Source organism: Pseudoliparis swirei, chromosome 12 (assembly GCF_029220125.1).
Source record: "Pseudoliparis swirei isolate HS2019 ecotype Mariana Trench chromosome 12, NWPU_hadal_v1, whole genome shotgun sequence".
Taxonomy (NCBI): domain Eukaryota; kingdom Metazoa; phylum Chordata; class Actinopteri; order Perciformes; family Liparidae; genus Pseudoliparis; species Pseudoliparis swirei.
This window is the reverse complement of record NC_079399.1, coordinates 13,463,902-13,532,519: the sequence shown is the minus strand read 5'-3', so window position 1 is coordinate 13,532,519 and position 68,618 is coordinate 13,463,902. Positions and strand designations below refer to the sequence as shown.

The following is a 68,618-nucleotide window of genomic DNA, read 5'->3' as shown; positions in this document are numbered from 1 at the left end:
AAAACCAACGTTGCTCCCATTTCTCATCAAACTCTAGCACCAGAGGACGATGAAAGAAAAGACTTAAGAGAAGGTTGACGTCTTCTCTCTCGCAGCTCAGCTACAGCGAGTAAAGTATAGACGGGGAGAAAGAGAGAGAAGGGGATGGAGGTGGAGAGGTTTATATATACAGCTGACTGCACATGTGTTGCTTTTCTGCGTTTGTGTAGGTGGTGGTGCACACTGCTGTTGCACCATGGTGTTTTATTATGGCTGACATTTGCTGAGCTTTACGGAAACAAACACACCAACAGCACGCGCTCTCCCGAACACACACACGGAGGACGCACTCTCCGCCTTCCACTAACTTACGCCGTAAGATAGGGTTCAGAAAACATAGCTGAATGCTTAAATGTTCCCCGAATAGGCAGTCTGTGTGTGTGTGTGTGTGTGTGTGTGTGTGTGTGTGTGTGTGGCCGTACCTCTCTGTGTCAGGGGGTCACATGGGACAGAGGAGCCTCAATAAGCGACGTCTAGAAGAGACACACAGAGAGAAGAGAAAGACAATTTGAAAAGTCTTTTCAGTCTGTGGACAATAATGTGAAAGGCTCTTTGTGGACAACAGAGGACTCACACGCTGAACACAACCGACTCTCCTACACCTCGATACACCCGGTAGACCTGCTGACAAAATGCTCTCATTATAATTACTAAATATATTGAATTTCCAGACTTGTCATTGCCGCTTTTTTTCACTTTAGCAGAAGGACACGATGTTCCTGTTGTCATCTGGTTCAACAGGTGATCTTAACCATCACACAGAGAGCCGTTAACCTGCCACGAAAGGCACCTTCTGTCGTAGCACAGCAGCTCCCCCGGTATCTTGTTGAGTAAACGTGGTTGAGACATGTGAGTGGAGAATTTCACTACTTTCAATGTCATAAATGTGTCATAAATGTGTCATAAATGTCATGCATGTGTGTGGAAGCAGTTTGGCTTATTTTGTTGAATGAATGATGAGAATATTGGTTTAAATTCTCAAAATAAACGTTAGTTTGGAATCTGTAGGAAATGAAGTGTGACATTTGCATTGCATGCGTGTCGACGGTGGCGTCCTACTAAAGTACGGCTGAGACGATGAGGGTGGAAGTCCATTAATCCACTAACTGACAGAAAATGGATCTCTACCTCTACTGTGATACCCACTTAATTCTTGTGGTTTATCCACCACAATCTGATGAAGGTTTTTCCGTTGTGAAGATTTGGTGCTTGAAGATGTCTCTTTGGGCTCTGGGAAATCTTATTGTCACTACTTTGTTATTTCATATTCTAAACTCTTAAGGATCCATTGACCCAAACTACCTGGATGAATACTGCACGCACATTATGAAGTAATCAATGCATGACTGTGTGAAGTTGAGTCTCGTCAACAATTACTATCGTCTGGCTGCATAGTATTTGTCGCATCAATGAAGACCCCCACACACACACACACACACATTCATACCACATGACCACATTACCACTTGCAGCTGCTCGCTATTCTCTCCGTCCACCATGACAGGACCTGACCAGTGTATGTGTGTGTGTCTGTGTGTGTGTGCATGTGTGTGTGTTATACATGATATATATATTTATATATATACAGTGTGCTGCAACTTTAGACATGTGTGTTGCTGAAATACCCACAAGCTCCATTTATCCTCTTAACGACACATTACAGTAACACGTAACACAGACGAGGACGGTTGGCCGGACCCGCAAATAAAGCTACGCAGCAGCTTTCTAAATTAACTTTTTACAGGCTATGGTTTCCTGGAATCGAGAAACTTGGAAGTTTGGGCATTTGGAAGAGTTAACAGGTTGATCTCAAAGGCCATGAAGCATTTTACATAACGGAAAGCAAATAAACACAAGGTGTGAAACAAAAAGCAGCCCCTTATCAGCTGAGAAACGCTCTTGGGTTGTTGTGATGCTCGATAGATTAGAGCAGAAGTTCATGCTGCTCTTGGACCATCTGAGGGAGTATGATGGGACGTGAGATAACAGCCTGGTACGGTGACTTGTCTGGACAGCTGAATCTCAGATTGCTCGTTTGGAACAGAAAATGCTTTGAAAATTCGGAGGGTTAAAATATACTCGTCCTTCCGAATAATCCAGCAGCAGTTTATTGTCATACAGGCACAGAAAATAGTGTCTGATCCAACTCATATGGTCTGCCCAGAGACCCTTAATGCAATAATAATATGTCAGCGTTGTCAGGTGAGCTGTGTGTACAAACTGCTACATGGAAACTATGTGCTGTTGTATGTTTTTATCGACTGTGGAACTGCATGGTTGATGTAACAAAATACATCTCAAATTATGGAGATTGATTGTTTGGTGCATGCAACGTCCGATCCATCATGATCACTTCAACGTTCAACTGCATCCTTTACGAGCCGGTCGAACCGAAAGCAAAACGTCTCTCCCTGCTTCTCCTATCTCCCACATCTGACCTCTGAACCCTGTGCTGCCAGGAGACAGCCCGACTGACCCGGCATGACCCCGGAGTCGTCACCAGGTCAAAACAGAAGCAATGCATCTCTGGTTGCGGGTTACAGACGGTAAGCTAGCATGCCACGGCCTTGAGGGCTGGAGGAAGTGACAGCATGTTCTGAGCTGGAGACACGGTGGAGTCGGTTGGAGTTGGTTTTACAGGTCCAGAAAGTTAGAGCAGAGAACCAAACCAACCAGTTTGCTTCGGTGAAGAAAAGCACCAAATTGAAATAGCATGAACCGGCACTCAGGACCTTCCACAAGAAGTGGACTCAAACATGTGTTGTACCTCCCCTTATTCATTTAAAGATCAAATGAGCGTATCTGTGCCAAGTTACGCGCAAGTCTGTGGTCTTTGTCAAAAGACACGTTAATCCCGGAAAGAAATTGAACCCGACTGAACATGTTGCCACAACGCAGTGCAACATCAAACCGAAGGATGCTGCATTGGCCAATCCAATGCTGGCACACACACATTCTTGGTGGCGATTATTACCATTGGTCACTTTTTTAAACACTTTGAAACGATTTAGCTCCAGAAAAACTTTTTTCAAACCCGTGTAACCGCATTTTTCATACTGGCCTTCGCGGATTGTATTTCATCGTCTCACCAGGAAGCAACACGCCCACCAACGCAGCCCCTTGTATTGTTTTACTGAAGCACAGTGCGGTTTTAACGAAAGTGACAACTTTTGTGATCTTAGCATGTCTGTCTTATGACCAGATTCCTCTCACGTCCACTAGTATGAGGTCTGCCGAGTGAGTGTAAACTGCAGAGAAAGACAGCATGAAATAAAGAGGGAAAAGAGTAATGCATACAGAAAGAGACATGGAGAAGCTGAGAAGAGGAAACGCAGAGCGAGATCAAGAAGAAGCCGGAAGGAAGGAAGAAAAGAGCGAGACACAGACGCGGTGAAGTGAAAGTTGTGTCTCTACCAACCGTCTTCAACAAACCAGAGAGCACAACGGAGTCGAAAAGTGAGATTAATCGACGTTGAACTTGCAGCCTGGCACACCTGGAAGACTCTACAACATGCGCAACCATGCTTGTGAATTTAAATTAAAGGTTTCTGGGGTTAAAAGGCATAAGAGATCTCTATTAATTTTGCCAAATTCACAAATATCTGCTATTTTGCAAGCGATCAGAGGCCTCAAACACACAGCCAACGAAAAACGAGCAAAGAGCTCCGAGGTCAATCCAAATGCTCCTCTGTGCAAAATGAGGAATACTTAAATCTCACTATAATTTAACTCTCAAGAAATCATACAAACTAGAGGCTAGATAGGAATGACTGCTCTGCTAATAATAGGTTTCACCCCCACCGCTATTATCTCCCCACCACAGTAGAGACAGTATTCACATTACTGTAAATCAACTAAACCACTCAGATCTTTCCACGCCGAGACACCGAGATGAAACGTTATGAAGTTAAAAGCTGGTGGTAAGAGACCATCAGGTGTTATCTTCAGGTACATCAAATACGAGATGCGTTCAAAAGTTGGTTGGGGGATATATATTTATAAACTCAAGTTGTTATGTGCTGGTGGGTGCCAGGAAGAGTTGGGAGGCTCACTTGTTCTGCTCTCTCGCTGAGCCCAGTCAAAGCTCCAAACCAGTTCAATTAAAGTAAACAATGAGCATCTACGGGGGAACAGCTCAGACCCTCAGGGGGCAGTTTGGGAGACAGCCCATCTGTCACTGCCATCCCTCTTGTTTGGTTTCCTCCACAGGGAGCAACACTTTGGAAAGGACTGAAACCTGACTGGACACACACAGAAATGTGGTCTTAGTTTGGATATATGTTTCAGTCTTGGCCTTTCATGGGACTGTTCATGAATGTTTGTTTATGAACTTGACCTGTGTGACACAAAGACACATAAATTGCAGCATGACTCTTAAAATTAACCATTGCTGAAAGAGAAAGTAACTATATTTGTTTTGGGGGAGCTGTCATATTCTGCTAGACACCCAAAAAATGCTCCGACCCTCTCCGATAAAACCCTCTGGCAAGTTGTGGTGTGATGAATCATTTCAGCTGACCCAACAGGTCAGTTGACATGATTCATTAGACTTATGGTGATTCATTAAAGCACATTAGGATGCATTAAACCCTTTAATTTAGAATGATTTATCAGCCCTAACATCGACATCCTCATTAGAATAGTATTACTAGTTAACATGCGTTTCCACAGCTCGTTGCATAACACATGCATTCTCCTATCGGCCTTAATTGGAGCCACTTAACACGTGTGCGAATTTTACAGTGACCACGAACATTTTTTTTAAAAAGTATTACGTTTTTATCCACAAAGCCAGTGTGTTTGGCAGGAAGCCAGTGAGGGTAACATTGCCAGATTTGTTCATTCGTTCATTCCATAGAAAACAAGTGAAGTTACATTCAAGTCAAACACCAGCAGTGTGGTTTGATTTGGAAAGTGGGCTCGACTCTGGTCGACTACAACCCTCAGTCTACGCAACAAACACCTTAAGAATCAGTTTGATGAAACACACACTCGTGTAATGGTGTTTGAGTGGACACTGAGCTGCCGTGCATGCCCCTGCAGTCCTAGCTCATTATCGTTCTGCCTAACGTTACTTCTGGGAAGCGGTGTGTGACATCTGAGCCGCCATGTTGCAGGGGAAACTTGTAACTCCCTGTTCACCTTGTTCCTGTGAATGAATGCGTTCGGCTGAATGTGTCCATTTAATAAAAAGTCACACTTGTATCAACTTCAACCTGAAAACGGTGCGTCCGTGTGCCTCGCGCTTCACTGCAGCGGACCGTGAACCGGGGTGTACTCACCGGGACTATTTTCGGCAGGTATTCGTGTCCAAATACCAACAGTGAGGCGCGTTGTAGCGACTTAAAACTCTCTTTCTTCTCTCTTGAAGTGCCCTCTTCCTCTTCCTCTCCTCGCCGTACCCTCCGGTGTCCCACTTTTCTGATTTGAATAATATCGCCCCGGTCCCGTTATTTATTTCCGTAGCCGACCATGTTTCACAGCCTCCGTGCTCGCTGTGATGAAGTGTACTATTTTTGAAAGTAAGTCACTCCTTTGCTCGCTGCGTCCTGCCCCCTCCTCCCCGGTGACACACACACACGCACACAACCGACTGACTACCGGTACCGACGCGTACAGTGGTAGTAACGGGTGAACAGGATTTCACGGGGACTCGCTTATGTTTCACTCCTAAAAAGATTCAGTTTGATTCGGTCACATAGTTTTACGACTTCAAACGTTCATGAATGAATACACAGGCTTCTGGACATTTCCATGCTATGGTATAAAGAAAGAAATACACGCACACACACACACACACACACACACGCAGACACTCACACATATTGTCATGCTAATTTGGCATAAAGACACACACACATATATATATACATATAGTATATATATAAGTATATATATATATGTATATATACACATCAAAGTATATTTTGGCAACTCAAGTAACTTTGATGGTTGATTTGAGTCCAGCGGTGAAAGGCGCCTAGGCTACATTCTTAAAAATGCAGTCTTGAATACTTGTATTGTATTTACCTAGAACAAAATGTAGTGTTGAAAGTACTGTACTTAAGTACAATGTTACGGTACTTGTACTTTTCTTGACTACAAGGCTACATTCAGAGGGAAACAAATCCACCACAATTACTTTATATCTTTAGTTATAGTTTTTATTTTGTAGATTCAGATTAATAATCCAACATAATAATCCAAATACATTCTGTTGTGTTAATATGCATACATATAAAACTGTATTGATCCCATGATGAAGACACCTGGCAGCATGTAAATGCTGATTAAATACCTTTAGATACCGGAAAGGAACGTCAACAACCCCAAAAAGTATGTGCGCATAAATACACCACTTAACTCAATAATATAACATTAAGTATATTATTCTGAAATGGGCTATTCGGCAAAATTAGTTGCTTAATTTTACTTTTGTATCATGCTAATACTTTTACATCAGGAAAAAAGTTTGAATACTGGACTTTTACTCACAGAGTATTTTTACACTGTTTTGCTCTATTTTTACTTGAGTAAAAGTTTTGAGTACTTTTTCCAACAATGGAAATTGCACTTTTGTTGTATAATAGCTTCATTGCAGGACTAACCTGTTTGGGAGCCTTTGGGCATCACATATGCTTTTGGGCCCCGATGATTGTGTTAATTGTTTGATGTGTATAAAGAAATCTAATAAAGCAAAGAGTTTAATATTTGCCTTTGAGGTGTCGTGAAGTATTAATAAAAAGCATTAAAGGGAAATTATCAAGTGAGGTAAAAACCCAACAAAATTGCACTAATATAAATAAATAAATGTACTTATCCTGCGAATGCTGAGTCAAATGTTTTTTGTCGCCCTGTTATTCCTAAATAAAACGAAGTAATACTTACCTGTTGCACTCTATACCTAAAGAGAGAGGCTGTAACAGTACTGCCAACATGTCAGTCAACGTCTGTCTCAATTTCTCCCTGTATTGTATTTGACCAACCTTCATTCTCCAGAGGTTGTGAAATTCAGCAGCCCTGTGCGACTGAACCACACACAGTGCTGCACTCCGCAGTGTTTCTGGGAATACAATGAGTAAAAAAACATCAACCAACATATACGGCTTCCTAAATTGAACATTAATTGGCTCAACGGTTTCCCAAACAGAATGGGTGACAACCTTGAACCTAAAACTACTCATCACAGTGAGATATACCAGCTACTGCTACAAAAAAGAGAGCATTATTCAACATATGGGAAGCTCGAGGAAGCCTTGATATCAAAAAGAGGAAGAGGCGGAAAAATATGCAACTGGTTCAAAAAGATAAACAACTCATTGAAACAATGTACTCATTCCCTTACTTGATTTATTTTATCTTATATGTTGACTGTTGATTGTTTTTGATTGTTGTTGTTTTGTTTGTCTGTCTAATATGCACACTGCCAAGTCAAATTCTACTTGTGTCTAACACACGTAGCTAATAAATGTTTCTGATTCTGATTCTTTGCACGAGAGGAACTATGAAGCAAAATCAGAAATGTCCTGTGGTTTAAATTCAAGTCTGTCTGTGTACAAATATGTTCAGTACATGGTTATTTCTCAAGTTGCATTACCGTGACAGAATTACCGGAGTACAGTTATACCATTTTTAAAAAGCTGTACATGTTACACTTCACACTCTTTTAAAGTCAAAGAAGCATCTATAAACATATTAATGAATATTAAAATAATCAAAAATAGAATAGAAAATGGGTAGTAAAAGTCCTCCCGTGAAAATATCAGCAAATCTCTTCATATATATATGTGTGAATACACATATTCTCAATCTTATTTACTTGTGTTTTGTCAAAACATAATAAGGAGTAACATTTGTGTGTCCTTTTCTGTGCTAACAACATCCATTAAAGGCCCTTGATTTGACATTCAGAGCATTATGAAGCAGCAGCATTGTTTATGTAAATATAAAGTGGATTAATGTCTCCCATTACGAAGTCGCTTCGAAGGGCTTTTTTAAAACATAGCCGGTCTGGCTAGCTCATGGCCGCCTTGTAGACATTAATAATCCTACTATAACAAAGCTATGACCTGCTTTGCTCTCCCTCTGATTGGCCATTCCCTGATATCCTAACCCTAACCAAGCTTCGCCGATAGAAAGTCCAACCAACGAAGGCCCCCAGTGCGAGCCATTTAGTGGGCCTTTCTTCACCGTGCAGGATTGGTCACTTAGACTCCGCCCCCTTTGGGTAAACACTGTTAGCTGCAGCACTGTAGCCGATGTTGCCGCTGCTAGACCTGTTAGCGCAGTTAACAGCTGGTTGAGAGCCACGCAGAATTCAGAATCTCAGACTTCAACTTTAGTATATTTATAGTGCACCCTCACACCCACACCCCTATCATACACTTAAACATGTTCATACAACAACAAGAATGTTTCCCACATATATATGGTATTTATAATGTTTTTTTGTGACAGAAATGGGGTTTTCAAGGCTAATGGTAAAGCAGCATATACTGTAGACTTAAGTTAACATTTCAATAGCAGTTAAATGTTTTAGTATTTCTTGTAAAACTACACTATTGTTAGACGTCTGATACTTCACGGGACATAAGAACTCTACTGAAATCCCTATTTTTTACATTTTAAAGCATATTTTCAACCATGTATACAATGTTGGCAACAAAAATCTAAATGTTGGTCTAACTTTCAAACCTGGCAATACAACATGTTTGGAAAAACAGGTACCGGGTACCATCCAAACCTGAAAACACAACAACAAAACATCAGTGCGTGGCAACGGACGACCACAAGCACGCACGCGTACTTCCCTTTCTTATGTAAATCTGGCAACAAAATAAGGGAAACCCCAACTAGCCTCATGTTTACTGAGCAGAATCAATGCAATGTTCAACACAAGTGACGCAAACACACACAGATAAAAAGGCTGCCGATATAAATCTCTGCACAATGGACCTGTGATCCTCACAGAGCGGGAGAGACCGGGGCTTCATTCCAGCAAATATCAAGAACTGCATTTCTTCTTTCCAGGCGTGTGAAGATGTGGCCGCTGAGTCTTCAGGTTGTTGTCGTCTCTGTTTTTCTACAGGTAGGTAACAAAATAAATGGAAATAAAAAAGAATATTTATACTGAAACTCTGTGAGGAGAACTTAGCCTCCAATTTGAAGATACAGTATGTTTATTTGTTCAGCACTTACGTAAACACTAAAGAACTTTAACGTGCAGTTCACAATGTTTGGCAGTGCAGGGAAATTAAAATATTTTGGGGGGAAATAAAGTGAAGATTATTTATTTATTAAGGTTGTATATAAAATCACACAATTGTATGAACAATGACAAATCTTTATTTAGTATTTCAATCTTGTTTAGACTAACATACCAAAACAATGGGCTGTAGATATATGTGATTAAGTCTTCTATTAGAAAAGGTGACTCATACCAACTGGAAGTTATAACATGTTATAAAGTGTATTGTATATATTTTATGAATTATTCAGACTTGATATGATTAAGAAGAGAAAGAATTAATTATTTTTGGTGAAAAGCTTGCAGAATGTTTATGTAAGCTCTCAAGACGATACGTATGCTGATTTAATAAACAAGATATTACTTTTTATTCATTTTCAGTATAGAAATGTTTTATCAGTGATTACCAATGTATGGAAACATACTTATGTGTCTACGTTGTTTGTTTCTTTTAACAAAGGTGTGTTTCCTGTATCTTTGTGACAGTTATATAAAAATACATTAAATTGTTTCGGTTCAGTTGCAGTGCAGCAATCAGCAAAACATCTAAAAAAGATAATTCATTCATCAAAAGCAGCAAACAAGTGTTTTTGAAGTTGTCTATGAATAGATAATGAATCTTAAGTTACTGTTTAAGCTATTTAAAAGTATGGCTCTTTATTAATTTCTTTCATTTGAATGTTCTTTAAATTATAAAACATTACGTCAAGCAAAAGAGAAGAACATACAGCACACAATAATCTGTAATTAAATGTGGTCGACAGTAAAATAAATATTAAACCGACCGTCCTCTTTCAGGTGCCGGGGTGTTTCTCATCGTGCCTCATCGTGGGCTCGGTAGCCAACTGTGGCTCCCAGAACCTCCGCTGGGTTCCTCCTCTCCCGCCCCACATTACCCACCTGTACCTGGAGATGAACCACATCCGTGAGATCAACTCCACCTCCCTGTCGGGCCTGGAGGAGCTGCAGGAGCTGGACCTTGGACGACAGTACGTGCCTCTTGTGATCAGGAACGACGCCTTCAGCGGGCAACGGCGCCTGAGGAGGCTGGTGCTCGGCTTCAACGTCGGCCTTCAACTGGAGCTGCGGGCGTTCGCCGGACTGTCGGATTTGCAGAACCTTTACCTGGATTACTGTTCTCTCCAAGAGTCCATACTGAAGGACAACTACCTGGAGCCACTGTCCTCCTTAGAGACTCTCGACCTCTTTGGTAACAAGATAAAAAGACTCCAGCCCTCGATGTTCTTCACGAACATGACTCATTTGAACGCTTTGAATCTCAAGCTGAACCAAATGGACAAAATATGTGAGTCTGATCTGGCTGGTTTCAAAGGAAAGAACTTCAAGGTCCTAAACTTGAACTCTGTTCACCTTAAGGCCATGTTTCATCAACATTTTGACTGGCAGGGATGTGGGAATCCTTTCAGAGGAATGTCCTTTGAGACACTTGACATATCCAACAACGCGTTGGGTGTGGCTGAGTCCAAGAAGCTTTTCACAGCCATTAAGGGGACGAAGATCTCCCATCTCAAACTGTCAGGACACATGGGCAAAGGATTCTCCTTCAACAATCTCCCTGATCCAGACCGCAGTACGTTTGCAGGCCTGAATGACAGCGCGGTCCGCATCCTGGATCTGTCTAAGAACCGGGTATTTGCTTTGCAACAGGGGGTTTTTAGTCCACTGAAAGAAGTCCAAATTATTGACCTTTCCAAAAACAGAGTGAATCAGATACACAAACATGCCTTTGAAGGTCTTCAAGGGCATTTAAAAACACTCAACCTGTCACACAACCTGCTGGGGGAAATCCATTCTTACACTTTTGCTTCACTGACAAACCTGAGGGTGTTGGACTTGTCCTACAATCACATCGGCGCTCTGGGCTTTGGCTCCTTTCGTGGACTCCCACAATTAAAAGCATTATATCTGACAGGAAATTCTTTGCGAGACCTTGGCTTCCCTGCATCTCTCCCCAGCTTAGACTTTCTGCTTTTGAAGGACAATAAACTGACGTCGGTAAGCAGTCTCACGCACTTTGCCGGTAATATTTTGCATCTGGACATTCAGGACAACAGATTAACAAACCTGGGGGACGTCAACCGGTTGTTGACTAGACTGAAGCGCCTCCAGAATCTCCTTTACGGAGGAAACACAATCAGATGGTGCAGACTGGCTTCAGCAGTTGGTTCGAATAAGGTCCAAGCTCTGGATCTTCACGGCAGCTCTCTGCAGTCTGTGTGGTCTCAGGGGAGATGCCTGAATCTGTTTGACAACCTTGGGCACGTGAGGGGTCTGAACTTGAGCCTCAATGCTCTTCAGTCTCTTCCTCAGGGCCTGTTCAAGGGCCTCACCTCAGTGGTGGAGATGGACCTCTCATCCAACAGCTTGACCTATATCCGGCCGGATGTGTTGCGAAGAGTCTCAAAGCCCTCGTTCTGTCCAACAACTTCATAGCCTCCCCCGATCCCGACGCTTTTCGCTTTCTAAGCATCCTCGACCTGAAGATGAACCGATTTCACTGCGATTCTGACCTGAAGTGCTTCCTGACTTGGCTGCGTGAGACCAACGTGACCCTTCTCAGTCCGGCTGAGGAGCTCAGGTGTGAATTTCCTTCTGATCTCTATGAGGTTCCTGTGTTAGAGTTCTCTGCTCAGACCACACAGCAGAAAACCAGCAACTAAGAGTGTGTTTGAGCATTCAGGGGGAGACCTAGAGAATCACAGGGAATCCAACACAATATGTCATGTTGATTTGTTGAATCTCCGTATGATCGTAATCTTTTTAAATGATGATGAAATCCCTGAATGAACTTCACATGTGTAAAGGAACATGTTAAGCATTTTCAGACGGTATTTAAACAAAAGTGTATGTTGTAATTTCCATGATTTAATTAAATTAAATAATAAATGTACAACTTTATCTATTGTGACCTGTGATATGAATTACTAATGTACTTTCCTCTGCATGACCATCAACGTTTTTCTCAGGAACAACAAGATGGAAACAAATTATAAAATCAAAACCTTTTCATGGCTTTATAAAAAATTCAATTAGTAGGTTTTGTTTTGTTGATATTATGTTTAGCCAGTGGTGGAAGAATATCTCAGATCTTACTTCCACAGTTTAGAAGTACTCTGTGACAAGTAAAAGTCCTGTCTTCAATATTGTATGAAAGTCAAAGTACAAAAGTATTACATTAAAATGTACTTTAAGGACCAATAATTCATAATAAATTATATATCATGTGATTGGTTTATAGTAATTGATGGGTTATGTGTGAGTTACTGCAGCTGGTAACGGTGGTTAATCACTTCTTGTATACTTCTGGTAGAGCTCAATGATAATTTATACCACTATATCACTATTTGCGGATCATAATTTGTATTGATAATCTGAATCTGCTAATAACTAATTAATAAAATTGTAAAATAAGTGTTGTGTGGTAAAACGTTTGGCAGTAAATGCATACTGGGAAAAAACTACAGCCCACAATGAACTAGCAGGTGTAGAAACTGGACGGATGAATGAGTTCTCTTAAAACACCACACACACCTTTAGGACTGAGGACTGACCCGCTGTCAACGCGGTTCTGAGGGTTCTCTTGCATACATTTTTAACCCTTTATGCTCTCCATAATCCTCCTTTCTGCCGAGTTTATGTGCATACCCATGTTACCAAACTATTCAGTATGATTCATTTATATTTAGGAGGATGTAATACGTCTCAATACATAGTTTGTCAAATGCAGTAAGCAGAAAGTCCTTCTGCATGTGTTGTGTGTGCTAACATGCTTCTCTCACAATTCTGGCCTACAATCCACTGAGCGGGAGATGTATGAGCAAGAGGGTCAAAGTTCACGGTGCAATGTTAGGAGGTGGTTGTATGTCCCAGATGATTGCATACTGTATGCAACATAGGACACTGTGTAAGGGCAGCTTAAAGTAAAGAGCAGGGCTTGCCGAAGGGTTTTACCAACAATTCACCGTGTTGTGACGTTAAACACGGTAACAAAGAGTAGGGCGCGTAGGTGTTCGGCCTGGCACGTGACATTCACTCAGCAACATACAAACATGAAATCAGAGGAGTGCAACCAGAGACTATCAATCTGATACTTGGTTTATTTATTTACTTTAAATTCTGCTTATTGAAGTTGGCAGAACTTGTGAACTAGTAACTATTTTTTTGCTCCATCCCAATGCGCGCAGACCGGCGTCGGAGCTCTGCAGCGGAACAATCGATCGGCGTATTGAGCACCCCTGCATTCAAGCATTAAATAGCCGAGAGGTTTTTTCAGCGTGAGGAATTCGATGTGTGGCGGGAGTGCGTGAGATAAGACCGAAATGCGTGAGTCTCACGCTCAATGCGTGAGACTTGAGAGCCCTGCCAATATCTCACGGCAAAAGAAATTCTGATTTTGGGCCGAGGCGCGTTGGTTTCTTTTCAAACTCCGCGACGATAGATGGCGCCAGGGCTCTCAAGTGTCACGCATTGAGCGTGACAGTCACGCATTTCGGTCTTACGTCACGCACTCCCGCCACACATCGTATTTCTCACGCTGAAAAAAACTCTCGGCTATTTAATGTTGTTTTAATGTGCCGCAGCGCGCAAACATGAGCTGGCCGCGCTGCCCTCACCGTGGAGGAATCAAGCGCTCACCTGGAGTTCTGCTGTGAGGAGCCACTTATCAGCCAATAAAAAAAAAGAAATGGGCTACACAATAGCCAATCAGAAAAAAACGTATCTGGGTAAGATTTCATCCAGCAACCAATGAAAATAAAGCATCCTGGATAGATATGTCACTTGCCTGTCTTCAAAACTTGAGAGCCCTGTTAATGACATGTGGTTCAATTAAGTTCTCACTCTCTTAAACTTTAAATCTTGAAATAATGTGTTGTGTTTGTGCGTGTGATTTTGTGTGGTGAATGTAAACTCAGCTGTCATAACAAGCAGCAGGAGAGCACCGTGTTAACCTCTTGGTATCCTGCATGCTCAAAACATCAGAGCATTGTTTGTTAAGGCTGCCCACATAGCATTTATCACTTTATTTACAGGCCTAGGAAAAGGACCCTCTCAAAAAAATTCCAAACAGCTCTTTGAACAAGTAAGATGTATTATAAAGAATTTAACATAAAGACAGGACATGTGTGCAATAGAATTAGTCATGTTTTTGTAAATGAGAGTAGAGTTATAAAAAATTATTTTAATTATTTACGGGAGCAAAGATGCCTCGTAAAAGACCTTTGCCAGGCCAGAATGCCGGGTACAACATGGGTACAACATGGGTACAACATGGGTACAACGCCACATTAATTCAAATTTCCTGATATTTGAGCCACCAACATGTGTGGCTCAAATTTTGGTCACCCCCGACAAAATCTCACTCCAAGGTTTTTTGAAAAGTTGGCAGCTCTGTATATATATATAATCTAAATATAATGCTTTGCGTCTTTATAAGTTGTAAAGTTTTCCCCACATAATCAATGTTGGTAATGTAATGCTGTTGGGAGTAACGAATACTTTAGTTTCAAATCAAATGCTATAAAGATCTAAAATTGTATCACGAATATATTCAGGGTATAAAAGAGTGTCATTAAGCTACCCAAATTACAGAGCCGATCCCAGCTGGCATTAGGCGAAGGCAGGGTACACCTTCTTCCTGCTGAAAACAAGGACATTTCCCAAAAAACATTTCTTTATTACTCCGACCACAAAAAACATTAAAAAATGCTTAAGAAACCGATGTTTTCTACCGTCCTCCTCATTAGGCCGTAAGGTGAACAGTTTTTGTTTCAACCCGCTCCACAGTCGCGCATCTACACAATCTTTAGCTCATAAAAATGAACAAGTTGTGCTAACCTACCAAAAAAAAAAGTGTTGCTATATTTCCAGTCGATTCTCGATGCGTCTATTTGCAGAATTACTTTCTCCAGAGCGTAATAGGATCTTGGTCGCGAGTGGTGGCACGGTTTGACACGTGATCGTTCTACACCAATGAGGTAGCTGCTTTTTGTCAATAGAATGGCAAGATGGCGGCTCCCGTGGTTAGATTCAATGTTACCGATAAAGAGGAAAACACCATGGATTCTTTTTTTTTTTAAATATGTTTTATTGATTTTCAGTTTTTATCCCACCAGGGAAGAGGATTCACACTTGTCTCAGGGCAATTACAGATTGAAATTTAAAACCTCATTCCCGACCCTACCCCACCCCACCCACCCCACCCCACCCACCAATTGTAGGGTTACAGGCTACAGAACTTATACAATACATTCAGGTAATTTCAGGTACATTCAGGAGACGAACATGTAAACAGAATCAAATAATAATAATCAAATAATTACATTAATCCATCAGGTAATGTAAAGCAATTTGGAAATGAAAATTAACAAAGTGAGAAGTTGCATGTAAAAAAGAGTGAGTAATGGCTAAAGGACAAAAAACAAAAATAGAAAAAACAACAAAAAACAGAAAAAACAACAAGGGGAGGGGAGGGAGGGGGGATGCTCACTGTTGCTATGGAGCGGATCCACCTTAGTCTATGTCGAGAGGTTCTTGTAAGGAGTCGTAGTATTCTAGAAAAGGTCTCCATACTTTACTAAAGGTTTGGGAAGACACTGAGGGTATATTTGATTTTTTCAAGTGTCAGGAAATACATGACATCTTTGATCCAGTGGGGGAACGATGGGGGGGCGCGCTGCTTCCATCTCAGAAGGATCAAACGTCGAGCAAGAAGCGTTGTGAAGGCTATGATCACATTGGCTTTATTTGGTAAACGGGTACGGACTTCCTCTGGAATTAAGCCAAAGAGTGCGCAAATTGGGTCTGGGTCAAATTGAGCCGCAAACATCTCACCATAAGCTTTAAAAATAGTTCACCAAAAGTTGGCGAGTTTAGGGCATAGCCAGAACATGTGCAACAAGTCTGCTGGCTGGCCTCTACATCGAGGACATAATGGGTCAGAGTTAGGGTACATTTTTGCCAGTCTAGCATTAGAGTAATGCGCCCTGTGTACCACTTTCAGCTGTATTAAGTTGTGTTTAGCGGATGTAGATGATGTGTATATCAAATCTAAAATAGAGTCCCATTGGTCATTTGTTATAACCACTCCAAGATCAGAGTCCCAGGCCATTCTTACATTTTCCAAGGAGTGTGGGTTGATATCATTAATGAGCCCGTAAATTTGGGATATCAATCCTCTACTATTCGGGTTCAGTTCTAGGAGGCTGTCAACATGAGATTTCAAGGGCTTGTTTGGAAAAGAGTTAAACGTGTTTCTTACAAAGCTCCTGATCTGCAAGTAGCGGGGCTAAATGGATTCTAAATAGTGCTGTATACATAGCCGCGTCCAATAAGAACAATGAGGCAAATATACGATAATGTTATGCTTATGTTAAGTCATTTAGCTCAAGTTTGACATACCTGGGAATACACCTTACTGACGATCTAATATGAACTGTGAACACCCAGCACACACTAAAGAAATCAAGGCAAAGACTGTACTTCCTACGTCAGCTGAGGAAGTTCAGAGCATCAGCACCAATCAGCTGTGTGTCCTGACAGCATCATCACTTGGTATGGGAACTGTACAGCCTGTGACTGCAGTACCGCATCATCAGAGCACCTCTCCCTATTCTGCAGGAGACCTACAAGAGAAGACAACGTACTAGGGCCCAAAGTATTGTGAAGGACTCCTAACATACTGACCATGGACTTTTCAAAACACTGAGGTCAGGCAAACGTCTCTGCTGCTACAAGACCAGAACAGAGAGACTGAGGAGGAGCTTCTTTCCTCAAGCATCCTGTTAAATGTCGAACAGTCAAACCTAATGTCAAGGAGTTAGGTGTCTGCTTACGGCCCTTGGAAGCAAGGTACACAATGTCTTGACAAACAGACAACACTTTCAAGTGCAAGTCATCAGCAATGTCGACAAAATTATCCAGTGTTGGCTCCTCAGAGGCGCCTATAATCCAGTTTACTAGATTGTATAGCGCAAGGGGAACAACAGTTTGTGCTTAAGTGACATTCACATTTTCAGAGGTTGGAGGCCATGGGCATGACATGCCAGGAGTGTCACTAAGATAGATAGATAGATAGATATACTTTATTAATCCCCAAGGGGAAATTTGTCGTTACAAGTAGCAGCATCAATAAACCAAACACACAAGAATAAAAACAAAAAAACACAAATATAAAAAAACAGGGATGAAAGATATAGAAGTATACAAAGTAAAATACAAAACAAAATATATATGTACCTATACAACACACATGCATACACAACACACAACATCAATGACTTGTTTGTGTCTTTTTAAGAACAACGCTGCTGTATATAGTGTCCTTGCGTCCTCTTGTGTTGTTTGGCACTCTGTTGTCCCTTTTTCAGTCTCGCTGTCTGGCTCAACTCACTAGACTGTGTGGTTTCCACACCTGATGGGTAAGGTAGCATGTCCACGAGTGTACCGGTTGACAGGGTCTCTGCAAAAACCAGCTCGCAGATGTTGCGCTTGGTGGGGGTGTGGAACACCAGCTGGGGGAAATCACGAGTCAGCCTCTTCTTCAACATATCCTGTCTGCAACACAACAAAACAGTGACAATTAAGAGTCACAGGAGTATCATGAAAAGCAGAGAGTGGAGGTGGTACAAGAGATTCCAGGCTAGAACCTATCTGCCATACAGCACATTTAACACCAAAGATATCTCACACACACACACACACGGCAAATTATGCACAAGGCAGGAAGAACGGGGCCAGAGCCTGCGATTGGCAGCCCTGACCTGGATCGCAGTTTCTTTGTTGGACTCGTGTCGCTAGAAGTCGATGGAATGGCCTCGTGGTGTTCCGTGAAGCCTTACCCATCTAACCTAAAAAACTAACCTCCATATAAAAAAGTTAAATAGTAATAAAAAAGATTAAAAGTAGTAAAAAAGTAATGAAAAGTTATTAAAAAGTTACAAATAGTTAAAACGTTATTGAAAAGTTATAAAAAATATAAAAAAGTAATGAAAAGTTATTAAAAAGTTACAAAAAGTTAAAACGTTATAACGTTTTATAACTTATTAAAATTACAAAATGTTAATAAGTTATAAAAATGTAATAAAGTATTTAAAACCATTCACACTCATATCTACGGACAATTTAGAGATCAATTAACCTGAGCATTTCTTTGGACTGTGGGAGGAAGCTGGAGAGGGAACCCACGCTGCGAAGGGGAGAACATGCAAACTCCACAGAAGGACCACCCGACCGGGAATTGAACCCACAGCCCTCTTGCTGTGAGGCAACAGTGCTAACAATGTTGTCAATATTTTAAACGTGGAATTGTTTCTTTAGCTGAATGTATGCTGATATTGTAAGCTTTTAAATTTGAACAAGTTTAAGTGGAGTTGAAGCTTTGCTCCATAGGAAACCATTCATTATTTATTCCATAAAAATATTAATCATTTGATAATGTGGAAAGGTAAGAAATATCTCAAAATATACAGTAGAAGAAAAAGATTATGTCAACATAAAAATAAAAAAAAGATTGAATTAAGGCTGAAAGTATGAAGATCTTCGAAGCTTTTAGAGTTGAAGACTTTCTCCATTGTGATGCCACTCAAAATAATAACCATAAAATATTTATCATATAAACAGCGGAAGAGTTAGAAATATGAAAAGTAATTCCCATCTATTCCTGTAGAAGCTGAATTTTTTAATATTTGAATAGTTTAAATAGCTGAATATATGGAGGACTAGAAGAGGGACAAAAAAGGTACGGAAGAAATAGAATAATATAAAGAAGTTTAAATAAAGATGACAAGAACAATAGTTGGACTGCTGAAGCATTCCAACTAATACAAAGAAGATATAAAGAAGACAAGAACAATAGTTGGACTGCTGAAGCATTCCAACTAATTAATTTCAGTTAAATTCAATGTGACTGTATTGACTTTATAGTTCCCAAAAACACTGCACTAAAATACAAACATAGACACATGAAAAGTGACAATATAAAAGCACACAAACATATCAGGATGGAAATGAACACAACTTATGTGAGTGTGATGGTATGAATAATACGTCAATGTGTTTGTTCGCAAGTTGGGAAAGACGGAGTGGAAGGAGGAGGTTGTTTTTAATACCGGACCCTATTCAGGTTTATTTGTGAAACTTGTTTGTTACAAATAAATCTACGTGAATTGAACTCTGATCCAAACTCTCTGTATTCTGTGGGTGTTTGATTCCTGAGGTGTGTGAGTATCCTGTGGCATCTCTCCAGCAGTCAGATAGGAGATGGATACGAGTTTAAACAGCATCCGGTTCAGAGATTATTCAGCATCGATCCAGAAGAAAGAAATCAAGCCACTCGACGCCGTGTAGAAGTATTTCAACATTCTCCACAAATGGAAATACTATGACATTATTTAAAAAATTATACTACTCATATAGTTACTCAGAACTTAGAGAAACGGAGCAGGCTCAAAACCTTTATTTCAAACAAACTTGTACAAATCTCAACGTCTAAACATACTGTTTAACTTATACTACATTTACAAAGCAAAAGGCAAGGTTTAAATAAATAAAAAATACGTTGGTTCAGTTTTAAGGAGTTGGAAATATATAACCTATGTGACTAGCCAACAATAATCAAACCATCGTCTTGCCTTGATTTTTAACACGGCCGGTTGCGATAATTATGTTAATGAGTTATACAATATATGGACAATAACCTCAAGTTTTACATCAAGATAAATTGACATGACATTTATTTTTGCTGACCGATACTCCCCGTTAAGTTTACATGCATGTTTACATAAGAATGTGATCAACATTTTAGCCAACATGATGCCAGAACAAACAATAAACACGGGGTTTTCACAAATACAAGACTTGCACATTGTGTGAATTAAGTTTTGCTATTTGAATAAACACATTATGCTATTAAATTATCCTTATATAAATGGCATCAAAGTATCTTAAAATATCAATACATTAATATGAATATAATAAATCAATTATTTCTGGGAAACTGCATCATCCAACATTAGAAGTTAAGGTCACAGGCCGAACTGGAAGCGCAACAATGTTCAGTGAGCGGTCAACATCTGCTGCCGTTAACATGAACGTACCGACACCTTTTAAATCCCGTACTTTACCGCCGTTTCTGCCGTAGTTTTCATCAGTCTCTCATTTCACTGATGTTTGGTTCCCACAGAAAATAAGTTTAGTCATCACTGATTTAATTTTTGAGCATCGACTGACTATGAACGTCCTCGTGAAAGGAACAGCATAGATGGATTTGACCTTTTCAAACACAGATGCGTTCAAGACTTCCCCACAATTACACTTGCAAATTGATTGATTGCAAGATGTTTGAAATATTTTTCTTGCATCATCAAAATATCCGGGTATTAACGATATCTCTTTGAGGATAAAACATTCATAAGCCGAAGGGAAAGCCAGAGCAATCCCTCACTTGCAATTCTTCAAGAAAAATGTACTTTGGAAAATATGTTCAATAGCATTCTTGTCGTGAGTTAATGTAGAGGAGAAGATCAATGAGTCACATTTGTTCTTCAAGTTTGTTTACTCCATACAAAAGAAACAGATGAAACAAACACTGTTGCTGGTCGGTGGATGATGTTGAAGTTAACGGAGCCAGAATAACCATTTCCCAGTTTCCAGTCTTAGCGCTACATTAGCCAGCTGTTAGGTTCCTATTTAACAGAATGCAGAGTGGTGTAGACTTCCTTATCAAACTCTTTTTAAGAAAGCATATAAGCATATTTCCCAAAATGTAAAACTATTCCATCAAGCAGTGTAGCACTTTATCCAACACAGAAATGTGCAACGGCAGTAGGACGAGAAACAATCGCCCCGTTGTCTGCGATCATTTATGGATTTTACATTGACGAGAGCAAAGAAGCCATCTCACTCTCACAAGCGTGCATGCATTCACAAAATCACAATGGAAATTGTTAATGTGGCGGAAGAGAAGCATCTTTTCTTAACATCGTGCCCATTCCACAAGAGTTTGGTTTAAATATTGCTGAATGGAGTGAGAAGCAGGAAGTTAATGCAGACCATGGCATCAAATAAGAAATCGAAAAAAACCACAAGTTCATAAAAATACCCACAGAACAAGCAAAAGACACTCCTGGAGTTTTTTTTTTTCTCTTTGTTTGAGGCAGCCTGCAGGGACGTTGGGCCAGTGATCAACCGGGAGAAGAGCAGGAGAGTCAGAGCCAGCCGCTCACCTCTTTTTTGGGACCTGCGCGGTGCGAGGCGGGGTGACAGGACGTCCTGCATTCACCCCGCCGTACTGGTATTTTGCTTTTTTTTCTGACGGCTTCAGGATCTGAAAGACAGGATGACGGTCCCGATGAATACATTTGAAGGCCAAAAATCAGCTTTTATGTTACGGTACAATAAACGGAGCGTTTCCTACCTGAAAGGAGCACATAAGGGACTCGTCAACACTCATCATGCCTCCTGCATTGTCAAACTCCCCGCAGTAGTTGGGGGCAGAGAACAGCGTGACCAGCTGTCGCTTGGCAAAGAACTCATAACCGTCTTCAACAACCTGGAAGATAGCAGGATTAAAGCAGGAACAATAAGTTGATCCACATAAAATGATACATCACTGACTACATTTTGAGCAAAATGGCCAAAAATTCACCGGTTCTAAATTGGAACTAAATAAGCAATTTAATTATGTAACCTTGGGCTCTAATATTTTCTGACATTTTGCAGGGGAAACAATTAAACTGATAAAATAAAGAAAATAATTAGCAGGTCTTGTTGTAAAGTTGTTCTGTCTTAATTGCCTTAAAAGGGTCAAACATGCAACAATTTCCAAAGAAACTATTTATAGATCAAAAAACAATCCCTCTCAGTCATCACTTATGAACCACTAGTCAGAAGTGTGTGGCAGTGTGAACATCTACACAGAGCCTGTCCTCATTTTCTCTCTTGTGTTTTAAAACCGAATGACTGTGAAACAATCAGAAAATAACATTTCAATATTCTAATTAAAAGTTTTGTGTTGACGAACACCCATCGCTCTATTAATTCATCCTCCATTAGAAGAGCGTCAGATTTTGAATACCGTGTATTAAATCATCTTTATCAATAACAATTATTCATGCAATAATGTGTTGATAATGTTATTGTTGCAGCTGGTAACGGTAGAGCTAACTTAAACAACTTATTAATTAGGCTATATACACTACATTAAAGTTGATAAATATTTATTAAAAATCAGATAAATGTTGTGGGATAAAAAAGTACAATATTTCCGTCTGAAATGTAGTGGACGTACCTCAAAATTGTACTTAAGTACGGTATTTAAGTAGCCTAAAAGTACTTAATACATTCAAACACTGCTAAAATAAGAGCTGAGAGTCCATGGTCCACCCACCTGTTCTCACATCGTTGATTTGTACATACGCCCCACATTGCAATAATACAGAGTTGATGATTGGTAAAATAATCACAGAACAGCACAATAATTACTTGGTGTGCTCGGCAGATAAGGTCCAGGTCGTGGCGGTTGAGAAACTTGCTGACAACATCGGCCCCAAAGGTGAAGGAAACTCCTCGATCGTTCTCCCCCCAGCCCTGGACGTCTTTGTCTGGGTCGGACCACAGCAGGTCACACAGCAACCCTGACCAACAGGAAAGTCAAGCAGTCAATCCCTCTGACGAGATGAGTCACTCACATTACATTTGATTAACTTTATCTGGACATTCATTTTTTTCTGACACACGATACTATTGCATGTTCATATTATCAACCGATACTATATTAAGCAACACACCTGTGTCTGGGACATCAGTGGGTCTCATAATGCGCCGAATTTGTTCCATGGACTGTAGATCAGGTGAGAGCCCTGAGGAGAACAGATCATTGTAAATGTGAATCAGAGAAAAGATCCCTTTTATTCATCCTTTAACTAAATGGAAATACAAAAATGTAGTTACAAGTATTGTAATAATGTGACAAAAATGGGATATAAAATATAACCATAATGTCATTAAATGATTCATCCCAATTGAATAAATACTAATATTCTACCATGTAATATTGCCCTTACAAATAAAAATACACCCCTCATTGAATACTGAAACCCTGATTAAAGATGCAGTGCATTAAATAATGACACAATAATTTACTTTAAACAGGTCTACTGTACGAGGCATTATCCACGTTATGCAGTGGCTGCTACATAACACTCTTCACAAACCTCCATGGCAGCAGAAAATCTTTTCATCGATAATCGCAGCAATGGGCAGACAGTTAAAACAGTCTGTGAAGGTCTTCCAGAGCTTTATGTTGAACCTGCGCTTGCCTGAGGAAAAAAAATTAAGAAAAGTGTCAGCCAAAAAACAGACAACAAGCAATTGTTAAAAACCGTTTACTAATATTATTGTGTTATAGATTCAGATTTTATAATTCTTCTGAGTTTTTGGAGTACCGTATTTTTTGCACTATAGGGCGCACTAGATTATAAGGCGCACTGTCAATGAATGGTCTATTTTCGATCTTTTTTCATATATAAAGCGCACCGGACTATAAGGCGCATTAAGCGGAAAAAAAACAGTCAGATAAGTCAGTCGATCAAACTTTATTAAACGCGTTCACAATAATTCTCAACATTATTCAAACGTTAATGAGCGTATTCACAATAACTACCAACCTTATTCAGTTGTATTTTGGGATCCTTATACACACACTGTAATATTATGGTGAAGCACAGTATTGTAACGGACTGAGGGAAATGTTATGTCCGGATGTAAGTGAACGTCTCACGAGCTGGTAGCTGTGAGGCGTGTCTGTGATTGGACAGCGAGTGATGTTGTTGTGTGTGTGTTGTTGTGTTACGCCGTTCGGAGCAGAGCTATGACCCGGAGCAGACGTGAAGCTGGTTTGGAGGTTTCACAGCGGTTTGTTGTCGTTTTGGCGCAGGCTACGGCCAACAGTAGCTTGTTCTATGTTCCTTGAATAAACACCCTATAAGCCATCTACGTCTCGTAGCCTTCCTGACCCAGGGTCGCTACAGTATGTATTACTCCGCGACGCTCCTGGCTACGGTAGCCGTAATGCTGCAAGCGGTGCGGCTTTGTAGTTTACCAAAGTCGCACTAAAACATTTTGACTTAGCGCCGTGAGCGCCTTGTACAACACAAAATCGCTTAGAGGTCAGTAAACAAAACCAGAATTAATCCATATATACGGCGCTTCGGATTATAAGGCGCACTGTCGTTTTTTGAGAAAATTAAAGGCTTTTAAGTGCGCCCTATAGTGCAAAAAATACGGTAGTCCAACTCACAATTAGGACTGTGCACAGTATGTATGTAGCATAACAAACAGGTGTGTTTTCCAACTTACACTCATCATAGAAGCCGTAGATGCGGTTGATGGAGGCACACTCGTGGTTCCCCCTCAGCAAGAAAAAGTTTTCTGGGTATTTGATCTTGTAGGCGAGCAGAAGGCAGATGGTCTCCAGCGACTGCTTCCCCCTGTCCACATAATCTCCCAAGAACAGATAGTTGGCCTCAGGTGGGAAACTGCCGTACTCAAATAGCCTCAGCAAGTCTGTGTACTGGCCATGGATATCACCTGGAAGGATATGTTCATCAAATTGTTCAATGAGGTCTAAATACAAGTAGCATTACAATCTTAATCAATAATGTAAAATTAATGAACAGATTAGACAAATCATTTTTGAGTGACTGTTTTTAAAACATCCTGGGGATAGCGCAGGGCTTAAGAAGTCATGCTCAGTCGCTTTGGTTGCCTCTAACGATCATAATTGTTTTACCACCCTGCATTGGGATACATGTACATACAAAACAACTATAGTGATAGGTGCTGTCCTCACCGCAGATTTTGAGTGGAGCCTCCAGTTCTAGCAGGATCGGCTGACTGAGGAAAATCTCTCTGGACTTGATGCAGAGCCCCCTCACCTCAGCCTCTGTCATCTGTACAACCTTCCCTGGACGACATCCTCGCACTGAAAGACAAGAAAAAAGAGGGTTAAACATCGACTGATTCTAAAGTATTTGACACTAGACATTAGAACGATTAAGTATCCTGTCACAGCAATCAGAACTATACGCATTAAACTCAACATGATGACAAAGGGACAGGTAACTACATTTGAAGGCTAAATCAGTATTCTGGCCACAAAAAAAGTCAGTGCATTTAAATATGTAATTTAAGACAGCATTAAATCAGTCTGAACTGATGTCAACTGATCATGAATGACCTGCCTGTTTCACATTGATGTTCACAAATATTACTGATGTTGACAAAAGCTTCTTTTTTTTTCAAACAAAGACTCAGATTTAGTTGTCATCTACCAATAGATATTATTCTACCAATTACTTTCAGAGCGATACCACATTCCAGTCAACACAATGAAGCGGGGAGTGAGTGAGGGCAGTGTGGCGCGAGCCCAAACACTAAACCTGGAGAGGTGTTTTCCTAAATTTGTTTTTGGTCTTTTGTTTTGTTTTCATTTGTGGAACAAAGTGTTTAAACTAATGATGAATCTAAAACAGTCGCTGGTCATGCAGGTGATTTCCTTTGTGAGGGGGCGTGTCCGGGGTGGTAGCCGACGTGCTAGCCTAGCTAAAGAGAACAGTTTACGTCGTAATGTTACTTCTTGGCGACCACATAATTCCACGGATGTTTCTCTCCCCGCTCCATTCCGTCCTTGGTGATCACACCGTCTGGTCTGTGTTCACGTTAGTCGGCTGGTTTGCCTCCACATGTTGAAGTTAGGGCACTGGTCGACAGAGACCGTGAGCTAGTTAAGCTAACTCTCTAGCTGGATCATTGTTACGCCATTCTCCCTGTTTTTACGCACAGCGCCACGACAAACGTTGATTAACGATCCAACATTAGCGAACAGTTCGCGACACTGTGACATCGTGCGATCGTTCACTAACGTTCGCGTTTCTCCGGCAGCAAAGAGCTTTTCACGGTTAACGTTAGCTAACGTTGCTGTGGAACAACAGCGGAGATCCTAATGTTTTTAACGTATCGCAAAGTTACTAGTTACAGACAATAACGTACAATTCAGTCATTTTATCGGTGAAGGACACGGGAAGAAAGGTTATCATGGTGCTACAGTACCTTCCAGTAGTCGAGATATGAGACTGTCAATGTTCAATTCGCTTTCCGCCATGTTTGTGAGACTCACGGAACAAGGCAGAACCCGGGTAAAAGAGCCCAGAGTGTTGACTTGTAGGCTCAAAGGAGCTTTAGCCTTCCCAGGCATGTACACCACTTAGAACACACATAATGGTGGGATAACTAAGTAGACTTCGCTTCTCAAGTACTGCACTTAATTACAATCTCGAGGTACTTCTGAACGAAAAACAATAAATAAAATGACAATAAAATGTGTAGTGCTTATAAACAGACTTTACTTTGTGGTATACTATTGAATCAGTCAGTTTTTCATTTAATACACTCATATATAGAAGACTTAACGTTCTTTTTTTCAAAAGTATGTTTGCTTCTATTTGTTTACATTACAACAATGGAGAGTTGGGAACAACTGTGTGCACAGGTGCCAGACAAACACATACTTAACTTAACTAAGGTCTGCAAACTTTAAGGCTCCAAATAAATAGTTTAATCTCTTTTATTATTATTTTTCAAGGCTCAATTCTGGTCTAAAAGATCTTCCAGGCCAGTCTGAAAGTGAAGAACAGGCATTTATTAAAGAATAAACAATTCAAATCACTATCAGCTTCCACAAGAAATGGTTGAAAAGGAGAAATGTATGAATAAGAGAAATAAACGATTAATTTAAAGCACATCTTTGCAGTTTTGTTCCCAGCAGAGGTGACATGAAGTAAGGGGGAAATAATGCTGACTCATTGTGTAAATGTCACTAAAGATAAGATAAAGATGAAAAGGTTTTTATTATCATTGTAGTGATACAGCGAAATTCCGTTTGGTAGCCCTCAGCCAGCCAGCAGCAGCAAACAACAATGATAACAAACAACATACAAAGGTAAGATGCAAAATACAAAATAGGGAAAAAAATGTCAAATCTCAATCTTGTATGTTGTGTCGACCTTCAAAAACATGAAAACAAACAGCAAACCAAACTACAATTAGTTATTTGAAAAACATCATGGCATAATGCACAGGTTTGTTTCCAGCACGTTTAATGTTTACAAGAAAGTGTAGCAGACGTTCTGATGGTACATTAAACACATTCTCTCTTTGTTCCAAACTTTTATATTTTCATTAAACCATGCTTTAATAACGTCTTTGTGTGTTGTGTGCACAGGTGTGGAAGGTGACATATTTCCTTTCATTGGCCCAGAATGAGTATTTTGGCCAAATGTTAAAAGGCCTCTGAGCTTTACCTCGGCGATCGAACAGCAGCTCCATCATTATTTAGTCATCCAGTGTTGTTAGTTGTGGAAATGCAATTTTAAATACAGGGTGTTAAGAAGAAAAAACCTGGTGTTATTCCATATTGTTCTTGTTGCCAACAGTATGTGTGTCTCTTCCTCCCATTCAACCCTGTCTGAAGCATCAAGGCCATTGGTTGTCCCTGAATGTAACACTTTACACTTAAAAAGGTATCCTGAGAGGGCATGAATGTCTAAAACAATAAATGAATGGTTATCTCTCCAATAGTTTTCCAGACATTTCCCTTCAAAACCACAACTGTCTGATCTAATGGTCATCAAAACAACTGGAATACCACAAGTGTCCAGACAAACTTTCATGAAAATCCATCATACACGTAGCTTGATAACAACAACTATCAAAAAGCAGTTCCTTTCATTTCTACTGCCTTCTCCACTTTACTTTCATGAGGTTTAGAGCTGGCGAGAATTAGCCAAGCAAGAACAACGCCAGCCAATAAACTGACAATTCCCACGATCACTGGTACCAACACGGGCATGGAGGAAGGGCACCTGGTCTCAGGGATGGGTGGTGCAGGACTGTCGACTGTGGATGCTGTTGTGGTGGTTACTGGTGGACTTGGTAGGCTGTTGATCTCAGTGAAGATGAAGGGATTGTCCTGTAGGAAACATAACATAGTTCAGTGCAGAAATATCACAAAGTAACTTTAAAATATATATGGGAGAATCTTTGTGAAATTGTGTCCAAATATATTGAAAAGTCAACTACAAAGATCCACAATTTTGTTAAAGGATTCTAGCTTTGATGAATCAAGATGAGACACAGTGTTCTGTATAGATGAGCCATGTGGAAATAAATATCTAAATAAATGAATACAGACACATTCTAAAGCGTATACATGTTACATTAATCCAATCTAATGCATGGACACACAGGAACCAAACAAACAAATTACAAAAAAAATGTACAGCATATTATAGAAAGTAATGTTCCATAATTCTTACCGCTCATATATTTCATTATATTTGAGCTGTGTTTACAGAATGTATCGCCTTGTTCTACAAGTTCACTGCCATGTTATAGTTGTGTCTTTATTCTACGATAGGCAAACAGTCTTATTTATTATATATTCAACACATTTGTTTTTCATAAAAGTGAGAGTAAACAATACTTAAAACTTAACTCTTAACTGAAATTAATAAATAAATTGATATAGTTTGGTGAAACAATAATAAGAGAGAGGTTAGCAGTGGGATTTGTCTCCAGACTTCATAATTCTCCAAACATATACTGTACCTCAGAGGGACAATGGATCTTAGAGCGGTCGTATGTGAAGTTGTTGTAGGTCTGCTTTCTGCCGATGGGCTCCAGCTGAAGATAGAAAGAACAACTCGCTAAAACCATCAAGAACACGTGGAAACACATTCTGCTGCAGTTTGGTGCATCACTGCTCCAGGCTCACCATGTTATTCCACAAGGCAATGGCCATCTCAGCATGAGCTCGCTCACTTAAGTGGAAACAGTCCAGAGAGAAGAAACTTGCGTCAACCTCACCCTCCTGGTGAAAGGAGTTGGTTTTTAGGATGGGTATATTTCATTATTTATTTCTGAAAGCTTGTTTGGATACATGTGTTTGTCTCTGTAACTCACTCCAATATGAGGAATGAAGGAATTGTGTAAAAACGGTTGAAGGATAACCGCAAAATCTTCTTTTCCATGATAGCGATTTCCAGAAATAAGATGTTGGATCTCAGCCTGGGGGGAAAAAAAGGGAATTTGCGGAATGACAGCGAACCACATTTTGGAAATAAATGTAAATGATTAAAAGAGCTCTCTGTTTTCACCTGATATTCACGATTTATTTGTTTTATCTCTTGAAGCTCTGGGGAGTTTTCAGATGGGTTGATAACACATGGACATCTGGTCCTGTGAAAAAGATATTCCAGTTTATTCTTTTTTTGCTGCATTAGGATAGAGCTGATGTCAAATCAAAGAATCATAATCGGCAAGTTGAAATGACAAAACAATTCTGACTGAGAGACATGCACTTATGAAAAGATCAACACACAGAATGCTGAATAAAATAACACATGACTAACTTCTGCTTTTCTTATTTGGAAAGCTTGTCTTTTAATTCTCACATCTGCTTGAGAACATCTAGATTGTCATAAACTGCATAATTAATAAACTCCATCTTGATGAGAATTAAATAATTTAGGGTTAACAACAACACTCGAAGGACCAATCCTTTGATGGTTACACCGTATTGGTTTTGTTTTACCATTTGGAGGCAGCAGAAACATGGTTTGAATTGCAAAAATCAGGCAATAGTATCATTCATTTGGAGTCGTGGTCGGTCCACCAACACATGTATATCCAACATTCACTCTCTTTTAGCTGTGTTTTGGTCTCCACCAAGACCGAGACGCCCAGATGCTAAAACAGAGAGAACACGGGCTCAACAAACCTCTGCAAGAGTGAACAGCCGAGTGTGTCCCTCTTAACTGATTTCAATGGATCTATCTGCAAGATTGCCACAAGATTAACTAACAGCCTCGGTACCTAAAGATACAATCAGAGAGAGAGAGAGAGAGAGAGAATAAAACATGTTACACTTGTACTAATGAGAACAAGATACAACAATGACTTACCGTGTTTAATATCTCACCTCTTTGTAAAACATGTCCAAACTGAGCATAATATTGTGGCTGTAGTTCTTGGGCGACAGATTATTCTGCAGAACAAAAACATGTTGTAGTGTAGCTCAAAAGCATACAAGAGAATGTGTTTATTTATGTACAGCACACACATTTTAAAGAACACCTACTTGGTCTCTGCAGTAATTGCAAAGATCATTTCCTCCAACAAATATTGTCACAAGTTTCCAGTCCTTTTCAAAATCCACCTCCTGTGCATCATGCAAAAAGAACATGAGAAGAGGCCGAAACTTTTGAAACAATCTGATATAATTATTTCATTTAAACTTACCTTATGATCCCTCATGGTCTTGATGAGAGCTTGTACTTGTACTGGGATATCTCTGTAACCCAACAGCAAGTAAATAGGTGTTGGTTAGGAGATGATGGGGCGTTCAAAAGTGTTTAACCCGAGTGGAGGAAATAAAAGAGTATGCACATACGAGGTCTTAGCTCCAGCTCCAGCTAAGTTGAAGGCCTTGTGTTTAGGGCCTTGGCCTGTGGAGAACCCCTTTAAGGAAGGGTTGAACTTCTTCAAGATGTCTGTGAAGATAAAGAGGAAAAGGGATTGTGAGTACCAGCTGAGAGGTCGTGCACAGCTGGTTCCTGTCACTCCAGCAGCTGAGGAAACGTGTTTTCTCCATCTATTCAACCGGTCCCCAGACTACAAGTGAAGCCTGTGTTTGTGGTGGCTCCTATTTAGGTATATATGCCTAAGAAACATTGATCCTTATGTAAGAAGAGAAGACTACATGTGTATAACTTATGGGACAGATCTGGACCTGAAAGAAAATTGTTGAGAAACTAAAAACTATCAAGGTTAAAAATGTTTGATACATTTCCAATACTCATAAAAATGCTCCTCTGCAACATAATGTCAGAGATATTGTTATTCCTGTCACATAAAGTGTCTCACAGACGCATCATATTTTCCCCAAACAAGTGGCATAAACTCACTTGGGAGTGTTGTGACCGTCTCCAGACTTTTATCGCCTCCGATGCTGCAAGAAAAGCCCAAAAAACATCAGCATGGCTCGTGAGCTATGACTAATAATAATGTAAACCCCATCCACGCAACATGCATGTCGAACCTCCACGATACTCCTTTATAGTCTTTGTTTAGGCCAAACAGGTTCTTTGCCTTAGCGCCAGTGCCTGCCTGGGAAAAGAAAGCCAAATATTGGGGAAAAGAAAGAAAGATATTATGTTGCAGAGGACAGGAAGACACTGACAAGTTTAAACTAAACACATAAAAGGGATGATCATCACCGCTGCAAGCTTTGTGGCTGATAACAAATTGATTAGAGAGTTAATAGTTTACTTTCAATAGCTGATTCAGGTTCACAGGTCACACAAAGAAACATATTCTACAGTGCATCGGGAATGTATTCACAGCGCTTCATTTTTTCCACATTTTGTTATCTTACAGCCTGATTCCAAAATGGATTAAATTCATTATTTTCCTCAACATTCTACACACAAAAACCCATAATGACAAAGTGAAAACTGTTTTTTGCAAATTTTTGCAAATCTGTTAAAAATAAAGAACGAATGCAAAAAAACTAAAATACGTCAAGTATTCATCGTCTATGCTAATTAAGGTAAAACATGTGTGATTTTCACTTTTTACATTAAGTGTATTGTTCTTGGATATTGTGTTAGGACACTCACCGTTGCAGAGTCTCCCAGAGCTGCCACCACCTTGATGTCTGCTGGTCTCAGCTGGTGAACTAGAGTTAAAGACATACACAAGTTTCAACCTACTGACAACAAGATATACCACAAAGATCATCCTAATATAATGTCATATTTAGCATTTAGACATCTCCTATTATGATATCCTATTTACTGCAACCATTTCCTCTCAGTTTAAAAACGATGTGAATACATTGTAAATTAGTCGAGCAGCTGTTTGGCACGTTTTGGTCCCAACTCCACACTCTGTCAAATCTCTCGCAGATATTTTGATCCCTTTATGAACCTTTTCATTAAGGGTTAATAAAGAAGTTAATAATTTGGACGTTGTTATGGTAACTACAGCAAAGTGCTGTCCCATTCGTATTTAAACCATTTCAAGCTCTTACTGTCTCTCACACTCAATCATTTACCTAGTGACCTCAGTAGGTCCCAGAGAGTTCAGGGTTTAAAGCCTTCAGGGGGGCCTTGGGATTGGGCCATAGACATAATCCAGGTGAAAGTTGGTGTCGTGGACATGAACCCTTTCAATCTTAGTATCACGAGTGTACATTACTGTCTTGGTTTCAGCTTTCTGATGAAAGAGGACATTTAATCTCACGGCGACTGACTGCTGATAATGCAGAGTCTGTCTCACCTGAGGTTGGCACAGTTACAGATGGAGCAATGTCCACACAGGAGAAATCACTCCCCCAGTTCTAAAATAGAGAAAAATGCCCCCAGAGACAAAGGGAACGTTTTGAGAACAACTAAAAATTACAAACTCAAAGTTGTTCAATTAATAATCACACAAAAAAGAAGCTAAATGTAAGACTTGAAAATGATTTGTTGATTATAAAATTAGCTGATGATTTATGTTCTAATAATGAATGAACGAACTGTTTTAACACTATATGAGATTCTGTTAAATGTTAGCTTTAGTTAATACATCTATATATTCTATTTGTACTAGAAGTCACTTCTCATCCTCTCAGAAAGAGAAGACATGCTCACTGTGATAGGTCCTGGGGTTGGAGAAGGACCGGGATACATGTAATTGCTGTTGTTATAGGTTCGGATGTACGGTGAAGTCTGCGGACAAAGGAGAGGACTTGCATTACAGGATGGCCTCAAAATATAGTGAAATTAAGTACATTCAGCAATAATACATACTTTTAAAAATAACATCAGCATTGGAAATACAATTATAGCATTTTCCTGCAGGGTTTACAAAAACACATTCACCAGCATATAAAGCACTGTCTTTCTACTAAATTCAAATTTTTCACCTTGGTTGGACATTTCAGTTCAGGGTTTGAAGAAAAGTTCTGTAGGGTCGTCTTATTGCCTAGAGGTTCCAGCTGGGAAAACACGAGTTAGAGTGAGCGCTGAGTATCATTCAGCATTTTATTATTTAAAATGTGATTTTCCTTTCAATTTAAAGCAGGGAATACGTGGGGATTATCCTGCATGTATGTATGTATGTATATATGTACCTATCTATCTATCTATCGATCCATATATATATATCCATACCATGTTGTTCCAGAGGGAGCGAGCCATCAGCGTCTGGGCCTTCTGGCTGAGATGGAAGCAGTCAGCGCTGAAGAAGGAGCGATCAGCACGGCCATCCTGTGGAAAAGAGACACTAAATGTATGAACATTAGAGATTTCTGACTTTTCCTTCAAAGTTACAAAAAGAAAAAAATATATAGTTGACCGAAGCCTTTCTGACTTTGAAACTTTACTCCTCAAATTCAGATCTTTATGATAATAATAGCAGACCCCCAAAAAGCATGTATTTGTCTCGAACCAAACGGCAAAGAATGTTGTACTGTCAACCTTTGATTGGACTAATGACAAAATCTTGACCTGGTTAGTTTGAACTGCCAACAATAACTGAATGCTACACCTCTGCTAAACACTGTCTACTATCGCAGAGGATTCTAGTGCTAATCCTGTGTTCATGTATTGTGTAAGTGATGGGGCCCAGACTAGCATAACGTCTGTGCAGTCAGAGCTTCGTTACTGACCGGCAGTTTGGGGACAATGATTTCTCTGAAGAAAGGCTGGACGACCACTGTGAAGTCTGAGCGAGTGTCGTACTGGCTTGACTCCACAAGTCCGTGCAGTAAATGCTTGAAGAAAGAAAGAGAAGATCTCAATGCCGAAGACAAACTGGACAGTTTATCATTCTTAGTTTGATTTTTAGGGCAGTCTTTCCTACCTGATAGCCTCTATTGATGTCCTCCACCCTTTGCAGCGCTGTAGAGCCGGGCTTTGGCAAGATAACACAGGAACACATGATACTGGCAAAGGAGGAAAAACAAGTTGTTCATACCACTGTTTATGATCATTTATTCGATGTTCAATATCAATGAGATTTTGAATGAGCCGATTAAAGCAATACTTACTTTAACAGCCAAGTGGGACATTTAAGTGAAGCGTCAATGTGCATTTCTCTCAGAGGAGTTATATGAAGAGGTTCTATTAAATTCACCAGAGCTCGGGGCACCTGACAGAAACCAGCTCAGTTAATGCTCATAAACAATCAACCAGACCAGCGTATATCTATATATCACATGTAGCGGCATGTTTTATGATCCGTACCTCTTTGTGTAGATAATCCAGACTCTCTCGAATATTACTTCTAAAATTCTCTTCAGAGTAAAGTAGCTGTAAATAAATGGAAAACATGTTCACGTTGTGTCTTTTGACCCCTCCATGAAGCGATTGATGAATTATAACTCCACATTAGTACTCACAGAGTTGTGGCAGTGGTCACAGATGTCATTTCCACCAACAAAAAGGGAGATCACCTTCCAATCTGATTCAAAATTAATTCTCTGTCCAAGAAGAATGTAAGTAGCATTTAGTGTCGTTAAACGAGAAGTTCTTTTATAAGGATGTTTGCCAATAGGTAGAGAATAAATATCAACTTGTAAACTTACAGGGTCATTCTTCATCTTTGCCACCAGGGTTCGTACCTGTGATGGTATGCTCCTTAAAACACAAACATGCAAAATACCACAATGAAATAGCAAATATTTTCACCAGGCAGTTAAAAGCTTATTCTATTTTAACAAATAGCGAGTAAGAAGACCTTCAGGCATTATTTATATCGTCAAACGGATTTGTCTGAATTCAAGAATGAACTTTATTTATTACTTTTCATAACCTCAACTGACACTAAATGATATATCTAATGGACTCGTGCAGGAGTGTGACCAGCTCTGATCCTCTGCTAGGACTCACTTGCTCTTAGCTCCCGCTACAGCCTGGTTGAGGAAAGCCTGAGGAGTGTTCTGCTTGCCCATGCCAACAGAATAGCCCGTCAGGTTGTGGTTAAAATGTTTCAAGATGTCTGTTATAACAAAGTAAAGAACAATACAAATCTCTCAACAACAAAGCCTGACTTTATGTTATTTGACACACGTCTTTAAGAAGACTCACTGGGCAGCGTGGTGACTGTTGTGAGGTTTTCATCTCCACCAATACTGAAAAAAACATATAATATGATGTTGAAAATACTAAATAAAATTACATTCCAACTGAAGACATGGATGGTCAAAGAACCACATGCATACCAACACTGCAAAACATATTACAGAAGCATTATGTTGGCATGTTGTGTGATCATTGTGGAGTTTGAAGTTACCTCCAGGATAAACCTCTGTATTGATTCAAGACGTCCAGGACGTTATTGGGGCTGCCTGCGATGCCGTTCCCTGACTGACGGAGAGACCAGGACAGTGATAACATGAGACAGAAGTTCTCCATATTTTACAGTAAACCAGTATATCAGGCTAATGTACTAAATTCATCTGTCCATATCTCTAATATGATTATCTTGTAAATATCTATAAAGGCCTTGAGGTCTTTGGACTGTTCACACACTTTACTTTAACTTCAAACACACATAGACTCACTGTCAGAGAGTCTCCCACAGCAGCCACCACTTTTATATCTCCAGGCCTGAGCTCATGGACTGGGAAATAAAGTAGACAAGTCAGAACAGTAAAGCCACTAAGAGGAACAAGTTAGACAACACACGACTTTCAGAGAGAATGTAATGTAATACGAGTATAATATGTGTATTTAAGAGATAATATAGTAGTTGTAAATGCTGTATAGGAAAGAAATAATAGATTATCAGAAGCAATATCACATAATATAAAATGACATAAAAGGTAATATAAACATATAACTTATAGTAGAGAAATATTCAGATTATTTAAAGATGCAAGGAAAAAACAATTGTATATTCTTTTGTGTCAATGTGATGCCTTTGTTCTGTATTTGTATCATCTGTTCACGTATCATGTACATCAACACAATCTTATCAATCAATTTAAAAATGCGTGTCTTGCAACATGAAACTTCTATCCATGAGAAATGACACATGAATACACATTATGTATGAAATCCTCCACACAAGTGAGAGTGACCCTGATGCCTCACATGTAAGTGTTCACCGTTTTACTGTACCTGAGGTGGGTGTGGAGGGTGAGGGCCCGAGGTCTTCGCAGGGCATCACTGTGCCTGTAAACTGACCGCACACACAGAGCAGATCCAGTCAGAACTAAAGCGTATATGCTGCCACGACCTCCATCGGGCCTTACCACTGTACTGTACTCACTGGGAGAAGGAGAGGAGAGACATCACCAGGGTGATATGAAGGAGAGTTTCCCTCCGTCCTCAGGAAGGGTCGGTCCTATGGGAGGGAGGCAGATAGCCGGAGAGAAGGAGAGATAAAAGGAGTATTTTCAAGTGCAGTACATCTAAATGGCGCATGCTGATATAACTGCATGCATGTGAGATTGTGCCACCGTTTCTCACCTCAGTTGGACACGGCAATGGGATGATATTTCCACTGTCTTCTGTGTTATGTTGCCCACTTATGGGTTGCAGCTGAAAGGCAGAAGGGACAATGACTCTTAATTTTTGTTTGTTTGTGTGTGTGTATGTGTGTGTGTAATGTAACTTTATACTTCAACTCCACCACAAATATTATACTTTTTACTGCATTAAATTTGTCTGCCAGCAAAGCTTCATCCCCTTGCTGCCCAGTGAAAAACATGTATCTCCTAAACTTGTCATGATCCGGAGTTTCTGTCTTGTTTTGTGTCTTATTTTGAAGTCCTTGTGTCACCTGTCTCCCTGTGATTGTCTGCCCTGGTCCTGATTGTTTCCTTCTGTGTGATTGCTAGCCCCGCCCTCATTGTGTTCACCTGTGTCTCGTTCCCCGTTGTCCAATCACCTCCACTTCCCTGTGTATTTAAACCCTGTTTGTCTCATTCCCCAGTGTGGCTTCGTGCCATGTAGTGTGTGTAGTCGTACTAGTCTTGTGTAACCTGTTTCAAGTACAATTAAATCTTTGTTTCGAAGAATTGTCAGCATTTGGGTCCTCGCTCTCGCTACGACACCAGTGACAAAACTGGTGGTTATGACTTAATTGTTCATGATTTAGTCTGCCTTTAGAGGTTCAGAACATTCTCCTACTTCTCTAGCTTAAGAAACTATTCAGAAAATGATGCTACAAATATATAATAATCTTATAGAATATAATGCGTTGCTGTTGATTAAACTAACTTTGACGGGGAACATTTTTCTGCGAATGAGTACTTTTACGTTCGATGCTTTGAATAAAAGTTGTACTAACATATTTATTACTTTAAAATGCTTTCAATGCAGGTGTTTTGCTTGTAGTGGAGTATTTTCAGTTTAGTATCAGTTCTTTCCCTTGAATAAAGGAGCTGCACACTTCTTCTACCACTGTGTGTGTGTGTCTGTATGAGAAAGAAAGAGAGTATAGGAGGTGGAATAGATTGTTTGAGTGCTCACCAGGCTGGTCCACATCTGGACCATCAGTGTATCCGCCTGCTGTGCTTCTTGTTGGTCAGAGAGAGGCTTCCCACTCTATTAAAAACAAGAAAATAAACAACATTGTTCTGTGCATCTGATTGTCACGACGGGCAAGCATTATTCTGAAGATGCCTTCAGACGTCCTTTTACAAACATGCAGAGCACCACACGTAGAAACTGTAAATTGTTAACTCGTTAGCTATAGAGGGGGTCACTTCCTTCTAGTTTAACAAATACAGTTAGTGGGTTTGGTTTCATTTGAGTTGTGATCACTCAGCATGGTAGTTGTGGCATGGCTGTGAATCTGCATTGGTTGGAAGTTAACTGGGTCATATATTATTTTTGCGATGCAGATGCAATTTTGTATCTATTAACTGATGTTTTTGAAACCCACTAATCTGCGTCTTCCAACTTCCAACTGTGTTTTGTTGCTTCCCTTTACCCTAATTGTTCTATGATTAACACTCCCCTCCACTCCAGTACAGTTTGACAAGGGATGCAAGCGAACTCACCGAAGAAGGGCCTGTGATGAAAGGTGTGTTCTGCACAATGACGGTGAAGTCCTCTCTGTCGCCGTACCAACGCCTCTTTATCATGAGCTCATCCAAAGACTCCTGCTCAGTGAAAAGGTGTTGAGAAAGAACATTTCACAGCAGTGGAAAAAAAGTGAAGGACTGAATGAAGCTTTCAGAAATTAATAATCTACAAACCTGCAGAGCATGACTCAGTATAGCCCTTTGAAGTCTGGCTTCTCCCTCGTCGTTTGACTCCTTGCATCGACACATCCTGTCAGTATAACACATTTGCTCATAAAAACATACTATGTATATTACTCTTCATAGAATAATTATCTTTATAGTGTTTGAATAAGTCTTCAAACAAAAAAATAATTTCATTAAGCCAGAAACTAGTCATTTTACAAATAAACTCACATGTTGTGGAAATTGTCATGCTCTCCATCCCACAATGCAACACTGACGATGGCTCGCTTCAGCTGCGTGAAATCAAATGTTAATTGTGTAAATATAAGCAATCCAGTTATTGCTACTGAATGAAAAATACTGTATACAATCTGAAATGTACCTGAGAGTGCAGCAGCTGCAGAGCATCATCCACCTCTTCAACCACGGCTTTGATAACAGATGGAAACTTCACACAAACACAACAGTTTGCAACTTTAGTAACCGTGAAATCAATTTGTCATGCATTAAATTATTTCCCTGTCTTGTTTTAGCTTTCGTGGGCCATTCATGAACTGTTGGTGGTTCTGTCAATCAAACTAAAAGTAATGCTAAATGCCTGAAATAAATATAGAACGTAATGTTTTATATGTATTATTGTTCATGGGGCGCCTGCTCCACCAGGTGAGCGACACATGCTACCTGCAGACTGATGCTGAGGAAAGATGTAAAAGAGAATTCATAGAAGGACTTAGAAAAAGACAATTGCGGTGCTAAGAGAATACACTTGCACTTGTAGAGGCCAACTTTTATATTTTAGCCTTTCAAAAGGCCTTTTTAAAGAACTTTGTGTCGACAAGTCACATTAAAAAAGGGGTGCAAATAATCAAATTAATGCTGGTTGAAATTCATTTGCCTAGGTTTCAGGGTCCTGATGTTAAGTAAGGCTTAAAATGTAATTTATTCTATTTGTAGCTTTCTTTGAGAAAAATCTAGTTAAGTTATCTATATGTTATAAGTTGGACTCTGTAACTTCTGGCACACACAGTTTAAAGAAACAGCTCTGAAAATCTATTTATTTTTCCAAACAATCGTTTTGTAACTTCAATGAAAGTATTTAGCTGTTTACCTGATGCTGCTCACAGGCACAGCGCTGGCCTACTTGAGCAAAGAGAAGAACCAGCTTCCAATCTCTATCCAAATCAATGACCTGCAGGGGCAGAAAAAACATTGGGAATTATTTTTCCTTTTTGATTATCTAATCGTGAACGTATCCCTAAACGTGGTAGTACACATACTGAAGCACCTACCTGACTGTTTTGGAAAGAGAGCGACAATTCCTTTGCCTGCTCCACCAGCGAGCTACAACAAGGAGAAAACCACAAATCATTGGACGCAGCCTGACATTGGTCCGGTATTGTTCATGTTGCATGTGTGTCTGTACCTGTGTTGAACAAACTGAGGGGCATACAAGTTTGTTTCCTCTGAAAGAAGACTGTTGAGTGCAGGATTGAACAGCGTCATCAGCTCTGATGGAGAGACATGAAGACAAGTTTAACCCCAACACCCAGAGCTTCTTTCCCCACATGGCTTGAAGGTGAATCCGCAGCAGAGTTAAAACTATTTATATATTATCAAAGTCAAATGAAATGAAAAATGTATCTGCAACAATCACGAAAATGTTTCAATCATTTCAAAGAGCCACAGTAAAGAGTTTGTTGCCATTTAGTGGTGAGGTTGCAGATTGAAACCAACTGAAACCAACACAAACATGTGAAAATGCTAAGTTAGTGCCAACGTTTGGTTTGTCCTTTCTGGGTTACTGTAGAAACATGATGTCGGCTGCATGCAGAGGACCAGCTGTTTATATGGCTTTTCATTTTTAGGTGATTATACACTGAAAAAAACATACTTATTAATACTATATTGTATTTATGATAATAGATAAATGCTGTACATCTTACCATTTAAATCATTTATAGTAAAAAGGGCAAATATACTGGTTCTAACTTTTAACAAATAAAATCCGGTTTAATTGCTTAAATGTTAAATCATACTTCGATCAACGACCGGGAATATCCTGCTTTGTGTCAGACAGTATTTTATCTCTATCCAGTACCAAACATTTTATTTCATGAATGGCTTTCAAAAAATATATTACAGACCACAGGCCTGGTGGTGTGTGGCAAGTGTATCAGGGTTAATTTATAAAATGATCATGATCAGTGGAGATATCAATGTAGTAAAGATGCACAGTGTTTTAATAGAAGCTCATATAAACCTCTTCAGGTGAATTACAGCGTGTATTCAGACAATAATGAGGAAAGATGTTATATTATATCACCAGCCAAGTTATGAAAGGTTTCCAATCAAGCCTGTTTCATTGCAACGTAAAGAATAAGAGTGAATTAATGAAGGAAACTATCCAAGAAATAGGCTTAAAGTCATGTGAACACGACAAACATCAAAATAAAACTTTGAATCTTACCTTTGAGTCTTGATACCACCTTAGTCAGCGCAGTGCTGCAGGAAAAGAAAAGACCACGGGCTAATGCTGTGTCTACATTGTTGAATAAACCTTGAGTTGCAAATATCACTCTCTAGATGCAGCTGACTGGTGACCGGTGCTCACCTGTGCATGGGAAGTCCAATGGAGGAGAGCACAGCCACATTTGAGGGCTTCACGCTGTTAACTTGAGAGAAATACATTGTTTTAAATTGAATCACATGTTGTATGTGACATGTTGTCAATAAGAACTGAAAAGCGTTTGTAGTGGATATAAAAAGAGCTGATAATCTGTATGCGATTTTACATTTTTACTTCAGTAACAGAAAGAACGCTACACTCTAAATATACTCCATGCAAGTATTATAAGTAAAAGTATTAGCAAAAGTTTTTATCGCAAAATATCATTAAGTATCGAAAGTATTTTCTACAAATAAATCATATATAAAAAAAGTATCGAAAGTATTTCAGTAATGGAGGTCAAATAAATATAAAAACAAACATATTAATATATATAATATTTACTTCAGAATTGCAGTGCAATAGAAGTATTATGATTAAAGGAGTATATCTGGAGTGTAATATCCCTTCTTTTACTGAAGTAAATCTTCTGAATACTAAAAATCACAAACAGATTATCAGCCTTTTATCTATCCACTACAAACACACATAATTTCTGATTTACAACATAAAATGAAAAGACTCAATTAAAGTACAAGTAAATCAAAGTTGTACTAGAATGAATAAATTCAAGTTTAATTTGATCACTCATGTATTAAATTGCATTATAATATCCACTGGACCATTGACGTATTTGCTGGTATAGAAAAGTCATTGGTATACTAACAAACTTATATTAGGTATTCCATTGAAAATACACTCTAAATTGCTTATTGATTGGGAAAATGAAGTAATAGTTGTAATCAACTAAACATATAGCCATTAATATTAGCCAGTCTCTAATAATCTGACTTACCATTTGAAGGGGGCAGCTCAGAGGGAAACATCTGAGTGCACGGCAGTCCAGTTACTAAATGAGAACACCATTAAAAACATATAATATGTAGATACATATAATATAGTAGATTAAATATAACTTTTAACAGCATGCAGTGTATTTAAATGTGACTGCTGAGCAAGGTACATGTACTAATATTCATGCGCTCATCTCAAAAGTGCTCAAACCCACTCCTCTTTAGAGATGCACAAATATATTACATTAATATACCAGTATAAAAGCTACATAAGTGGATCAGATATTATTTTATTTTTTTCACTCATGACTTTTAACACCATGTTGTTATCATTTCAAAAGAAGAACTACAGAACCATCAAATCCAGTCCACCTCTCAAATTATCCTTAGTATGTTTACTACATGAATTATAATGTTTACAACAGTCATGATCAGTTTCTCCGGTTAGATTCTTAAACTACAGCAGACCGTCATGAGCACTAAGTTAAGCAACCAGGAGAAACCTTTAGTCCATGTGAGCCCCAGGACTGTGAGCAGAACCAGCTGTGGAAGCATCATCTCTCAGATTTCTCAGATTTTGTCCTCGTGGATCTTTTCTGCTGCTTTTCCTTCTTCTCCGCTCTCTCTGTTTGCTGGTCGGCCGTCTTTTCATGTGATTACTATTAGTATCTATGTGGTTATACCTGGACAGCACCATAAAAATGAACAGAGGGGAGGGACTGACTTCATTGTCCAAAGGTTTTACTGTAAAACAATGTCACTGATAGTGAAACTTTTATTGTAATAATGAGAGAGAGTGAACCTCAGGGTGTTAATGACATTCTATGTCTAGACTATCTGAGGTCTTTTTTGCTGAATCTATTAATATACTTTACGACATAATAGCATTACTGAAGCACGACTCGTAGTTGTCATAACATGTTACCACATGACATTGCTCTTGGTAAGCTGAAGCTCAGCCACACTGTAATACTACTGCTAATAATGTGTAATCAAGACAGTTAGAGTTGCAAAAAGATTAGTTTAAACTTTAAGGTTCAAGTATTTATCTACTACAGAAAGCATTATTGGTTCTGCTGGTGGACATAGAAGAGAGTGAGGTATTTTTCTATCGGTATTATATTTGTATTTGAACCACACTCTGCATGAAGATAATGCACTTACTTAATATTGTTATCTCTTCTTTTTTTACAGAACAGCAATGTTTCAGTGTTATAAAGTTTGACTATCTCTTATCTCTTGTCTGATTAGAGCGGTAGTGAGAAGAAAGGGCAACAAGTTAAGAAAACAACTAACACGTTTTTGAACTACTACTGTTTTTGTGTCATGAAGTATAGACATTAATGAGGCCTCTAGTCCTGCCAGCATTAGTGCCGTATTAAATGGTTTGGACAGCTCAACAGTCACATACTGTGAAGGTTTACGCGCTGTATTTCAGTTTGTACTGAAACATGTGTGTTAGGATTTCTTCATTGTTTCCTTGTTGCTCCATCACATCTTGGACTGCGGAACGATGAAGGTCTTTAACCGAATAGTCGACTCCAATCACGATTACTGTAATACAGATAAGAGGTCGTACTGTCTTTACATTCTTTTATCTTCCCTCAAGGACATTAACTCTGCATGAACCGCCTGCTGGAGCGTGAAGCTTGTATCTCCCCGATCTCCACTAATCTCTGAACAGGTTTATATGGGCTGCACACTTTGTCCCACTTTGCTAACAATCAAAAACTGATCGGCCAAATTGGACCAGGGCGTAAAAAACGTCAAGATAATATTAAAGAGCTTAAAATATCTGATCACAAACAAGGCTGGTAGACGCAGGTTTAAGATGTTGAACGTTAGCTCTGTAGCTGGGTAAAAACAGATGACTCTTCTGGAGGTGAAAAAATAAAAGTAAAAATATTTCACGTTTATGTCTTCTCCTAAACTTAAAGCTATTTATCACATTTTTGACAACTTGAAAATGGTCCTCGACAACGACAGCATGAAAAACAGAGGTGAAAATCCAGAAAAGTAGGGAAGAGAAGAAACAACAAGAAAGATTGTAGGAGACAGCTCTGCTTTCATGTCTCATTGATTGCTGCGTCGCTGGCTGCTCAGAGTAGACAAGCAGGATTTACAGTAAAGTCTGTTTGAATTTTCATTACACCTATCTTCTTATTTGAATGATGCCATGTATCATTACTTGAATCACTTCATACTGATTGTATTTATCTAAACTGTAAAGTTAATCACTGACTTGATTGCAGGATTTTTTTGATAGAACATGGCGATAAGTATTTGACTTGTGGTGACCTTAATCAATGCTAAATTGGTGTTGAGTATTTTATAACTATGTGCACTTTCCCCTGCTCGTCTCTTTTTCCCAACAGGCTGATAACTCTGAAATAACCATGACTGCAATGTATTAGCTTTTATAACACAAACTAATATTCAACACCTAACAAACCATGAACTGATCTTAAAGGATAAGGCAGACTGTTTTGTTCTATATTTTCCTATCAAAACATCTTAAACGTGTTAGTCCATCTCTTAATAATACATTCTGAAATCCTCTGTCTGAAACACTCAGCAGAAAACTGAACCGTCAACACAATTCAATTGAATCAGAAAAATCCACTCTATCAGTCCTGCTTTCAATTGAGTTCAAGTATATCAACTTTTGAAATGAAATAAAATTGTATGGATCCTGAGAATTACCAATCCACTATTTAAATGTTTAAAAAAAAAAAAGTTTCACAAATACTGCAACATCTAATGCTATGGTCAAACACAGTCCTAGATGTTTGTAAAGGTGTTCTGCCGCCCCCTTGCGGTCATTAAATGGAGCTACATTAGGTTCCCAGAGAAACACTGAAATTGTTGTGTCTTTATGCTCTATATATAAAGTCACTGTTATAGTTGTATACTATTCGTGGGTTATCTAAATCACTGTTAGATACAAATGCACGGAGACGAGGATGCAGCACAAGTTAGATCTTTTACTCCCGGGTTAATCACACACAACTCCAGGCATGAACAAACGATCACCGAACTCTGTAGTGGTGACAGTCAAATACAATCGAGCACCGAGTGCTCGATCCAATATACCACAGAAATACTGAGGCGACTTTGCTTTCAAAATAAAAGCATTTAATTTTTAATTGAAACAAAGATTATTACACGTATGCCGTTGTGGACTCTAGTATTTAGTATAAAGGACATATACATTCATAATAACAATTGTGACCATTATTATTCAATATCTACAGTTTAAAATGGCCTCGACTCAAAACATGTTTTATGGGGGGATTTACTCTCAAAGTACTCGGCGGAAGTCGTCGTTCTCACTGACGTGATTAACGCCATAAACACGGCCGGCTGCGTCAACTCTCTGGGTCGGGATTGACAACAATAACAGAGGAGAGGTTTAGGATGAAGACATACCGGCGATTAGCTGTGATTTAGAGACACCTCGACGACAAGCATCTCCGTTTCTTGGTAACTGCTTTCCCGCTAGCTGCCGTTGCGAGGTGAGACGGTTGTCTTCGACGAGCCGTGAACCGTAAGGCCCATTCACGTTATCTGGAGGCCTTGGGCCTTTTTTCTCTTACTGCCCGTGGTGACTTTATTTAATGAACAGCATTAGCTAGTTTATGATGGGAACTGAATGCACAGTGTGTTGTCTTTTTTATTATCTTGTTGACACACCAGGCCACATGTTGCCTTCAGGGTGAACCCAATAACCCCAAAATAGCACTATTTATATTCCACAACATAAATGAATCAAGTAACAAAGTTAATAATGGTTAGTTTGTGTTGCAGAGATGATTGAGAGTTATAATGTATGTCATGCATTTCTCAACAGAACATGTAAACTAATTGAGATGTTGATGAATTAGACTGGAACATCTTTGTCAAATCCAGCTCATAAGATACCTCATAAATGTACTTTATCACGAGGAAAAACAGGTAATTGGTTTGCAACAATGCCAAATAAATACCTAATTCAAGAGAAATTTCTGGAAGACCTACCACAGTGTTGACAATATAGCAAACATAATTTCTAATGCATATATCATTATATATTGCTAATGCATTAAAAGAAAAGAAAATTTCCTCTTGTTGTAATTACTTTGGTGGGTGGTTCATTTTCTAATTCGCCGAAGATTAAATAAAAAAGAAAACAAAGTATGATACATAATGTAACAAGGCAACTTCCTTTATTTGTTTTTGTTTTGTTTTTGCATTGTGTTTGTAGACAAAATGGGTCGGATCTTCTTGGATCACATTGGTGGGACTCGCCTCTTCGCTTGTGCAAACTGTGACACCATTCTGACCAACCGAGCTGAACTCATCTCCACGCGCTTCACCGGGGCCACCGGAAGAGCTTTCCTGTTCAACAAGGTACCTGCACATCAGCTCCTTCACTTGGATAGTTTTATGGTGAAAATACATAAAATAATATTTGTTTTAGGATGATAACTGACCAGCTAGAGTAAGATATTCAGTTCCACTGTAAATTGACTTGTGTTGGAACGGTCATATTAACTAATTGGGTTATTCATAAAATGACACATTTCTCATTAACACATACCTGCAAACTTGTCACCTTTCGGTGTCGAGCTGTCTGCGCACACTGCGCAGCGCAGCGCTCACAGCGAGAGAAGTGGCGCAGCTTTAGAGACCGATTTCGGCTTAACAAATAAAAAGATGCCAGAAGTGAAATGTTTGTCTGTAAAGTTGTGTAATTCTCCAGCTGCTCATCCTGATGAACTGTGTATCATCTGGTCAGAGACTAACGGCCTCATAGTGATAATCAATGCTATGATGGAACCATGTAGTTTCATTCATATCTGGCTGTATTAATACTAATATTACTGACATTTGTTAAGTGTTGAAAAAGTTGGTAAAAAGTGAACCATACAGATGTTTTATTTATTACTATTATAGATAAATATACCAGTCTCGTATTTATGGTACCATATTGTTTTTATTGTATTGAATTCTGGTATCGGGTATCATGATATTTATGGCAGGTATGTAATATGTATAGAAGTTATAATATGAGTATCGTGACAAACAGGTAGAGACAGAACAGATTCAGGGAAAAGTCCATGAGGACTGTTCAGGCAAAAAAAAAGGAAGTTGGTTCATGAATGACTTTAACCATATTATATGTAATGACAATGTATATTTGTTATTACTGTCATTATAGGGCTGAGTCAGAGCGGAGGAACTTTTGTTCTTAAACTGTTTATTATCATTATTTAGATTTGTGGTCAGAACAATAAAATGACTAGTTGTGGTTCTAAAAGCTTTGAGGCTTCAAACAACGTTGTCACCTTTTTCACCCCTCATGAGTTTGCAGGTATGTTAACATTGTATGATTGTGGACATTATTGTAGCAGATACATTTTGTCCTATAATCGATTGTTTAAGAAATATTTCAAGCAAAATGCCAAAAGTGATGCTTCCAGCTTCTCAAATGTGAGGATTTTAAACTTTTCACTGTTTCATCATTCTAAATTGAATGTATCAATTGAATATATTTGGGTTTGGGTGTTGGTCAGCCACATTGTAGCAATTGGCTGTCACAGCAACTGATATCTGGCTGCTGCCTTCCAGGTTGTGAATCTGCAGCACAGCGAGGTGCAAGACCGAGTCATGCTGACGGGAAGACACATGGTGAGGGACGTCAGTTGCAAGAACTGCAACAGCAAGCTAGGCTGGGTGTACGAGTTCGCCACCGAGGAAAGCCAGCGCTACAAGGAAGGACGTGTCATTCTGGAGAGGACGCTGGTGAGGGAGAGCGAAGGCTTCGAGCACAATCCCTCCGACAACTCCTGAGTTGACGCTTGTTGCAGTTACAGCGCTCAATCCGGGCACGTTACAGATTTTCCCTCAGGCAGCAGTGCATGGATTTGATGGACACTGCCATTTGGGAGTAGAGCTACACCAGAACAATATCCCAGGGTCTTTGTAGGCAGTTTAAATGCAAAAAGTGGTCTTTATTTTCCCACTTTTAAAATATAAGAATATCTTCTATGATGCCATTTCTTGTCTAGCATTTCAAATTGCCTGCAGTTTCAATGTGTTTATTGTTGTGGCGTTTTGGCTGCTGTCAGAGGGAGGCGACTTGCTCACGCTGCCCTGCAAGGTCAGAGATTGTGACGTTGAACATGAACCATGTTCTTCACAGAAGATTTTGTCACAAAGCAGTATGCTGCAATATATTTCTTTACTGCAAAGTGTTCAATGTGACAGTCAGAAATTCTTTATTTTATATGAATATTAAGTAACTTTTCATTATTAGCTGTATTCCCTAAAAAATAAATCACGGTGATCATATTGTTGTTTTCCATTTATGACCTATAGAGGTCAGATATCCCAACTTTATTTTGTGATGATAAATGATAGTCAAACCAGTTTTTGTACAGTGATGGGGAATTACATATCAATACACTCTTGCTGTAAGCCTGATTTCAGTGATTTATTTAATATAATCCAAATGTCTATTAGCAATTGGCATATTACTTAAATAAAACTGTTTTCTCATTATCAAAAATAAATACATTTAAAATGTATTCATTAATGATGTGTTTTCTTTCATGTCTGTCAAAATTTTGATTCTAATATTGTGTCCTACCTGAATTAAAAAATATATTTAAAAAAAATCATTACTGGGGAATTAATTATGTATCGGTAAAATTCATTGCACGTATTAAAAAGCCAGTTTTGAGGCCGCACACGTTTTAGTCAATAAAAACCGTCCAATAAAAGAACAGCACGTGAATGTTTGTCAAAGATGACACACATTAAATGTTTAACGTTTGAAATGCCGACCAGAAATAAGTGACGAACCTGCACCGTAGTGTGATACGGTCAACCTCACTTAAATGTTCATTTTCGTGCATTCCTCCGTGAATCGGTCACACAGCGATTCCTCTTAATGACTTTGGATGTTTCCTGTTTGTTTGGTTTCCGACGAAGTAACTTAAAGAGCATAAAGTCAAAGCTACAGCGATTATGAAGACGTTTCACCAACTGGCAGCGTTTCGGGTTACAGTAAACAAACGCACTCTTCGTAAAGTCGACTCGCGCTGCATTCTGGGTAATGTAGGCCCTGGTCACCAGACGCAGGCACACAAACACTCCTGATGTGAAGCCGGTCGAACAACATTCTTTAACCGAGACTGGAAATGTGTTCGTGTTGATGCAAAGTGAAGAGAGCAGGAAGTCAAACTCCTTTTTCTCCTCGGACGGACAGGAACCGGAGCAGCGATGGCTGACGGTGAGCCGAACAGTTAATACGAGCTAGCATGTTATTAGCCGTTTATACGAGCTAGCCGAGCTAAATGCTGTCAGTCATGTGTCGCTCAAACGTGTGTTTCTTTCCAGTGACCGAAGTGATAACACGGTGTGACTTCACGACACGTTCCCTCCACAGAGCACGTGAGCGTGGTCTTCAAGGTGTACTGCCTGACGGTGATGACGGTGGTGGCGGCGACGTACACGGTGGCCCTGCGGTACACCAGGATCAGCGCGTCGGAGCTGTACTTCTCCACGACCGCAGTGTGCCTCACCGAGGTCGTTAAATTAATACTGAGTCTGGGGATGCTGTCAAAGTAAGTGGTAGTAACTGTAACATGCCCCCGTGTCACCACAGGGGTACGCACGGACTGCTGCACCCACTGGCGTAACAATCAGTGTTTCCCCTTCCATTCTATCAGGGTGGCGGCCCGCCCCCCTGACATCTCCGCCCGCCACTCTGTAATTTTCAATATAGCGCCAGATTACAGCAGAAGTAATGGGTCCCTTTCCTATCTCAGGGGGGGCATCGTGAAGGAGTTACACTTAGGGCACCAACATGGCTAGCAGCGGCACTAGTCCCCGCCCCCCTGAAGCTGTAAACCTAGGGGAAACACTGAACAATGTTAACAAACCAGTGTAGGCTGTAATCATAGGATCATTTTAGTCTAATGCACATGAAAGCCCTGGTGTGTATCATCAACCTGTCCTGGACCAACAACTAAAGAGGTTCTGAGCTGCTTTCCTGGTCCTGGTGTATCCAACATGTCCTCTTTGCTTAAACACTTGTCGTTTAATGAAGGAAACAAATTAAATGATTAAGCGACTCCCACAAGTGGATTTAATGTATATTTAAATGAATCATCTAAAAGTATTTCCGATTTTCATGTGTCTGTTGTGTGTCTCTTCTCAGAGAAACAGGAAGTCCCGTCAGACTGAAGAACGCTTTAGTGGAACATGTATTATGCAGCCCAAAAGAACTGCTGAAGCTGAGCGTGCCCTCCGTCGTGTATGCGGTTCAGAATAACATGGCCTTTCTGGCCTTGAGTAATCTTGATGCACCAGTTTATCAGGTATGAACTATATCCTCTTTCTAGGTTGTTCACATGAATGGATATTGGACCCTCATGCCTGTGCTGCACCCAGGAGCTAAACAATGTTAAAAAACCAGTTTAGGCTGTAATATGATTTACATGCAGAAGATAGTTTGACTCACTCTACCAAATGCAGCACTATCGTGCTTATGTTGATGTAGATGGGTGAAGGAAAATGTGTAAAAAGTGTACTTTTACCATCTTTGAGAACTGGCTGCATTGATGAGGGCAGAGTTTGGCATTTTTGCTTCAGAATCACTCAACCCATTGATCAGTTAGCATAATTACTGTTGATTATCAGTCATTCCACTAATGACTGCAGTAACACTAAACAACTTGGGGCACAAAAGTTGAAGAGGTAGAATGCAACCGTATAGAAAACATTTACATCAACTAAACTTCTGAGATAGAAATGTTGCTCCATCCCATGATGTGTGAAGTGCAAGGAGTGTAGATCTCATACGAGCCACTGGAGCTGTATCGGTGTGTGGCTGAAAAGCTAGTCCAACCAACCTTTATAAACTTCAAAATCAATAGTTTTTTGATCTAACTTGTGTTTTTATCTGTGTAGTTGACCTATCAGCTGAAGATCCCGTGCACTGCCTTGTGTACCGTCCTCATGCTGAACCGCTCTCTCAGCCGGCTGCAGTGGTTCTCTGTCTTCATGCTCTGTGGGGGCGTAACACTCGTCCAATGGAAGGCTGCGGAGGCCACTAAGGTTCAGGTGGGGGTGGCATATATTAAAACTTAAATGTTATAAACATCCTAGCTATCCACTTGACTATAATATATGTCCTGTGTCTTTCTTTTTCAGATCGAGCAAAATCCTTTCGTTGGGTTCGTCGCCATCGCTATTGCTGTCATTTGTTCCGGGTTTGCAGGTAAAGAGTCCGTGGGAAATCACTGATTAATGGTGGATTCACCCGGTCAACCAATATTAATTTAGCTGCCACACACGGAATACAAATATTAGATGAGCCAAACAACACCTGCATTTACCTGCCAAGTGATCTCTACTCAAACATGACACGAACACCAGCTGCTGTCTTTTCTCATTAGCAGTGCTTAAAGTTAATCGATTATTGTATTTGTATCGTTGATCCATCGTTTATTTTATTTGAGTACGTTAATTTAGATACACGTGGCATAATATTTGAGTATTTACTTTGCATTCACAGTTGTGTGTCTACTTTGTGATTAAGGTGTGTACTTTGAGAAGGTATTGAAGAGCTCAGACACGTCTCTGTGGGTGAGAAACATCCAGATGTACCTGTCCGGTATTGTGGTCACACTGATCGGTGTTTTCATAGCCGATGGCAAGGAGGTCCTGGAGAAAGGTTTCTTGTTCGGCTACACGCCCTGGGTGTGCTTCGTAGTATGTGAGTGCTGCTAAACCGGAGGATGTTCTCCTTTTAATTGCACTTTAGTTCACTGTATTTTTCGCTGACACTGCTCTTTGTGCTCCCAGTCTTGGCCAGTGTGGGCGGTCTTTACACGTCGGTGGTCGTGAAGTACACAGACAACATCATGAAAGGCTTCTCCGCTGCAGCCGCCATCATTCTCTCAACAGTGGCGTCTGTCGTCATGTTTGGACTACAGATAAGTAAGTTCGTTTTTCAAACAACCACATCATTGGTACGTCGAGTCCCTCTGGCTCACCAGGCGAGGACATTTAAATACGGGAACGTTTCATTTGGCTTTTCTTTCCCTATTGTGCAGCGGTCTCATTTGCCTCTGGAGCACTCCTGGTGTGTGTTTCCATCTACCTGTACGGACTTCCAAAGCAAGACACATCGAAGCTGAGCCGGGAAGATACAGACAGGGAATCCAAACGGAGGCTGATCACTGTGTGAGCCGCCGACCTGCAGCAGAGTCTCTCTCGCTGGTCGACCCGTCTGTGTTGTGGGTGGGTCACTTTTTCTAGCCACCTAGAAGAGCTCCTGCCCCTTGGGAGCCAAATGAACACTCGGTTGAGTCGTCTTTGTTTTCACTTCAGCGTATCGACGACAACTTCTGATCCATTTCAATCTAGATACGAGCAATTTTTCAGTCGATAAGAAAAGAAAACACATTTGATTTTATACAGTTCTTTATAGATGTTTAAAGTTTGTAAATGTTACGATGCAATCTTGCCATGCTGGAGCAACAAGCAGTAACAGGACTTTGTTACTCTTTCGATGCCTCCATATATCCGTTCTAAGGGGAGTATGTATGAATATCACAACTTCTTATCGTGTAGTTTGTTTTTTCAATATTTAGTCTGTTTTACACTGTGAAATGTTATTGTCCTACGTTCATATCATCGTGTGAATTCTGAATGCAGAACATACTGAGAAGGATCAAAATGTGATTGAGTTTATATCTCCAGTGTCATGAATCCTTTGGATCGCATCTGTCGCCTTCAGTTTTAAAAGTCACTCGCAAAGCTTTCATTAAAACCGACTGTAAACGTGGTAAAAGCAACATGAGCATTTAACATGTACGACATGTTACATGATTGTTCCGCACTGTAAGAAAAATCAGATTCCCGTTGTACTCGTGTAACCTGTAAACTGGCTTTGATGCGTGAGTGGGAAATACCTGAGACAATAGAAGGGAATGCTCCTGCGACTTCAATTGAGGAAGATGGTATTTTACTTTGAAATTGTATTCAAAGTAACAAATAAATTAAAGCAGTTGGTACCTACAGCAGTTCAAACAATACATGCAAGTTTCACATTTTATCTACTGGTGTGATGCCCAAGATCCTCATCCCATTGGCCAGGACTGAACAGGCCCCACTGAACAGCCGTAGCCTTGCCTGTTGACATTCAGCAAAGGACATGAGAACGGTTAACTTTTTTAAAATATTGGTTTAATTTTTGCAATAATTTGTTTTTATGAACATGCAATCACTGACGTTTGCTGAACCAGGATATAATTTAGTATCTGTGTTCAGGCCTTTTCTTACGCATTAAGAGGCAGATGTTGGGCTGAAGGAATGTTTTTTTAAAGTTAGAGCAGGATCTGAAAAAGGGCAACTTGTAGTAACATTAGCAATGTCATAACCTGTGAGCATATGTAAGTGTTTCCAGATAATTTATTCAGCTGCAGAAAACTTAAACAAATTAGTTTAGTTGACGATACTAAGCTATGTACTATGCAGACCACCGATACAGAAGTAGGGTTTAATTAATACAATAATAATCACAATTTGAATGGGAAATATTTGTGTTTTTATCCTTAATCCTAATCTGTGACTGGACATGTTTAATTTAACCTATGTGCTTGTTTACAAAATATATATTCCTAATGTATTTAAGGTGATTAGGATGATGGTACATCTAAGAATAAAAAGCCCAGAGCTATGTACTTAAGTGATTATCTTCCTACCTGTGCAACATCCTGAGCGCTTCCTTTCACCGGCAGCTCTCGGTGTGCTGAGGCGATCAGGTGGCTGGAAGAGATCGGAGAGGAGTAACATCAATACGCCAGAGTACGCCTTTTTATCAGCACGTGTACAAAGAAACATTGGCGTTACACGGGCAGTGAGGAGCCGGTTAAACGTTGAGCACCAAAAGCCCTCGAGACTAACGCCCTTCTTACCAGAGCTTCAACAGAAAGTTGACGAGGTGTTTGGGCTGCAGATCCTGGGCCGACTGGAATAACACTTCATCATAGCTACAGAGGGTACATTGAGTTCTTCATTAGACAAGGAGCTAATATTGACGAAGCACTGCCGTACTATGGCCATTTCTGTCAGTGTTTGACGATATGCAGAAGACTTAAGGGATAAAAAGTCTCTTTACCGAAGGAGGTGCCGCAGGATGGTGATACTTGCCTCCTCGAGCAGGAGGGATGGATCAAATGCAACTGCCTCACCGCCTTCATTCCTCTGCATCAAGCTGCAGTAAGAACAGCATGACATGTGAATGAGCCACTTTTGTGGTATATTTGGAGAGTATTTGTATCCAATATTTAACAAATGTATATTATTGTTGTTTTAATGATTCTTAACACAGACTCGATCACAAGAGCGACGGTAAATTAAGGATAGAAAGAACTGAACTCGGCTGGTGTATTGTTTCAAAGCAAAAGAAAAAGATGTCCTGGCTGTGCAAGAGCAGTGGTGGATGTTCATAAGTACTTGCACTTTATACGTACACACATATCTGACAGCTATTGATAGTTACTTTGTGGATTAAAATACATTCCAAACATGTGGTTAGTCTATAAAATCAGAATCAATGTTATGGATAAAACAAACAAACATCAAATGCAAGGACCACAGTCGAGGATTAAGTGGCATCTATTGGTGAGGTTGCAGATTGCAACCAACTGAATACAACTTCCTGCACAACATTGATTTGTTGCAAACCTACTGTCATGAAATAACACGACAAAGATTCACTAAACTAAATCACCAACATGACTCCAGCACTACCAGAATACCTCAACAGAGTTTCATTCATTTGAGCCGGCGTTGAATACAGACCTGCGGAGTCGAGCATGTGTGTACTGGAGAAACACCCCCGTGTCTCCCTTAGCCTGCAGCATCCTGTCCCAGTCAAACGTATAGTCGGACTGCAGCGGCCCTCTGAAGTCCTGAAACAAAGTCAATGGGAAATATAATCCATACTCACATTGTGCAGAAAAATCAGGAAATTAAACAGTTGAATATTTGACTTCATAATAGAGCGTAGAGGTATGGTTAAAAACTGCGACAACTCGCCTGCACTATTAATGCACTGATTCCCACTTTTTCGGCTGTGTCCTCTGGGTTATCCATTTCCTTTGTTGCTGTGGAAAGAGCAAAACCAGGCTCATTATTCTCACATGGGCAGGTTTTCGTAATATTTGCCATTTTAAGAAGAGATTGACAGAGAGGCACATTTGCAATATAAACTACTGCCTGATTAAGGTGTGGCGGGTCTTACTTTTTGACTGGCTCATGTTGTGGAGCATTCGGGCTTGAGCTTCGTCCAGCACGTCCTCCAGAAACACCACCTCCCCCTTCCGGGTCTTCATACCCCTCACCAGGCCAAAGGGCACATGCTTACACCTGCAGCCAGTGGTGGAATATGCATTCATATCTTTTAATTCACTATAAGCCAGCAGTCCTAAACTAATTATTTTTATTTAAAAAATGTGGAAGTTATTATCAGCAAAACTATACTTAAAGTATCACAATTAGAAGGTAATCACGACACAGAATCTGCATTTTTCATTATGACAAATTTCTGAGTGTTTGGACAATATATAAAATTATAAAACCTGATTAGATTCTGGAAGAAAATGTCCAACTTTATTCATTGTTTGATCTCTAAGAGCTAATAACAACTAGCATTGGCTAACATCATACAGCATCCACCACCCGGTCGATGGTATGTGTTTAGTTGTGTTCCGGTGGTTTATTGATACCTGTCAGCCCAAGAATGTCCCATGGCGAGCAGGATGTGGAACAATTGGTGGAAGTGATTCGCCTGGCTTTTATCCGTCTTTAAAACAAAAACAAAACAGATGCAGCAAAGTGATGAATATGTCTGTGTAAAGGGTAAAGAGATCAAGGAGGAAAAGTAGTAGGAGGCGTACATAATGGAATGGTGAACCAGGTGTACAAGACTCACTTTCTATTTTCAGACTGTGGGTTAACAGATATCAACACATACATTTTGCATTGTTGTGTTCGACATGTCTTTCATATCAGATAAAGGTATGAAAAAAACACACATCACAGTAAGAAATGTTAAGTGACATCTTCATATGTATTGTATTTTCCATCCAACAGTCAAAACCTCCAATGTATTAACTGCACACTTGACTTATGAATGCAATTCAATGTCTTTTACTACTGTGCATCATGTTGGGGATAAATGTGTCTTGTATATGTAAAGTTACTGTTCTATCAGGTCTTTAAAGGACAACAATGTTGTGAAGGCAGAGAGAGACAGTGCATCAGTTTCCTTACCACATAAATCATCTCATTAAAATGGTACTTTTCTTTTCGGTCAATCGCAGCAGCAAGATCTCTTAAATGCAGAAAGTGGAAAATAATCCATTATTGACACTTTCGTATGCAATATTCATCCATTAACTCACCTTGGATCTTTTATTTCAACAACATTAAGGATTGTCCTGACTTTGTCGTGGTGCTGACCTGGTGATGTAGAGAGTTGTGCCGTCACTGCGGCGCACCGTGCAGACGCTGCTCATGTCTCCGGTGGTGGAGAGGTCCACCACATCGGTTCCTTTCCTGAAAATACAAACAGTCCTTGTAAGCTCAGGGTCTGCTATCATTCATTTAACCATACATCAATACCTACTGCAATACAAGAGCATTCGTTTCATTATTGTTACACATGACCAAATATACAAAAGGAAATGACAGACATTAGAAATAACTGGAATCTGTCTACGGAGATGCTAATAATACTAATTAAGTAGTATTTCAAGTCGTGATGACGTAGAGGCAAACATTTTGACAAAAGGAAGTGAAGTTCAAAAGCATTTTCAAACAGGAAACCACCCGTTCTTCAAATATTTCTCCATATTCTTTAGATCTAGCAAGCTTAATAAGAGCATTATAATGTGAGTGTTTACAGATATATTGAAACATTATGTTGACCGATACATTATTGATAAGCACATGTTGCATACTATTAATATTATACTGTATTTGCAGATTCATACAGCCCTTGCTGTTTAATACTATTTATACTCTACATATGAACATTACTCTAATCTGCAGATATGTACTGAGCAGTTACAGGATACAAATGGACCCGTCGTGCTCTCTGGTAATGAAGACTGTTCTTAACATATCTTTGGAGTTTTTCCAATAAGGGTATTTCTGAGACATCCACTTCCAACTCAAAATACAATTTCACAATCTAAAAGCCAAATAAATAAAAAATACATTGATGGTCTGCCAAAACGGTTAACACCCTACACAAAATCAGTAAGCGCCAAGTAAGCATTAACATGACTCATTACAGCTAGGATAGGTGAAGTATTTCAGAAACACCGTTGTTATATTTGTTGACATTTCCTTGACATTCTGCCAGCATCCAATAAAACAAATGCTCTGACAAGAAAAGAGGAAAATTAAATCTGGTGTCTGTGGCTGTCGTAGGGATTGTAATGAACCCAATCATTTGATTATTTATCCTTGGTGTGTCATGCTGGCTGCCGACTTAAAGCCATCACATACTCAGAGGTTTTCAACAGGTCTCGACTCTGAAGCTGCTGCACCACCTCCTGGGCTTGATGATGGTGGAAGGACTCCCCGGAGTAAATATCAAAGTGGATCCCTAACCGCTGGAAAGATTAAAAGAATGAATGTCAAATTTTACAGTTGATTATATTTATTCTTCTGATATTTTCTTTAGTTTATATATTTTTCACAGCTTAGGTTTTTTAACTGTGGTGTCAGTTGGTCATGCATGTTATTCTTTCCAGCTGCTGGTACCTTGTAAATCATTTGATACTCGTCCACGGTAATCTCCCTGAACTGTTGCCATAACGACACAGCCTCGTTGCCATGCTGCTCCAGCTGTCTAAAGAAGTCTCTGGCCGCCTGCTTCATGTCCTCATTGTGCTCTGCCTCCTTGTTTACTTGAACATAAACCTGCAGGATAAAAACAACAAAAATAATGTTGACATAAGAGGATCCTGTTTAATACTCGTTATGAAACACACTTATTATACGGCGTCTCTTTGAATACATCTGGGTGTCTTTATCAGAACAAAGTCACCTCAAACAAATGCTGTAAGGGATTCTCTTTCAGTTTCTCTTGACATCCAAATTGAGCAAACCCAGCTCCCAGCAAACCTGAAATCAAAGATGGAAAACTATTTTTTTTCCATCAGTAACATTCATTTAAAGAGAAGCGTTTCTGACACCAGAGGACCCCTGTTGAATATATATTTACTCACCAAACTGCATACCCCAGTCTCCAAGGTAGTTCATTCGAATAACGTTGTGTCCAAGACACTGCTTTAAGTTAGCAATAAAGTTACCTGGAGATGAAGAATTTATTTATTTTTTAACTACTCTCTGGTGAGTAAACTACCATTTCAAAACATATTTTTGGGCAATTCTTTACATCTATTTATCATCATTTCATATATAGCGAGACCTCCAATGAGATAATATTACAGTGCAACTCACTTACATATTGATCTTTACCACTATTCTGGTTTCAGTTACTGAACACATCTAAATGTTATTCAACTCACCAATAATTGTAGATCTTAAGTGTCCAGCATGAAACTTTTTGGCTATATTTGGAGAGCTGCAACATTAAAACACATTAACTCTCACTGACGACAATCTACAAGTGGAAGACATTGCATGTACTTAAAGAAGAAGATATACAAACACTAACATACCTGTACTCAACTAATGTTGTTCCTCTCTTGAGAGTATTGAAAAGTTCACTATTCAACCCAAATTTATCATCCTCCCCCTTTCCAAATGGCTCCAACATTTTCTACAGGGGCAGTCAAACGGTTTATAAATCACACTAGAAGCAGTCAAGATGATTGTTTTCACCACGGGGAAAAGAAAATGGACAAACCTGGACAAGAAGTTTACGATTCACTTTAAAGTTGATCATTCCACTTCCAACAGATATGTCCTCCACCACACTGTCCTGCTTCAACTGAAAAAAACAGTCGATTTTAGGGAAGACAAAAAGTATTTTTTTCAGGATTATATTAAAGCAGAATAGACTTAGAAAACATTAAGAATATTCACTTAACTTTGTGATTTTGGTTGCAGGTGAATGAGCAGGGACAACTTTATATTACATTCAAATACACAGGAAACCTCGGTGTTCTTTACGTGAAATAATAATAATACCCATTCACAGCCAGTACAAAGGAAGGTGCACACATAAATAATATATCAAGTAAGATTCTTCAAGCAAAGGAAAAAAGGCAGCTTTACATGGAGGCCAATGTCGTAATTAGAGGACAGTGATGAGCTCTCTCTCGTAGCTCCTGTTAAAAGTGTGCCTGCAGCTTTGTGACTGATCTGCAATAACCACAAAACCTTAATTGGAATACCGGAAAGCTTGGCAACATAAAAATCTATTGCAATTAAGTTACAAAAGCATGAACAGCTGTTTCTCTATTTCTGTTTTTGTATATATCCAAATATGTTTCTGCTATTTAAAAAAAGTTAGGCTAAACACTGTTGATAAGTGTGTGGAAGCTGATGTGTATCACTATGGTTCCAGAGATCTCTAACATCGTTAAATTTGAGTTACAATGAATGAAGGTGGCTTTGCTGGAATTCAATTCGTAGAGCAGGTTGGTGGTTAAACCTGTGGTCCAATGTGTCACAGACATAAACATTGAACCCCAAAGTGCAACCAACACACTGACAAGCATACATGTTAATCGATTTCGATAAAAGCTGTCGAACAAATAAATGCTAAAAGAAAGATGAGATGTTCTCCAAGATGAACCTCACGCGAGTGGCCAAGTGTTCAGTCTGCAGCTGAATGTCACCGCTGGATGGGAGAATCCCACTGATCCGTAACGTGCCGATCGATAATCTGAAGTCAGCACCCTGCCTGAGGAGCACAAGTTCAGGGAGTTTTAACAAACATACACACAGCGCATCGGACTCAGTCTCTTGCACACCAGAGGAATAATAGAGTTAGTTAAACGAACTTAACTTTTTCTTGAAAACTGGAACAGCTGACAGAGCTGGTATGAAGGCATCCTCAGACTGCTGCAGCGAGCGAGCCAGCTACACATCGAGACACACGAAGAGGTCGAACATTGGATTAAACAGTATGTGAGAAGTGTGTAAAGCAAATGCTAACTGTGATGTGTAATGGTTCCGCAACCCTCTTGTTTTGACTTGCTCCAGGGTCACGCAAAGCTGCCAAAGTAGCATTAACACAGTGGAATAGTTGAAGACTTCCTGTTTTGTTACCTTTGCTGCTATTTTTCTTCTGAAGAAACAAGCCATGTTTGTTAAACGTGCCAAACCTATACAATATTCAGAAACGTGTGGCAAAATGTTCTACAATCAATGTTATATCGATCCACATGGCATAGCTACTGTACTTCCGCCTTAGTGACGCTACTTCCTCTAAGCTCGTCCAATCACAGGCTTTGTCTGCTCTCGGAATGGGTTCGCTCGATTGTTTTCTCCGTTGCTCCCGACGGTGTGGATTGCATATGCGGGAACTAAATTTCGGATTCATACCTAAAGTGTTGTATAACATTAAAATTCGTGACTATAAGTAGCCGACAAGGTTAAAGACCTAAGGATTCTAAGCTTAAATGAAGCTTATAGATAAGAGTTACTAGTGGCTAGAAAACAGTAAAAAAAAAAATACCTAGCCATATGAATATCAAGATGTCAGATGGACACAACCCTTAGGAGCGATTATGGAGCATGTCCACAGCAGACAAAAAAAAACCCCATTATTTAAATAAATATAAAATTGTATTCAGTTCTTTATCAATAACATCAGCTTTTACTCAAACAGCCCACCTGATGTCAGCTCAGCTACTTTAAATTATTATTTCCCCACCAAAATGTTAATATGTAATCACTGACACTTAGTTACCTGCTCCATTGTGAAGTCAGAGCCCCTGCAGTGACCCGAGGCTGATAAACAAAAAGCATTAGAATGCCCTATATTCGAAGAAAAGTTTCCAGTGATAATTGACAGCATGTCTGGAACTTATCCCATATACAAAAGGGGGACAGGTTGTGGAAAGAGACTTTGTTTTTTTGGCAATTAAAGATAAAAACAAAATTCATAACCTTAAGGTGGAAGCATGTAGAAAACCACAAAGCGTATACGGTTTGTGTGATCCTTTGCAAGTCATTAATAGAAAAACGAAAACAAACCAAAATACTTGAGTAAACACTTTATTTTTTTCCGCTTTTCTTGAATCAAAGCCCCTTTATACCTGCAGCAAATAATCATGACATTTTGGTACAATAAACAAAAGTCACGCAAAAAAATACAGTGTATACAAATGTAATAACAGTAATTGCCAGTACAGTTTAAAAACAATGCTGAAAAAGCCAATGTCTGTTCCTGGAGCCCAGTCTAAAGGCGGTCTTGGTTTATCCACTCGTCAATGTTCAATCCCTTTTTTCAAAATGTACATTTAGAGAAGCTGCACAACTAATATCCTCTCTGTGAAATAACCAAATTTAATCAAAAAACTAAATCAAAAGGCCAAGTGTGTGGTGGCAGTCAGCCTTTTATGAAGGCATCAGAACAAAGCCAAAGAAATATTGTTAAGAGGCCACTGGTAGAGTCACAGGGAGTCCTTAAACAAGTTGGCAGCAGGAAGCCCTCCAAGCTCTGGTAGACACAGCAAATGTGGATACCACAAACTGAGTCCACATCGAGGCGTTATGGCACAGCTAGGAGAGAAGTCCAACCAGACCGAGTCCCTGGAGTAGCCTGCAGCCGAGAGCATTCCTCAATATCAGACGCTGACACTCAGGAAACATCTGTGGAGGACAAAGGCGAAAAGATCACGAGGACGCTTCAATATTGACACAGTTCATATCAGGAGATGACTTCAGCCCTGTGACCTGTACAGGAGTGTATGCTGGCTCTCTGTTAGGGCGGAGGAGGGGAGACACACATTTAAAAAAGTCAAATTTAGACCACCAAGATTCCAATGGAGAGGAACACATACTTTATAACCAACTTTAAAGAGAAAGTGAAATGCTGAGCCTAGAACAAAGCCGTTTCATTAAAACTGACCAGACTTTTCGGCTTAACTTAAGCTGGACGTGCTCAAGCTGATTGTGGGGCATTATGATAATAACTGGAAACCTTAAAAACGCAGGATTAACGTTTCATTAAGACAGACAAGTCGCCTGGACCACGAAAACCTATTGTTTTGTGAAGCTACGACACACCTTTGACGGCAAGATACCGTCTGTTGTACAAAACGTAAACACTTAACACATGCAGTGACTGGCTCATGAGTCTTGTGTTTATGTAGACAGAAGAACAGCAGGACCAAACTTCACTTTTCAGGAATCATTACTTCTCGTCACAAAGTAGCTTCCAAATGACATTTTTAAATAAATAATCATCAGTAAATGTAGCTTGAATGAATATATGGGTAATGACTACTAATAAAACAGATGGAAAAAGTCTGGTAAATTAAAAGACGTGCATCACTTTACTATAGTGCAGCCATTAAAATCAGGAAAAGACCCATGGTATATTACGACATCCAAAAGCTAAGATGGGATCCAGTCCCATATCACGATATTAAGTGTATTCCTAATAAGCAGATTCTATAAAAATGTTGTTCAGTTCAAATTTTACAAAGCATTATTAACAATGAGTCATAAACTGGGGAGGACTGAAAAGACAAAACCAAATGTTGTAGAGACCCATTAATGAGCTCCAAGTGTGATTATAAAATAATAAATACTCACAGCTGGCAGGTTGCTCTCCGAACCTTCGCATCAGTTGATCATGCGTGAACTTAACGAACGTATCATATTGCTCTGTCGGAAGAATAAACATTCATTGGCACACGGTATAGATTCATCTTTACAAATTGTAAAAAAAAAAAAAAAAAAAGTATTCTAATAACAACCATACCCGCAAGCTTTGTAGTCAATATCTCATCGTACTCCTCTCGGATCGTGTCCTCTCGCTCTTTAAGCAGCCTTTCACAAATCATCCCAACCTGTCGGAGGGAAAATAAAGGCTGCTCTTTTCTAGTGGGAGATGAGGCACCGGAGGACGTTCCTGTGAGGAGAGATAATATCAGACAATGTACACACATGATGAAACACTACAACTGGTGAGGCTAATGCGAAAAGAGACAGTATCCCGAAATTGTGCAGCTTTAATGCCAAGCATGCCAATGTCAGGCTTGTAACCATGTCAGCTAATAGCATCCATGTTGTCATCATAACCAGGAACTAAACAATGATAAACTAATGTTTGAGTTACATAGTAAAATGACGGTGTATCATAAGATGTATTACGTTGACGGATTTGCAAAACAAACTAGCCAACACGCTGATAAAGATGGTCGCTACCTGGCAGGGCGGGTCCACTGGGAACATGCTGCAGGTCCAGAGGACAGCAGCTGTCTGCCTGCTGGAAAGCACTGTCCAGGTGTCTTCGTTTCTGCAGCCGCTTGTACTCCTGTTTGATGTTGTGTAAAATTTGCTCTGAAACAGGAAGAAAAACATTTGCACCATTATAGAAGAGGCGTTTTAGCACAGGGGTGCTTCAATTGTGTGAACACGTTGCAGAATCCACAATTATGACACTTTCACGTGGCTTTTGCTGATGCTGACGTTTGCAGAAAGTCTCTACATCTTCCGCCGGAAACTGAAAACACACCTTTTCCGACTATGTCTGGATTAAAACACAGATTTGCACTTCAGTGGCTCTTAAATGGCTCTTATTGTGGTACTTTTGTAGTTCGACTATGTTGAGGAAATGTTACTTTCTGTATTCTTGTTCTTAGTTTGTACTCTAGGTTGAAATGCACTTATTGTAAGTCGCTTTGGATAAAAGCGTCTGCTAAATGACATGTGATGTCATGTAATGTATCGAGAAACAGCATGACGTTTGTCATTTGAGGAGACGGTGTAAATCAGTGAGCATCATATACATCATCTGATATTTATTTAAAATCATCACACACCTTAGTTCACTGCTATTCCCACACTTCAACAAAGCCTACAATGAATAAACACTGATTTTTAAAACTGCAAAACAAAATGTTTGCCGAACGTACACCTGGGCAAAAGGCTTCACCTGGTAGACAATGTGCCTCCACCGACAGGCGGCACTCAGTTTGACTTGTTTTCACCACCATAACGTTACACACCGGCTAACCGCTAACTTTGTCCAATTATAAACAAATAGTGGTTTGACCACACTGACTTCAGAGAGCTTTACAAAATAAAATGCAGGTGTAAATGTTTACCTGTAGTTAGTCTGGAAGACACTTCGCCGAACGGCGAGGGCTCCATTCTCAAGTATTTCTGTGGCGAAGAGACCGGAGACGTGAACGGGGCGCACCTCCTTCTTTTAGGGGAAGCCTGGCTCATCAGTGGATCAAAATCCAGAGTCCTTTTCAGGGTAGCCCCACAAGCCATCACGCCAAAATGTGTTTTCAAAACACGAAGACGGAAAGGCTAGAATTTCCTTTTATGTGGGAAAGTTGCGAACCTGGGCCCCGATCTGTGCCGCTACTTCCAGCTAGCGTTAGCTCGGTCAAACGGCAGCGGCGATTCCGCTCTGCAGACAAATTCACACGAATTTCTTCTCTTGTTTCCTTCCGCTGATAAATCTCATCGAGATTATGTTACCAGGTATATTCTGAGACTATCCGGGGAGAATATTCTACCGTAAACTTTCTATACAATCGGATGATTGCAGATTTAGCAGGACTTGTTCCGAGTTTCATCCATTAACGGCTCGAATAGTTTACCTTGTTCCGTCCGAATTAATCGGGTATGAGCATGCGCGAAAAAATGGCTGACACTGGTACTTGTAGTTTTTGTTCCCTATCATGTTCATCGTTTTATTAATTTAAATACTACATTTCCCGAAGACGTTGAACTGGTCCTTCTTTTCGAATGTGTCGTTTGCTCACCAAACCCTTCAAACCACTTTGCAGTGTCTGTTTTATTTTAACGTTTGAATAAAAGCAACGAAGGCCTTTTTAAACATTCAAACTTTATGTAATACTTACTGTAGGTTGTCTAACACACTATAAGAGCATTAAAATGTACACTTCATATGAGGATGTGACTAAAATGCACCTACCTAAAATTATAATGTGTAGTTATTTAATGTTAACGTTAATCAGTTGATTTATACTACAGATCAAATATGTCATGTAAGGCCCTGTAGTTAATCTTGAACTAGGAGCAAACTTCTGATTCACAAAAATTAATAATATTGCTGCTGCCTCAGAATCGAAACATTTCAAAATAAATAAATAAATGACGGTACACCTTTACCAGGGTATGATTTAGTATAAAGAATAAGTATTGATAAAAATAAATGACTCATAGTACCTTAGTAATAATGCACTTGGACTTTTTCAAAGATTTCTCTGGCTGCAAAACTCCCTGTCTGGCTTGTTGTTTTTTTATTTAAAACAACACCCCACCCCTGGCAGACTCAACCAAAAGTTTGAGACATTTTCCTCCCGTCATTACCACTTCCTCAACCACCCTGATACAATAACATATTTGAACTGTACAAAATGGAGGAGGATGTGGGGTATTCCAGCCAAAAATTCATAACATTTGATATCCATAGGACTTCACTAAACTTGACATTGTGTGTCATTATTTTGCAGTGTCAAGTTTTGAAGTTTACCAAATGTGTTGGACAATAATATATCAAATGGTGTTATACTTTGATTTGTAAGTGCTATGTCATTGAAGATGACAAATGAACAAACGTTTATTATCAATTAATCTACCATAATGAATCTAGGCCTACTACTTTTCACACATGGTAGAGTAAACCCTGGAGTAGAGACTGTGAATATTTTAACTAAATCCTGTTGACATCTGTGTGAACATATGTTGTAATTTCCTTGTGGTGGTGTCAGCGGATGCTGTGGGAGCTCTTCTCTCGCAATTTGTCACTACTGGGGTTACAAAAAGTTACAACAGGAATACGACTGGCTTTTCTCAATGACACATATTCCACAAGGGGGCGCTGACACATTACGGATGTCTTCACCTTGCTGTCAGTTCATGGCTCCTTTCAGTCTCTGTTCCTCCTTGGATTAGTGGGTTAAGCGAACTCCTAATTCCCACAATCAAATAATCAATCAAATGAGGCAAAATGACAACCAGCTGCAACTTTATTCACACGTTTGAAAACAGCAATAAAACACTTGATTGGTTGTGGTTTTTAAGTCATAGATTCCTTATGATGCCACCACTTTACAGAAGCTACTGGACAGTTGACATGTTGATCATCAATACTGGATAATACAAGAGGCAGAAAAGCATACTGGTAAACAGCGGTCTGGATAACTTTACACCAAGATAAATATCAAGAACAATTGTGCTGTGAGTGTTTTAGAAAAAAAGTTCTACATCATCTATTAGAACAATCACATTGTAGCAGATTATTTTTGTAAGGTCAGTTGTCGAGTCCCCTCCACACAATGCATACACACAGACTTCCATCCACGTTACCAGCTAATGAACAGACCCTCTCTTCTTGGTTTAGATAAGTAAAATGAACAGCACATATTTGTATTAAGTGTTACGCCAAAAGTACTTCACTAGGCCTGTGCATGGGTTGCTTTTATTTTCCAGAAGATGCCCCCCTGCAACAGTAGCACAAAAAACAACTCACTGCAATGGTCAAACGGCTTGGGGTTGGACATATCATCAAGTCACAAGGTATCACACACACACACACACACACACACACACACACAGGGCATTATCATTGTACATTTGATGAAAGCAGCTCAGAAACTACTTCAGTTTGTCACAGTGGTGACCAGCACACTGCATCCAAATTCAGTTTGTATGATCAAGCATTGTCCAAAAGCTGTTGTTGTTGTTGTGTTGTTGTGTTGGCTGTAAAGCTAGTTGATTTGAACACTTTATTTAGCGAGAAAAGACTGTACAGTTGTTAGGTACACATTTGAACAAAGACACATTACTCTATAGGTCTAACAGCGAGTGGTTAAAGAACAGAGACGATCGTCACTGCCACAGAAAATGCCATTTCCATATTTGACACATGTAAATGATGTGGAACCGTTTACCTCCATCTCATTTAGATAACGGTTTTTTCTTCTTTTCTCTTGAGCATGACTCACCTGTCATACCTCATAATGTCTTCACGCAGTTTGCCACTCAGTGAGTATTGTCAGAGGAGGTACTAAAATGAAACGTTTCATGTTAATTTGGGGGGAAAAAACTATCAAAGTTATTTGAACTTTATTTTTTAGCATTCCCTCAAAAATGTCTACATGTACATGAGTTCTGTAGAAAGCCAAGACAAGAAGCTTTGTTATATTTATGGTGCAAGATACATTTTAAAGTCTAAACAATACGGTAAAACATCTCGAATTAAAAATATCAGTAGCCCCTTATCCCATAAATGAAGATATTGTTTTGAAAACCTGAATACACAGTACAAAAATATAATATGCCTTAACTAACTGGACATAATGAAGTCTATGGTGAACAGCAGACTTATGATAGTCTTTGATAACCCTTTCCAATTGCGAGTCCTTCCTATGACCTTGCAATACGGTTTGGCACTTTGGCACACCATGTACTGACAGACCAACGTAGAGCAATGCAACCACTAATGCGTCTATGTGAGCTTTTCTTTCTCTGGGATATATAACCTCTGCTTCATTGTGTTAAATGGCATTGTTTGGGGAGGATGACATTTACAGTTTCCTGCGTGACGGCCAATTAGACGGCCTCAGCAGACGTTTCGGTTGACACGGACATTGTTACTTTGGCTATCTTCACAGTGGTCTTCACGCAGCTCTCTGCCGCCCTGTTGGCAGAACTATTGGCATTTCTGTTCTGGCAGTCTGACTCAAGGCTATTGTCCAACTGCTGGGCACTGCCCCTGCATGCATGGCAGGAGGTGAGCAAGGCGTGCCGCATGTCCTTGCTCCTCAAGGCATAGATGATTGGATTGACAGTGGAGTTTAGCAGACACAGCATGCTGCAGAATGCAAACACTGTCTTGAAGTCATTGCCCATCCTCCAGAAGAGGTCGTAGACCATGATGGCCAGCACTGGGCCCCAGCAGATGACCAGCACTGCCAGGATGAGCACTAGGGTCTTGGCCAGGCGGATGTCCATGCGCGTCTGCTCAGGGCGCGTGGTCTGCACTTTAGTCCCATCTGCTGAGTAAACAACAAGGCTCTTCTGGGATGTGCGGCTGAGCATGCGGACAGCGTGATGGTGCGCTTTCCAGAGGATGTATATGTAGGCGTAGATGATGAAAAGAACCAGCACGCTGGTTACCCCGATCCAGAACAACAGGTAGTTCACATCTATTAAAGGGAATATGTCGGAGCAAACCGAATTGAGACGTTTACAGTTCCAGCCCAGCAGAGGTAGCACTGCAATGACAATGGAGATGGTCCACATCACACAAAAGGCAATGACAGCCTTGGTCCGTGTCACGATGCG

At 39.8% G+C, this 68,618-nt stretch overlaps 7 protein-coding genes, 1 long non-coding RNA gene and 1 pseudogene across 12 annotated transcripts in view; 3 read left to right on the top strand and 6 right to left on the bottom strand.

The window, feature by feature from the left end:
- The first annotated feature begins 9,004 nt into the window (after positions 1-9,004).
- LOC130202525 (toll-like receptor 5) lies at positions 9,005-12,719 on the top strand (annotated as a pseudogene).
- A 4,649-nt stretch (positions 12,720-17,368) lies between these two features.
- LOC130202700 (uncharacterized) lies at positions 17,369-18,133 on the bottom strand. The gene is made up of 2 exons (XR_008833386.1): positions 18,067-18,133; positions 17,369-17,860 (listed from the first exon to the last, which is right to left on the bottom strand). It is a non-coding gene; the product is annotated as an uncharacterized LOC130202700 (long non-coding RNA).
- Positions 18,134-19,745: 1,612 nt separating this feature from the next.
- LOC130202775 (serine/threonine-protein phosphatase PP1-beta catalytic subunit-like) lies at positions 19,746-26,493 on the bottom strand. Its single transcript, XM_056428523.1, has 8 exons — positions 26,414-26,493; positions 25,155-25,286; positions 24,662-24,892; positions 23,518-23,622; positions 23,092-23,163; positions 22,787-22,938; positions 21,720-21,854; positions 19,746-21,629 (listed from the first exon to the last, which is right to left on the bottom strand). Exons 1-8 carry the CDS (start codon positions 26,463-26,465, stop codon positions 21,525-21,527), a joined length of 984 nt encoding a protein of 327 aa, XP_056284498.1. The 5' UTR covers positions 26,466-26,493; the 3' UTR covers positions 19,746-21,524.
- A 732-nt stretch (positions 26,494-27,225) lies between these two features.
- On the bottom strand, positions 27,226-41,297 carry LOC130203022 (phospholipase B1, membrane-associated-like). Its single transcript, XM_056428920.1, has 40 exons — positions 41,221-41,297; positions 41,077-41,111; positions 40,033-40,117; positions 39,899-39,950; positions 39,718-39,798; positions 38,992-39,057; positions 38,841-38,902; positions 38,619-38,694; positions 38,421-38,522; positions 37,888-37,962; positions 36,883-36,954; positions 36,683-36,757; positions 36,532-36,592; positions 35,973-36,031; positions 35,702-35,775; positions 35,497-35,540; positions 35,299-35,407; positions 34,995-35,046; positions 34,809-34,889; positions 34,654-34,719; positions 34,458-34,558; positions 34,271-34,352; positions 34,077-34,181; positions 33,580-33,675; positions 33,333-33,404; positions 33,058-33,135; positions 32,702-32,762; positions 32,041-32,099; positions 31,461-31,528; positions 31,327-31,370; positions 30,813-30,912; positions 30,662-30,713; positions 30,501-30,581; positions 30,342-30,407; positions 30,141-30,235; positions 29,518-29,599; positions 29,324-29,428; positions 29,136-29,231; positions 28,970-29,044; positions 27,226-28,331 (listed from the first exon to the last, which is right to left on the bottom strand). The coding sequence occupies exons 1-40, from the start codon at positions 41,295-41,297 to the stop codon at positions 28,071-28,073; spliced, it is 3,183 nt and encodes a 1,060-aa protein (XP_056284895.1). The 3' UTR covers positions 27,226-28,070.
- Positions 41,298-45,432: 4,135 nt separating this feature from the next.
- On the top strand, positions 45,433-48,637 carry LOC130202501 (protein yippee-like 5). Of its 2 annotated transcripts, none has more exons than XM_056428096.1 (3): positions 45,433-45,583; positions 46,312-46,457; positions 47,679-48,637. In XM_056428096.1, exons 2-3 carry the CDS (start codon positions 46,317-46,319, stop codon positions 47,898-47,900), a joined length of 363 nt encoding a protein of 120 aa, XP_056284071.1. In that variant the 5' UTR covers positions 45,433-45,583; positions 46,312-46,316; the 3' UTR covers positions 47,901-48,637. The 2 variants fall into 2 exon arrangements, with proteins under 2 accessions (XP_056284071.1, XP_056284072.1); XM_056428097.1 differs by having other exon boundaries at positions 45,433-45,615.
- A 327-nt stretch (positions 48,638-48,964) lies between these two features.
- On the top strand, positions 48,965-53,143 carry slc35a1 (solute carrier family 35 member A1). 2 transcript variants are annotated; one of them, XM_056428093.1, is made up of 8 exons: positions 48,965-49,344; positions 49,501-49,678; positions 50,275-50,434; positions 51,027-51,179; positions 51,270-51,336; positions 51,658-51,834; positions 51,924-52,058; positions 52,175-53,143. In XM_056428093.1, the coding sequence occupies exons 1-8, from the start codon at positions 49,335-49,337 to the stop codon at positions 52,306-52,308; spliced, it is 1,014 nt and encodes a 337-aa protein (XP_056284068.1). In that variant the 5' UTR covers positions 48,965-49,334; the 3' UTR covers positions 52,309-53,143. The 2 variants fall into 2 exon arrangements, with proteins under 2 accessions (XP_056284068.1, XP_056284069.1); XM_056428094.1 differs by having other exon boundaries at positions 48,966-49,344; positions 49,452-49,678.
- On the bottom strand, positions 52,527-60,490 carry rars2 (arginyl-tRNA synthetase 2, mitochondrial). Of its 2 annotated transcripts, XM_056428091.1 has the most exons (20): positions 60,384-60,490; positions 60,121-60,194; positions 59,913-60,015; positions 59,014-59,097; positions 58,826-58,926; positions 58,673-58,728; positions 58,370-58,453; positions 58,189-58,265; positions 57,903-58,061; positions 57,645-57,751; positions 56,592-56,687; positions 56,403-56,463; positions 55,856-55,932; positions 55,372-55,496; positions 55,167-55,234; positions 54,930-55,039; positions 54,244-54,339; positions 54,041-54,115; positions 53,828-53,891; positions 52,527-53,255 (listed from the first exon to the last, which is right to left on the bottom strand). In XM_056428091.1, the coding sequence occupies exons 1-20, from the start codon at positions 60,417-60,419 to the stop codon at positions 53,169-53,171; spliced, it is 1,740 nt and encodes a 579-aa protein (XP_056284066.1). In that variant the 5' UTR covers positions 60,420-60,490; the 3' UTR covers positions 52,527-53,168. The 2 variants fall into 2 exon arrangements, with proteins under 2 accessions (XP_056284066.1, XP_056284067.1); XM_056428092.1 differs by lacking the exons at positions 60,121-60,194; positions 60,384-60,490 and having other exon boundaries at positions 59,908-59,995.
- Positions 60,491-61,318: 828 nt separating this feature from the next.
- Positions 61,319-64,880, bottom strand: akirin2 (akirin 2). Its single transcript, XM_056428078.1, has 5 exons — positions 64,397-64,880; positions 63,495-63,629; positions 63,049-63,198; positions 62,880-62,951; positions 61,319-61,931 (listed from the first exon to the last, which is right to left on the bottom strand). Exons 1-5 carry the CDS (start codon positions 64,566-64,568, stop codon positions 61,921-61,923), a joined length of 540 nt encoding a protein of 179 aa, XP_056284053.1. The 5' UTR covers positions 64,569-64,880; the 3' UTR covers positions 61,319-61,920.
- Positions 64,881-66,280: 1,400 nt separating this feature from the next.
- Positions 66,281-68,618, bottom strand: part of cnr1 (cannabinoid receptor 1) — a 4,006-nt gene continuing 1,668 nt past the window's right edge. For both annotated transcript variants that reach the window (XM_056428193.1, XM_056428194.1), the window contains exon 2: positions 66,281-68,618. This exon is cut by the window's right edge and continues 720 nt beyond it. In XM_056428193.1, coding sequence (XP_056284168.1) covers positions 67,884-68,618 — 735 coding nt within the window. In that variant the 3' untranslated portion in view covers positions 66,281-67,883.

Excerpts from the sequence above, each read along its gene's own strand:
- LOC130202775 (XM_056428523.1), bottom strand. The coding sequence starts at position 26,465 with ATGGCGGAAAGCGAATTGAACATTGACAGTCTCATATCTCGACTACTG. Across the intron at positions 23,623-24,661 it reads CTACGGCTTCTATGATGAGT|GCAAGCGCAGGTTCAACATA; the intron begins GTAAGTTGGAAA and ends TTTTTTCCTCAG. Across the intron at positions 21,855-22,786 it reads TTATCTGCCGAGCACACCAA|GTTGTTGAAGACGGTTATGA; the intron begins GTAATTATTGTG and ends GCTATCTTCCAG.
- LOC130203022 (XM_056428920.1), bottom strand. The coding sequence starts at position 41,297 with ATGTATTTCTCTCAAGTTAACAGCGTGAAGCCCTCAAATGTGGCTGTG. Across the intron at positions 30,408-30,500 it reads GCAATTACTGCAGAGACCAA|AATAATCTGTCGCCCAAGAA; the intron begins GTAGGTGTTCTT and ends TTTGTTCTGCAG. Across the intron at positions 29,429-29,517 it reads AAATAAATCGTGAATATCAG|GCTGAGATCCAACATCTTAT; the intron begins GTGAAAACAGAG and ends TTTTCCCCCCAG.
- LOC130202501 (XM_056428096.1), top strand. The coding sequence starts at position 46,317 with ATGGGTCGGATCTTCTTGGATCACATTGGTGGGACTCGCCTCTTCGCT. Across the intron at positions 46,458-47,678 it reads GAGCTTTCCTGTTCAACAAG|GTTGTGAATCTGCAGCACAG; the intron begins GTACCTGCACAT and ends GCTGCCTTCCAG.
- slc35a1 (XM_056428093.1), top strand. Across the intron at positions 50,435-51,026 it reads TTGATGCACCAGTTTATCAG|TTGACCTATCAGCTGAAGAT; the intron begins GTATGAACTATA and ends TTATCTGTGTAG. Across the intron at positions 52,059-52,174 it reads CATGTTTGGACTACAGATAA|CGGTCTCATTTGCCTCTGGA; the intron begins GTAAGTTCGTTT and ends CCTATTGTGCAG.
- rars2 (XM_056428091.1), bottom strand. The coding sequence starts at position 60,419 with ATGGCTTGTTTCTTCAGAAGAAAAATAGCAGCAAAG. Across the intron at positions 55,933-56,402 it reads TTAATGAGATGATTTATGTG|ACGGATAAAAGCCAGGCGAA; the intron begins GTAAGGAAACTG and ends TTTGTTTTAAAG. Across the intron at positions 53,256-53,827 it reads GCGCTCAGGATGTTGCACAG|GCAAGGCTACGGCTGTTCAG; the intron begins GTAGGAAGATAA and ends GAATGTCAACAG.
- akirin2 (XM_056428078.1), bottom strand. The coding sequence starts at position 64,568 with ATGGCTTGTGGGGCTACCCTGAAAAGGACTCTGGATTTTGATCCACTG. Across the intron at positions 63,199-63,494 it reads CAGTGGACCCGCCCTGCCAG|GAACGTCCTCCGGTGCCTCA; the intron begins GTAGCGACCATC and ends CTCTCCTCACAG. Across the intron at positions 62,952-63,048 it reads ATTGACTACAAAGCTTGCGG|AGCAATATGATACGTTCGTT; the intron begins GTATGGTTGTTA and ends TTCTTCCGACAG.